Below are 72,089 nucleotides of genomic sequence, written 5' to 3'. Positions count from 1 at the left end.
ATATGTACTTATATAAAATGATTTTAAAGATATTGCCAACATTACGAGAACTTATTGGGTCACACACAAAAAATATGTTGATTTGGAGATGAGTTTATTATTTTAGTTTGACTAAAATATGATGTGTTATAAGATTATAGGGTTAAGTCTAATCTGAATTAGACTCAAATGAATCCAACTATTGGATTATTGGATTGAGTCTAATCCGAATTAGACTCATTGGAGTAGACTCAACCACTAAAGAGGATTAATGTCTATTAATAGAGATTAATGTAGCATTAATAAAAAAGATACCAAAAGATAAAAGCCATTTGCATTCATTAGATGAGTACAAAAGATATTTTGCAATGCATTTTCGAATAGATGATTTTCTAGTCTTCTTCTTTTTCTTCTCTTGGTCGAATCATCCAAGTTGCTAGCACAACAAAAGTGGTTCTTCTTCGAAACTGAGTTCGTATGATGAACATGGAACGTGTTCATGTGGATACCAAAGACGTGTGGTCATTTTGATTATGTTGAGATCTAATGAATCAAAGTTGCTATCAAAATTATATTTTTCACGCAACCAAGTTAGTCATTCTATCAAACTTTGTATATCGTATCCGCATAGATCTCTGGAGGGATCAGTTTTTTTTCCTACTGTATATTTATTATTTTTTTCTGCTACATCTTGTACGAAAGGAAGTCCGCTACCGCAACCTAGAGGATTTCGATCTTGACTATATCCAAGCCTAGGGGAGTTTGAGCCCTGAAAAGAAAAAAAAGATGATACCATACTTGCTCGACCATTGTACAAAAGGGAGTCCACTACCATACTTGCTCGACCATTGTACAAAAGGGAGTCCACTACCATTATGATGCTAATTTCCAAAGTTTAGCATTACTGTGTTGAAGAAATTAGAACACTGATGTTAATTTCTAAGGTTCACGACCATTGTGAAAAAAAGTTATGCACGACTAAGAAGGCCTTGAAGCTGAGACTTTAGGGCACAATAAGACTGAGGGCATTGCAGAAACCTATCGGACTTGGGTTAGGTATGATCAGAGATTAGTCGAAACTCATTGATGGATTTAGATGATTTGTAATTCTAAAATCTCGAAATGGAGTGGAAGAGGAGAGTGTAGAGAATGTATAGATGGTGTTCTAACCTACTTCTGCCTCTTGCATGAAGTTATGGGTCTGTGTCAATTGACGTGCAGGCTAAATTTTTAAAAACACCGTGCATGGCTAGAAATACCTTGAATCTGAGACTTTAAACTACAATAGACTAATAAGCACTGCAAAAACCTACAAAAATTAAATTGGTCCGATCAGAGTTAGTTAAGGTCATCAATGAGTTTTGACTAAAACTTATTGATGGACCTAGAGAATTTGAAATTATGAAACTTGAACATAGAGTCAAAGAGGGGAGTGTAGAGAAGTTAGAGATAATGTACAACCCTGGTTTTGAGCCTCTTATTTGAAATTATAGATATGTGCCAATTTACATGCAAGCAGAATCATGGAAACACAAGCTGTGCACGACTAAAAAGGGCTTAACATTGATAACTTAGGGCACAGTGAGGCTGAGGAGCACTATAAAAATCTACAAGCCTTGATCCAATTAGAGTTGCTAAGGGCTTTTGGTCAAAACTCATTAGTCATTAATGAACCTAGAGTATTTGAAATTTTGAAATCCGAACGTAGTGTGAAAAAGGGGAGTGTTGTGAGGGTAGAGACGGCGTGCAACTTTATTTCTGAACCTCTTACATAAAGTTATGGATCTGTGATAGTTGACACAAAGGATGCATGATCAAGATCATTGTGGTGTTGTTGCTGAAAGAACAACACCACTATGTTGTGATTTTCACAACTCAAGGGTACTAATTTCAAAGAATCAAGACCATTATGGTACTAGTTTTCAAAGATCGACATCAATTAATTAGAGAAATCACAATCCTATAGTGCTAGTTTTGAAAGATCAAAACTTATATGATGCTGTTGTTCAGAGATCAACACCACTATATTAGATAAAATCACAATATGGTAGTGTTGGTTTCGAAGGTCAGGACCATTTTAGTGTTAATTTTTAGAGATCAACACCATTGTATTCAAGAAACCAGAACACCGTGGTGCTAATTTCTAAGGCTAAAGACTATTATGGTGCCGATTTAGAAAGATCAGGACATGTGTGGTGCTATTGTTCAAATATCATAATCAATGTGTTGAAGAAATCACAATATAGTGATGTTGATTTCAAAGGATCAAGACTGTTGTGGTATTGCCATTGATGGCCTTAGCTTTATTCAGCTCTGATTAAACTTAATCTAAGTTTTGTAAGTTTCTATAGTGTTCTTTATGCTGGTATAATTTGTACTAACGATCTAATTCAAGTTTTGATGAATGACAAGTGAGTTAAGCTAGGTGTTATCGTAACCTTGTTACCGAGTGTGCATGGTTGACTAACTTGACGGGTCAAGAGGACTTGACACCATGTGGAAAGTCTAGTCGGGATGTTCGATTTCAGAGTGACGAAGTTCGGATGTGCGATTTCAGTAGAAGATCGGGATGTGCAATTCCCAAGTGGAGAAGTCCAGATGTGTGATTCCGTCAGGAAGACCTGGTGGGTCATATTGATGTCAAGGAGGTAACTTAACACACGATAAGTAGAGGTAAGTCACTGGAGAAGAGTGACTAAGTGATGATACATCTCGGTTAAGGGGATAGTAGGCGTCAGTCCAATCTAGGTCTATTTTAGAAACCTAAATTGAGACCTTCATTAGATCCTGGTCTAAAGGACAGGGTCTAAGTCATAAATTAATTATATTATTATTATGCTAATTTTATTTTGTATGTTAGATGTCATATTAGACTAACCTAATTTGCAGGACAAAAGGAACAAAAATATCTTGAGTGAATAATACCCGAAGCGCCTTCAAGCATTGGAAAGCGCCTTCGAACTGTTCATGGAAGGCGCCTTCGGTGCTATGGAAGGTGCCTTCCAAGGGATAAAATTTATATTTTATCGCAGATAAGGAGCAACGAATTCAGGATTAGATTTGACACGCTGGAGGCGCCTTTAAGGCTATAGAAGATGTCTTTCACCCTCTTTATAAGAGTGTCTTGAGGAGCATTTAAAAACAACTTCTATACAAGTTTCTACGCGTCTGATTAGCTTTCCGACTGCTCTGGCTTCCTGCTGCTACCCTGCTACAACTCTGCTACACCCTATTGCCACTGAGAAGCCGACCAAACACCGAGCTCGAGCCAATTTCCTACAAAATATGTTTGGTAACAAAGTATTAATTCATGTACTTAATTACTGCAAGCGGAACGTGTAGCTTGTTACACTTTTCGATATTTTTTATATTCGATTTCCTCTTCTAGCGGTTCTAGAAGAGGTATTTTAGTGGATTACCCATCGATAGATTCGCGAGACCTGAGTCTTGGAGTATGAGTCGCCGAAGACTCCGAATCAAGTAAAAATCGAACCGTGTCTTTTACTTTTTTATTTGTATTTGTATTTTCACAACACGTACTTTGATTTCAAAATCGAAAATATAAGATTTTTGAAAACCACATGATTCATCCCCATCTTACGTGCATCTCGATCCAACACCTTAGTCTCATCGTGTCCTAAAATCTTAAATTCAAGGCTTTCCTAGACATGTACAATCTATTTTCAAAAATTTAACTTGCCTGCAATCGACACCTAACCCCATAATTTCATATAAGAGACTAAGAATTACTTTTACAAAATTAGCGCCAAGGTGTTGATGTTTTGATGAAATCAACACCAAAGTGGTGATACTTTGATCAAAGTAATTTTTTTAAGTTGTTTTATATATATATATATATATATATATATATATATATATATTTCATATGTTATTTGATTTTTTTTCTCTTGTAATTAGCTATTGAAAAATATATAAAAAAATAAAAATTAAATTTATAATTTTTTATTAACTTTTTTTTTATTTTTGTTTAATAAAACTCTAAAATTTTAAAAAAATGGATAAATTTACGAGATCGAGTTTAATGATGCATTTAAACAAAATTTGACAAATTATCAAACCGTGTAGATAAATTTTCTAAGTATTTAAATCACGTACCCAACTTTTAAAATGACAAAATCACATATCATATATCCATTTACCCTCCTCCATATTTAACCGAATTGATTGTTATAGTGTAGTAATCAATTTATGTAATTTTTTAAAAATAGATAGATTTTTTTAAAAAAGATTGTTTCATATTTAACTCTTAATATATTATGCCAAATTAATGTTTGAAAGTATGAATAATATCAAGATAGCTAGATGAACACATAGGATTTGATTCTATATCATTTCGAACTCTCTAGGTTCATCAGCCGATTTTAGCCGAAACCAATCAAAACTAACTAATGAACCTTGAGAGTTTGGAATAATATGGAATCAAGTCATATATGTTTATCTAGTTCTCCTAATTATATCCATGCCCTCAAACATCAATTTGACATAATATATCAAGAACAATGATTTTTTGAATAATAGAATTAAAAAAAATTATCTATTAAAAAAAACTTAATCTGAATCGATGCTATATTTATAGCAATTGATACTGTAGCAATCGATTCGAGATTATACTATACGGATGAACAATAACTCGAAACGATTACTATACTATAGCAATTGATTAAAAAAATTCTAGTTGAATTCAAAAAATCACTGCTCTTAATATAGTGTGTCAAATTACTGATTAAAAGTATAGATATAATCAAGAGAACTAGATGAGCACATAGGACTTAACTCTATGTCATTTCGAGCTCTAAGTCGATAATCCGGTTTGATTGCTTTTAGTAAAAATTGATTGATGGACCTAAAATGCATGGAATGATATGGAACTAGGTTGTATGTGTTTGTCTAGTTCTCCTGATTATATTTATATCCTCAAACATCAATTTGACACACTATATCAAGAGCAATGATCTTTTTTTAACATGAATTAGATTTTTCAGATACATTCATATTAAAAAAATTATTACTCTCAGTGTAATATGCCAAATTATTATTTGAGAGTATAGATATAATCAAGAGAATTAGACAAATACATAGGATCTTATTCCATTCATTCTGAGTTCTCTAGGTCCATTTGTCAATTTTACTCAAAATTGATTAAAATCGGCTGATGGAATTAGAGAACTTGGAATGATATAGAACTAGATTCTATGTATTCATCTAGTTCTCATGATCATATTCATGCCCTCAAATATCAATTTGACAAACTATATCGAGAGCAAAAATTTTCTTAACATAAATGTGTTCGAAAAATCTAATTCGTGTTAAAAATTTTCTTAACATAAATTATTACTCTCGATATAGTGTACCAAATTGATGTTCGAGAGTATAGATATTATCAAGAGAGCTAGATGAACACATATGACCTGATTTCATGTCATTCCGAGCTCTCTAGGTCCATCAGCCGATTTTGGTCAAAATCAATCAAAATTGACTAATGGACTTAGAGAGCTCGGAATGACATGAAATCAGGTCTTATGTGCTCGCCTAGTTCTCTTGATTATATCCATGATCTCAAACATCAAATTGACATACTACATTAAGAGTAGTGATTTTTAAATTCAAATTAGACTTTTTAATCGATTGCTACAATATAGCAATGATTCAGGTTATTATTCATCCGCGGTCTTGAATCGATTGTTGTAGTAATCTATTTAGATTGAGTTTTTTTAATAGATTGTTTTTTTAAAATTTAATTTTATGTTCAAAAAATTACTTCTCTCAATATATTATGTTAAATTGATATTTGAGGATATGAATATAATCAAGAGAATTAGATGAACATATTTGAGGGTATGAGCATTTCAAACTCTCTAAGTCCATTAGTCAGTTTTGATCGATTTCGGCCAAAACCGACTGATGGACCTAGAAGAGAGTTTGAAATGATATGAAATCAGGTCCTATGTATTTGTCTAGTTCTCATAATTATATCCATACTCTCAAACATCAATTTGACATAATATATTGATGACAATGATTTTTTGAATATGAATCATTTTTTTAAATAAATCTATTAAAAAAATTACCCTGTAAATACGGAGGGGTAAAATGGATATACGATACATGATTTAGTAATTTTTAAAGTTAGATATGTGATTTGAATATTTAGTAAATTTACCTAAGCAATTTGGTAATTTATTGAAAAAATTAAGCTTTTTTAGTGTTGTGTCAATCCATAAGTGCACGAAATAGTCATCAGGTAAAAAATATTGATCCATAAGGACTGGGAAACAAGCACTAGAGATGTCACACAATAAATTATCTAGACTAATGAAAGTATTGGTGGTCTTTGAACTATAAATCACGTGCGACTCTAAGAGAGAGATTAGCAGAAGGAGTTGTTGTGCGGAAGTCTAATTTGAAAAGGTAGTTCTATGAAGGTTTCATTGTGATGCTTATCGATGCAATATGGATAGCCAATTCCTTATTCTCTAGGTTTATATCTAATAGAGATCCTAAATAATTACTAGTGTTCTCCTATTGTTGTCGAATGCTAACAAGCAAGATGAGTAACTTAAAGAAGTCCAGTGTAACGGTTACCCCTATCATCTAGAGACCCCTAGCTATTCGGTTCAAATTACACCAATCACCTACTCACAATAGAATTTGGGAAAACCCTTTAGGCTCGAATTTAAGGTGTTTCTTATCCGGATTCAACCTCTGTCACCAAGGGACCTCCGGTCGTATGATCTTAGGTATTCTATCTACGTGGAGGCCAATCCATACATCCATTTAATTCAACATGTATTAGCAAGAAAGTTTACACATGCATTCCATCAAATAAGAAATAAGCATAAACATGTCCTTAAAACAAATGAAAGACAAATCCATAGAGTTTTACATCGATTCATATCACAACTACTTTTAGACTAAAAGGAATCTACTCCATAAACAAAGAGGATAAACACAAAGATATTGAAAATAAGCATTCTACAATTCAAATAAGTGAGAGAGGAAAGAGATGCTTAGCCAAAGCGAGAAACAAGGTCTTTGGATTCAATCCAATGCTCTAGGATGCAGACAATGATAGAAACGACCTTGTATCACCTCCAAGAACTCTCCAAACAGAAGACCGCTCCTCGATATGTCTCCTCCAAAGGAGAAAACTTCCTTCTCAAGAAAAAGGGAGAAGTTTCCCTTTTAAAGGGTTAGGACCGTGTGCCCTGGTCGCAAACCTCACATGGTCAGGCCATTTGGCACGACCAGACTATGCACACGACATAAGAGCTCACACGACATTGCCTTTTGGCACGGTCGGACCATGTGCACCTCTAGAAGGGAGAGGCACGACCATGCCATTTGGCACGGCCTACCTAAGGTTGGCTTTCGAATGTGATTTTCCTTGCGTTCTTCATCCAATTTCGATTCTCATTGTGCCTTGTCAATGAAAAGAGAAAAAGAGCATATCTCCTAATAAGAAAGTAGTCATACTAGCAATAATAATAAAGAGAAGTGCGATGTCAGAAATTATAAACAAGAAATTCATACAAATATGTAATAATAGAAATCTAAATACACGTATAACCCATGCACATCATTTAGGTTATAATTTGTTATAAAATTAATTGATAAGATAATTAAGTTTTTATTTTTTTAATTCGATTTAATTTGATTTGATTTAAATAAAGAACATTAGTTTTTTTTTATTTTAATTTAGGGCTGAAAGGTGATATTTTTTTAATTAAGTATGCCTTTCCGATGTGCCTGTTGAGAATTCTAGAAATCTGAGTGCGTTTTTAGTAAAACGCCGAATATACATCATAAAAAATAAAGGAAAGAGAAAATTAATGTGTATTAATACGTTATCAAGAACAATTAATGGTATAATGTAGAGTTATAAATTATTAGATATCCAAAAGTGATAAAAAAAAAAATCTATCCATTTAATAACTTATAATCATGTTAATGTTATGGCGTGATACTATTTAATATAGAGGATACCATCTAAATGTGTCTTTATTAGTATTTTTAATTTATTTTAATGGCTGATAGTTTTTTTTTATAGGATCGACATTTAAAAATTAGTCGTTTTGAAAAATTAAATATTTAAATTATAATAAATAAATAAATAAATGATAGTAATTAATACGTTACAAATTGCAGGATAAAACACTCAAACTTCAATATACACTAAATTACACACAAGCATACGAAACCCTTAGATGAGGTGAGAGAAGGTTCAGTGGCGGATCTAGGAATTTAATCATGGAGGGGCGACCGTGATTTGAGCGTGGCGAATTTTTTTTGAACAGTTAATAACTTCTATGTAATTAAAAAATATTTTTTAAATAATTTGCATACAAGAGAAAAAGGTACAATATTATGAAAAGAAACTCGTACAATAATATTAAAATATTAAAGCAGTCTACTAACGAATACGTGACAATTACATTCTTCGAGACTCCATGTTCTGAAAACGCTGTAAAATTGGCTCATTGTCGACAGTATTAAAAACATCTTTCTCGATATAGACTACCAAACTATCATTCATCCATTCATCTCCAATCCTATTTCGTAAATCTGTTTTGACAATATTCATTGCTGAAAACACTCTTTCAACGGTTGTAGTAGCAACTGGAAGAAGTAAGGCTAGCTCAATCATCCGATAAACCAAAGGAAATACACGGTTCTTCATTGTTTCAATCATTTTTTTTGCAAGAGCTCCCAAATCTGAAATGCCTTCAAATCGTACATTTGATCTGACGTCATCAATATATGTTTTAAGCTCTTGTTCAACCAACATACGCTCATTCCAAGAAAAATCATCCTCATAAAAATGAGCTAGACGCACTAACTTCTGTACATCAAATCTAGAGAATGAGTTCCTAGGATCAAGACATGACATATAAATCAACAAATCTGTAGTTGTTTCAGAGAAACGACTATCCATCTCCTGTAGAATAATATCGATAACCTACAATTTAAAAATCAAACAACAAAAGAAAAAAATAATAAATATGTTACTGTTTAAAAGAATTTAATTGACGGTAAACAAAAAAAAAATTATGAAGTTACCTCACAAAAGATTTCAACATGGAAGTAGTGATAAAAATTAACATTTTTTCCATCTCTCTTCAAACGACTACGCCTGTTGATGTTATCTGTCATATTAATTATTTCAATGGAATGAGTGTTACAAAACTTCTTCACATCCTCAAGTAAAATATCCCATCCAGAATCTCTCAACTTTTGCAATTTGCATTTCACATTATTGATCAAACGCATCACATTCACAATATTTTGATCTTTCTCTTGTAGAACGGTTGATAAATAATTTGTGATTACCAATATACGTTTCATCAATAGTAGAATAAACACAAATTCATACCTCTCCATTATTTCAACCAAAGTTCTACTTAAACCTTTAGAAGAACGATCACCATCATCAATCAAATTTTGAAGAACCTCTATAACAGATGGCCACATTTGTTCAATACGACATAAAGTTGAATGATGAGACCCCCATCGTGTATCTTCAGGTCTAGCTAGACTAGTTTCTTGGTTTAGTCCTCTACCATAACTAATCTCTCCTCTTTCAAGAAGTTTAACTTTTCTGTCATGTTCAAGTTGTCGAAGTTTGTCGGCCGTTTTGCAAGATGATGGAGATGTGTTCACAATCGAACCAACAATCCACATAAAATCACAAACATATTGATTTGCTTGAGCAACAGCTACAACCACTAGCTAGAGTTGATAAGCAAAACAATGAACATACAATGCATACAGATTTTCTTTCATTATCAGTGACTTTAAGCTATTAAATTCTCCAGACATATTTGAAGCACCATCATATCCTTGACCCCTCAATCTCGCCACTGACAAACCATACTTAGCAAATAAAGAGTCGATTGCCTCCTTCAAACAAGCAGCTGTAGTTGTTGCAACATGAACTACAGCCATAAATCGTTCAATCACCTCTCCATGTTTGTTCACATATCTAATAACAACTATCATTTGCTCTTTCACTGAACAGTCACGAGCCTCATCAAGTAGTAAAGTGAACCACCTATCTCCAAGATCAGCTATAATATCGTTTGTGGTCTCAACGACACAAGCATTCACCAATTGCTTTTGAATTTTTGGGGCAATCATTTGATTATTTCCAGGTGCATTCATTCCAACAACTGTCGCAACTTCTGGACACTCTGAGCTATACCATTTGAGCAATTCTAAAAAATTGCCTCTATTGGATGATGTCGAAGACTCATCATGCCCCCGAAAAGGTAATCCTTGTAACAACAAAAATCGAATTACTTTTAAAATGGAAGTCAAGCGTTTGCGATAAGCAACTTCAAGCTCATGTTCCCCGATGAAAATGAATACTCCACGCTTTGTCTTTGATTCTTGAAACCCTCAAACTGTATTCTTGTCTCATTGTGCGTACTACCAACTCCACCTATATGCTCATTGAATTTTTCAATTGCTTTTTTCCAATTTATGAAACCAGATCTCGTAAACACATCATCTCCTCCAAACCTTATATTACTAGGTCTAAAAAGATAACACCAGAAACAAAAGGCTGCATCCTTTGAAACACTATACTCCAGCCAATTACGGTCTTTAAACCAAACCTCTCTGAAATATCTATTGTCTTTACCCATTTTTTTTCTTGAAAAATTATGGCCTCAAGGTTGACAAGGGCCCATAGCAACATATTCTTTTCGAATACGATCTCTAGCACCAACATCATACTCTTCAATCAATTTTCGTAAACCAGGATCAGCAATAATTTCTACTTCACTACTCAGATTTCCAATATTTTCAAATAAAATTTGTGGAGGAGGAGGAGGTGGTGGTGGTTGTGGTGTAGGAGTAGACTCTTCATCCGGAACACTAGACGATTCAATTGAATTCCTAGATCTCTTTGCAAAATATTTCAACATTTTCTACAAATTATAATGTATGGGAAAAAATTATCAACATAAAGTAATGTGAACAATTTAACAATAACACAATTAAATTATTTAACATCATTCATCAACACAATTCTTTTAAAAAAATAAAATTAATTTAGCATAAATTATCAATATTCACAAATTACAATTAACTAACAGCTAATAAAAAAAACTAATTACATATTCAGAGTTTATAAAAAAACTAAATTACAAATTATCCAACCATTAAATATACAAAATCTAAATTTTTAATTATCCAACAATCAAATATAAAAAGCAACTAAACATTTAAACAATTAAAATTTTAAATTATTACTTATATCATACATTGTAATCAAGAAATAATCAAACAATTATTAAAGAAATAAAATAAAATAAAATCTACTTACTTGAAGGCCGACGGCTGAAGGCCGAAGGCTGAACCTTTGCCGCTTTGATCGACACTCGGAAGAGAGGGAAAAATAGCCTTTGAGTGCAGGACTTTACGGCTTTGCCGCTTTGGTCGGCGCTCGGGAGAGAGAGAGAAGAAACACAGGGCAAGATGCCAAGATCACAAGGGTAAAGCCGTAAAGGTTTTGTGAGCGGCGCCGCGGCGGAAACAAAAAAATCGAGTAGAGATAAATAAAAATATAAAAAATAAAGCTTTATATAATTATATATGGAATGAAAACGTGTGAAACAAAAAATTGAGAGATAAATAAAAATATAAAAAACTAATCCTTGATATAATTATATATGGAATGAAAACGCAATGTGAACACGCGGCTGGAATGAAAACGCAATGTGAACACGCGGCTATATCAAAGGGACACGTGGTTCACAATTAACAAAATGCACTGTTCTTCGTCTCTTCGTTTTCTCCGACACCGTTCTGTTTTTTCTCCTGCTGCGAGCCTCGACTGTGATTTTTTCTTCGTTGTTGTGAAGAGTTTTTTACCGGCGCGCCCCGATTTTTTTTTTGTCCCGCCAGCAGGGGGGGCGACCGCCGACGCCGCCCCCCCCCCCCGGTACATCCGCCCCTGGGAAGGTTCATTAACGGAAGGGGAAGGAAGGGGAAGGGAGGGGAAGTAAAATATTTAACTTCCCCTTGTTTGGGAGGGAGGGAAGATTCATTAACGTAACATATGTTATTTTGTTTGGGAGGAAATGAAAGAGAATGAAGGTTAAATAGATAAAGTTACAAAAATATCCTTACTTTTTAAATTAGATATTTCTTATAATATTAATATTTATTTTATAAATATAAATTAGATCTTTTTGAATAATAAAATTAAATTTTTATATTATCGTTTAAAATAGTTATTTTTTAATATAGAAAATTAATTTTTAAAAGATAGGTTATTATCAAGTTAAGATTAACAAATAAATCTATCTACAGATGTTATAAGATAGGTTATGCATTCAAAGGTGAACCTAGACTTTACATATTAAATATCTATTGTGAATTTCCATATACCTCAAATGAAAAAAACATCTACAACAAAAAATAATAATGAAAACCATTCTTATTTTTATTTTATAAAACAGAAACAAAATATATCCTATTTTTATAAAACCAATCCACCATAAGTACAAAATATATCCAATCATCAAATAACAAGTCTTACATTAAATAATAATAATCTAACAAACATCCAAGATCATCCAAGTACATATAATCCAAATTCATAATACATAGCATCCAAATATATAATCCAAATACCTAACAAGCAACAAACTAATCATGTCGTAGATTCTCTCCATCCAACATTTGAAATAACAAGTTTTTGCGATGTTCGAAAGGACATCCAAGTAAAGCTCTCAACATCTTCGGGCGTTGAACAAGATACAAATAGCATGTAGATATTATATGTTGCTCAACACCTAATTGAATCAACAAACTCCACACTTCATGCTCAGGAATTGGAAGTTCATTTGACTTAACTATTTCATGTGTTGAGCTCATAATGGCTTGAGCTACATAGTCAATTGCATTGGTTATACTGTCATTATCAACTTTAAATTTCTTTGCACTCTTATTCTTTGATGATGCACCAACAAAAGAGGTAGTTTGAGATTTAGTTGGTTCAGAACTAAGAGATGGAATTTGAGCGCCCTCATTAACTAAAGGACCGTTGCGGCCGGCTAGGAGGGGGTTGTTGGATAGTCCTGTAGAATAAAACAAACAAACCCTCCTCGAACTCTTTAAGCTAACACTTGCATATATAAAGTAAGTTAATAAATTAAAAGCATAAAGAAAAAGCGAGGCACAAAAGGTTTACTTGGTTACAACCGATGTGGTTGTTAATCTAAGGAAGATTAAGCTCACTAAAAACTCCTTCAGGCGGAGAAGCCTCGTACAACGTTGAAGTGCAGAAAACAGAAGCTAAACTAGAATAGAAGTGCACAAGTGTTTGGAATTACAATTTAGAGTTCATTGAAAAGCTTCTGGACCAAGGCTATATTTATAGCCTTGGTCGGGGCGCCTGGAAGGGTTCCGGACGCCCTGGGGGGATAAAACTTATCCCCCAACGTTCAGATCGAGTCAAAACTCGATCTGATTAATTTTACTGCTCAGGGCGCCCCGGAGGGTTTCTCTGGTTCAGTCCCACCTCGGTCCGGTTCTTCTCCTCCGGATCCGCTCGCTTGGGTGATCTCTGCCATCTGGAAAAGGGCTCACCCGAACCCAACTTCCGGTCTTCTCGAGCAGCCTTCCGCTCCGGCTTCTCGTCCCTCGGAATCGCTGCGTGTTTCCTTCTCGTCCACCAGCGTACTCATCCGCAGTCTTCGTCCCTCGGTCGCACCGCGTGCTGACCTTCTCGCTAGCTGCGTCTCTTGCTCCCCGAGCAATCTTCCGCTCCGGCTTTTGTCCCTTGGAAGCACCGCACGCTTCCTTCTCGTCCACCGGGGTATTCTCCCGCAGCGCCTCATCCCTCGGACACACCGCGTGCCGTTCTTCTCGCTAGTTGCGTCTTCCGCTCTAGTACCTGTGCTCCTAAGCTCCTGCACACTTAGACACAAGGTTAAAATAACGCAGGACCTAACTTAACTTGTTGATCACACTAAAACAATCTTGGGGGTTCCAACATTAACTGCATTTGAATTGTCCAAATGGATTTCCTGCTCAGATATCATAAATTCAATTTCATCAATGATTTCAAAATTATGTCCACTAACATTATTCTCCATTTCCATGTTAGCTTTTCTCTTTCGCATTTCTGATGCAGTTTCGACATGTTGTCCTGTAGCCCTATCTTTTCCATATAATTGAACTAATTTTTCATAATTTCGAATAGACTTGTTTTTTCATTCGACAGTTGCTGGTTTTATCTATAAGTTACAATATAATTGCATTAGATATTCATTCAATTATGTGCATGAAACATAACTTTTGTTGCATCTGCTGATCAAATCCTTAAGTGCCTTTGAAATTATATACAAGTTGATATAGATTTATAGGGTAATAATAACTTGATTGGAGTTGGCTGTATCAACTTTGTCAATAATGATGGAGCACAGATGTATTGATTAAGTAGGTCAATACATTCATTAATAAAGATGCACAGATATATTGATTGGAATATTTACTTTATTCCAATACACAGATGTACAGATGTATTGATCTATTTACTTTAAAAAAGTAAATCAATACATCATGCACATATGTATTGATTGGAGTTGGCTGCATCAACTTTATCAATCACTTTTAATATGTTTCTGTGATGCATCAACGTTCACTCATTCCATTCTTTATTTGTTGAACTATTCAAATAAAGTAATGGTTTGCATCGAAGTAAAGAAAAAGGAGAAACAACGAAGTAAAGAAAAATACAAGGAGAAGATAGAACGGTAAAGTGGAGAAAAATTCCCAATCTCATTCTTAATTTTGCATGCAGTCCTTCTATCCAAAAAACTTTGTTTCCACTCCCTACATGCAAAGTTTCCTTTGCTTAAACTCCCCTCATGTAAATATCATGACCTAATTGTCCTCAGATTTTTTAGGCATAAAAAGTCCAAGAATGAGTATAATTCTTCTTAAAGTCAGCATTTTATACTAGAATCGAGTATATTTTCTATTAAAATTATCTCTCATATTTTTTAGGTATAAAAAAAATCTAAAAACGAGTATAATTTCTGTTAAATTCAGTATTTTACATTAGAATCGAGTATATTTTCTATTAAATTGAGCATAATTTTTTCCCTGTTTAATATAATTTCTCTTAAATTCAGTACCATTTAAACAAAATTTAGTATATTTTCATCCAATTGAGTACCATTTAAAGAAAATCGTGTATATTTTCTATCAAAATTAACTCTCATATTTTTTAGGTACAAATAGTCTAAAAACGAGTATAATTTTTATTAAATTCAGCACTTTAAACTAGAATCGAGTATATTTTCTATTAAATTGAGTATAACTTTTTTCTTAATATAATTCCTCCTAAATTCAGCACTATTTATCATTTAAAGAAAATCTAGTATATTTTTCATCCAATTGAGTACCATTTAAAGAAAATCTAATATATTTTCCATCTAATTAAGATGAAAAAAGAATCGTACTCAATTTGATAAAAAATATACTAGATTCTAAATTTAATGTACTAAATTTAAGATGAATTATACTGATTTTTGAACTTTTTATACCTAAAAATATCATGGGTAATTAGGTAAATATGTTTGACTAGGGAGTGAAAACAAAGAATTTGGGGAGTAGGGACTGCATGCAAAGTTATGTTTGCCAATGGGGACTGTATGCAAATTTTTCCAAGAAAGAATGAAAAGAAAAATACAAAGACACAGAGAAAAAGGATAAAGACAAGGTTACCTGTCCTCGGGGTGAAACGTTGGTGTCGTGAAGTGTGAGATGTTGGAGTCGGCGGTGCAAGCGTGGTACCTAAATCAAAACAACAAATTTTATAACTAATATAATAATTGAGGGATAAAATTGAAAAATAATTTTTTAAAATTTTCTTTACCTTTACTTACACCCCAAATCGGGGTGTAAGAAATTCTTTCATTTGATGGGTAAGGGAGGTTAAAACTTACCTTCCCTTACCCTTTCTTTTTCTAACTTACTTTCTCCCAAACAAAATTTAAATTTTCCTTCCCCTTGTTTCCCCTTCCCTCCCTTTCCCTCACTTCATCCCAAACATAGCGTTAAGAGAATAAATAAAAGCATCAGTATTCAAATTTTAATAAGAGTCTTTTATAAAAGAACATAAATTATACTTTAAATTTATCCGATAGGTAAATTAGCATGGCCATTTTCTTTCAAAATTAATCTGCGCGAAGAATAAATTTGTTTGAGGTAGAATCAATAGTTGCATCCGTGAAAGAACACTAGCAGTGAGACTAATGCCAGCATCTTGTAGCATTGATCAAGCAGTGAAGGAAGAACTCGATAGTCCAGTAACCGTTGATCTTGTCGATCCACCCAGCAGAAGAAAAAGAAAGGATCTTGGAATAGAAATAACTAGCTATACTAGATTATAATTTTTTTTAAAAAATATATTATATATATGAAAATTATTATTATTATTATTTAAAAAAATCCTCAGAAATTATTTATTGAAAAACATAAAAAATTAAAAATTATGACGAAATTGAACGAATTATGCTAAGATGGGCGGATTATTGACAATTATGATATGTTTAAAGCACTGTTTACCTTGTGAAAAAAAGAGAATGAAAAGAAAAGATATAAATTCACTTTTATGGGCCCCATACATTTATATATTTATTCTTGAATTTTTTATTAAGATTTCTTCTTGAATATATCATTTTTCATAAATTTAATATGATCAGATTCTTTTTGGAATAAAACTTTGTTTTTTATTTCTCTCAAGAGTCCCGGTTCATTAGATTGTCACTTGAACCAACCGTGTCGAATTGCCAAACTCCCACCGGTTCAATGCTTAAATCCCTAATAGGCAGCATCTGGTGACGTCGAACTCAGAGCTCGTGTGAGACTCTGTTTCGGCATTCCTCCTACCCAGCCGCCGAATTCGCGACCTCCGTCGACCGTAGCGGAGCGCGCGAAGCACATCTGAAAGTAACTTCTTTGTTCCGAAATCTTCTATTTATCCTTATCCCGTGTTCGCGCCTCTGTTTTCTCTTTTGGTCGCTGCTGTCGGATGTTGTATTCTCTCACACTCGGACGCCGTTTCGTGCCTTGAGTTTTCTTCCCATGCATAGGCAGTAACATAGGACAAGATAAATTGGGAGATGTATATATTTTTGTTACATTCACGGGATGAATTAAATCCTTCAGCTTTTGGCAATTTACAAACGAATATTGTTAAGTTTTTGGGTGCATTTAGATACATTTGTTTTTTTGAGGATGTACTTAAAATTTGGAATCTTGGAGGATTGAGTAGGGAGTAAAAAGCCATTTTTGAAATGATCATCCCTTTTACTCTAACGATGATGCAAAAGTTTGAAGAATTGGTGGAACGGATGACGATTGTTTGGATTTTTTTTTTCTCTACTCCATTTAAAGTCTTGTGGAATTTTCTTTGTTAACATTGTTTTAGTGGCTTCTATCTATTTTAACTACTACAGGATGATTTTTGTCTTTGTTTATTCTAGTATTTTTTCTAATGTGCTCAAGCTTAATAGGTGCTCAAATTGGTGAATTGATCAGTAAGGCTGATTGTTCAATGGCTCCGGTAAGTCAAATCTCTTATTTTTTTTGCATGGTAATGCCATATCTAAATTGCTTAATGGGTTAGCTTTGACGACTTTCTTTCACCTTCATTCCCGTCAGATTCTAGTTATGAGTATGGATGATCAAGTTTGTTTTGAACAGAAAAGCAAGCTCATAAATAACCGAAAAAGGGTTCTTTGTCTCTCACATACATGTATTTGAAAGCTTCAATAAATATATTATTTTCTGAAGTTTGTTTGCTAAGCATGGTTGTTATTTGTTGTACTAGTTGTTGTATGAAAAATGTGATTTATTTGGTAATTTTTCTTTACTAAATTTCTAATAATTCTATGCAGCCCATGGATGATAAGCTGGAAAATCCAAATAAAGTAGATAAGGTTTGCTGATTTTATCTGTTTATGGTTTTCGTTGATGGTACTAGATTGTGATACTGTTATGTGATGTCTTCTTCTGAATGGTGATTGCCTTTGTCTGCTAAAATACACAATTTGTTGATTAAATTCTACAATTATATTTATTATTATTTATTTTAAATTTCCAGATACCTGTCCTTGGAGGCTTGAACTATGAAAGTCTCTCCAACTACTAGTTATTGTCAGATCCATATTTTCCATAGAATTCCTTTTGTTCATTTTCAAATTCCTTTCTCTTTTCTGTCTTCAAATTATTTTCAATGTTTTCCTTTCTTTATTAGTCACATTAATACTCTCTGAGGTTTTAACCATTTTAATTCATGTAACTAAATCTGATGCACTGTTTATTTAGGTATGTTTTTTTTTCCCGCGATGCATTGTCTTTGTTAGGATTCATTATATGCCACTCTTTAAATCTTTGTTCCTGCTTTGATATTGCTTTCTCCAGAACCATTTCATTACTTTGCACTCTCCACCTTCTCCTATCCCTTAATCCTTTCTACATAGGAAAAATATTGGAATTATGATAATGATACTTAATTAGCACTTAGCATTTATTCAAAAAGCAATTCGTTTGTCTCAATAGAAAACATAATTTTCTTGAAATTTTAATTAATTATGGCATTTTTCTTTCAAGATTGTTACTACAACAACAACAACAATAACAACAACCAAGCCTTTTCCCACTAGGTGGGGTTGGTTGTATGAATCCTTTTACGCCATTGAGCTCTATCTCCGACTATATCATCATCTATATTTAAATAAATTTTATCTTGTTTTATTGTTGTTAACCAAGGCTTTTTTGGTTTTCCTTTTCCTCGTTTGATATGCATGTTTATCATAGTTTCACATCGCCTAACTGGAGTATTTATTGGTCATCTAAGTACATGCCCGTACCATCTTAACCGTGTCTCTCGAAGTTTTTCCTCAATAGATGCAACTCCGACTTTCTTTCTAATGCTCTCATTTCTTATTTTGTCCATCCTCGTATGTCCACACATCCACCTTAACATCCTCATCTCTGCAACTCTCATCTTCTGCCTATGTGCTCGAGTTATAGCCCAACATTCAGCTCCATATAACATAGTAGATCTAACTGTGATTTTATAGAACTTACTTTTAAGTTTAAGAGGTACTTTACGGTCACATAAAACACTCGATGCTCCCCTCTCATCTTCTTTCAAGATTGTTATGGCAATAATTAAATTAAGTCATGTCCATCTCTGATATCATTTTTAGTGAAGGACTTAGTAGATATTTGTTTTTTCTGTATGATCTACTAGAGTGAAAAAAAAGATTTTAGCATTTCTCATTTAGCTTTGAATTGATATGCAGATTGATGATCAAGATCTGGAACGGAAGATCAAGAAGGAGCAAAAGGTTTATAGTTTATAAAAAAATGCATATCCTATCTGTTCTTTGGTTAATAATTATGCTACTATACTTGCCTTGTAAACAATAAATATTGTTGTCCATTGTTACTATGATCTTTTGAAAGGGGAGCTTTGACACAGCTATAAAGTTGTTGCCTTGTGGCCACGGATTTGAGTCGCGGAAACAACTTCTTGCAATTGAGGTTAAGGCTATGCACCATAGATCTAATATGATCTGATCCTTCTCTGGTACCCCACATTGGCGGGAGCTTCATGCACTCGACTGCCTGATTGTTACTATTATCGTTTGAACTCTCCATTAATGAGGCGAAAACTGCAACAGTTTATTTGGAGCCAAAATCATTCTGCTTTTGCTTTCATTTCTCAAGTCTCTTCTTAATTTGCTTAAAAATGACTATCAACAAACTGATTCTGTTATGCTACTTCAGAATGTATCTTGAAAGAATGCCATGGTGTTCTCCATTTTTGGCACTTAAAAATTGGATACACTTCACATCCTTCTTATTAAGAAAGGGTTTCAATGCACACAATCTACATACTGATTTTGTTATAAGCAATATTTGATTCCTCAACATCCAATTTCCTATTAACATGGTCCTTGTTTTCTGACAGCACCAGCAGTAAATTAAATAAAATTAGAGAAGATTAATGAACAAATAAGTAATGTAAGGTGTATGAATCCTTTTTTCCATGCTTTTTTCTCATTCCTCTCTTTCCTCATATTTGTTGTTGATCAATATTTATTATTCACACGATCAAATGGTTTTTTTTTCCTCTTGGAAATTAGTCTTCGTTCATTCATTCATTTTTTTATTTGATTATTCCAACTTAATAGGCTAAACTGAAAGAAGAAAAAAAACTCAAGGCTGCACAAAAGGCAGAGGCTGCAAAACTCCAGGTAATGACATAATCCTTAGAGTAAAAGTTTACCTGAATTCATTATTTCATAGATATCATGATAACAAAGATTTAGTTTCTGGAATTTTTACAATACATTGCTTGATAGGCACAAAAGCCAACTGATGATCCTAAGAAGAGTGATCGAAGGCAGAGAAGAAGGGATGTTGATGAAGAGAGGACGGAGGACTTTATTGACCCTGATACCCCTGATGGACAAAAAAAGCAACTTTCTCGCCAGATGGCCAAGCAATATAATCCAAGTGTTGTTGAGAAATCGTAAATATATTTGACCTTTTCAAATAATAACAAAAGTTTACAGATTTTCTGACCATATTATATATTTTTTCTGTATCAACTTAGATGGTATTCATGGTGGGAAGCATCAGGATTCTTTGTAGCCGATGCAAACTGCTCAAAACCTCCTTTTGTAATTGTATGTGCTTTACAAAAAACTAACCTGCATATAATATCTAACTCTAGTTCTCTACACAGATTTTCTGGTATCAATTATCTTGGATGGCTTATGAATGATTAGCTGAAAATCTACTACTCCAGTGAAGTGAGTTTGAAGTCTTTTACGTGTAGGAAAAGTTAAAGCAGAAAAATTCAATCTATGGATCTTTTTGGTGAAATACAACATTTTTAAGTTAAAAAATTAGTTGTCTTGATATAGAATAAGCTCATTTAATCCTATAATATTCTACAAGATATGCAGTCTAAATTACCAGAAGACAGGGAGTCATGGTGTTGGAAAGGAGATAGAAAAGATTAAAAAATAGCATTTATAAATAGTGTGGTTGAGATGGCGCTCCTTTTCTAGTCTCTTTGACTACAACTTTTGTTTTTTTTTTTGTTTTCTGTTTTTTTCCTTTCCCATAGATTCGTCATTTGGAAATTCATGAGGTTGAGAGGAAATTACCTGTTGTCTGAATGAGAAGTCTTAGAAAACAAAAAGTGGACCCAAACAAATGAAGCCTTTGCTAATATGGGTTCTTAGGTGGCAGCAAGCTGATATGACTGTTATTGTTTTTCAAGAAAAAATTGATATTCATTCTTTCCATTTTAGTCATAATATAAGTTACTTTAGCAATCATATATTTCCTATAGGTCCTCCCACCTCCAAACGTGACTGGTGCTCTTCACATAGGTCATGGTCTTACTGCTGCTATACAGGTAATTTTTATATTAGGTTTTCCTTGTTACTTTCTATCTTGGGATACTGTATCTGTCCTTTTATTTCTCTGTTTTATTTGGCATTTATATGGCTTGTTGTGCAATCTTAGGATACAATTATTCGTTGGCGGAGAATGTCTGGCTATAATGTCCTATGGGTGCCAGGAATGGACCATGCTGGTATAGCAACCCAGGTAATAATTCTTTTCATAATGCTCATGAACTATATTTAGGCTTGATTTTGTTCCATCTTGTTTACTCTGTAGGGCATGACTTTTTAGTTATGCAAAATAAAAAATGATGAGTGAGGTGTCAATGCATCAATGCAATTGATAGCAGAGTGCTCATGTTTTTAGTTACATCAGCAGGGCTTTGCAAGTTGTGGTGTCTGTCAACTTTTAAGTTTGAGCAACCACCATTGGGTTCAGTCTCAGGCTGTATGTAGTATGCTGAAACTGATTTTGATGACCACAATATCTTTTAGTAGTGTTCCTATTTGCCTGATCAGATCTTAAATTCTTTCTTATTTCCCATCATTTTCTATTATATCGGTCCTTCTGTGACAGTGATTTATAACCAAAGTTAGCTCCAAGGAGTAGCGATACAGTTTTATGGATCTAGCGAACATTTTAAGAAGATTAGTGATGAATGGTTGATAATCTAGGATCAGAAACAAACATGTGAATTGAGACGTCTGCAATAAAAACAAGAATAAGTGCATTTGAAGGGTTTTCTTAATAACCCATATTGCAATCTCTATTTTTGGGAGTGATAAGGTAGGAATTTCCATGAATGACAACTATCCCCTTAGACATGGTTTTTGTTCATCAGATTTCCCGAATCTTCTATTGATCTATTGCAATTTTATTGATTTAAGGTGGGTATATTGGACCAACAGTAGGCGTGGTTGAAAAAAAATATCAGTTTCTGTTAATATTCGACTGGTAAGATTGATGAATAACAAAATTGCGGTGCAATTCAATAGGAGCATTGAGTTTAAAAGGGTCCAATAAGTTATTTACTTCTTAAGGATCAATAATATTGGATTTCTCTTATATGCCTTACAATGCTAAAGATTTTGTATGCAACCTGTTTGTAGAATGACAGAAGTGTTTTCATTTCCATTATTTATCACCATCTCTCTGAGTCACTCCTGCTAATTAAATCTGCGGAAGCCCTTTATTGTGTTCTGGTATTGTAATTATCTGCTTGCATGTATAAGTAAGAAAGTGATATTTAAGGTCTATCACCAAATCCTATGCCTAATTGATAACTTTGTTAACAGGTTGTTGTGGAGAAGAAGCTCATGCGTGAAAGCAAGTTAACCAGGCATGATATTGGGCGTGAAAAATTTGTGTCTGAGGTGGATTCTTTACCAGTATTTTATTTCGGACTTGACTTTCTATAGCTTCAAAGACTAACATCCTTTTGTAGAAATAGTGATTTCTCTTCAATGTGATGTTTTGTGTTGATTGGGAATTTTGCTGTTCCTAATTGATATTCACATGCTTGTTCAGTTAATGTTTGTGTTTTTATTTGGTAGGTTTGGAAATGGAAAAATGACTATGGTGGTCAAATACTAAACCAAGAACGTAGGTTAGGAGCTTCGCTTGACTGGTCTCGTGAGGTCAGTATAGGAGATCGTAAATGGGCATACTTACGCACTCTCAGAAAATAACGGCCTATCTCATATTGTTTACCTCTTTCTTAGAACAGTGTTTTACCATGGATGATGCTAGATCCAAGGCGGTTACTGAAGCATTTGTCAGGCTTTATAAAAAAGGTTTACTTTACAGGTTAGCTCCCTCAACTAATATTTGTTGTTTACTACAGTTGTGTGGACATTTGAGATCCTATAATCCCTACAACTGACAACACTTTTTTTCTCAATAAAATTTAGGAAAGCACTTCCAGTCTATCCAATGCATAACACATGTGGTGTTCTGATGATACACACTCCATATCTAAAAAACATGACATTAATTGTACTCACAATAATGTATGGTATCATATATCACAAAGTTTATATCTGCCTTACAATATAGCTATTGTAGGAGTAAATGTAAATATCATCAATATCAAGGCTTTACTTGTAACTTTTTACATTGATTAATTATATATATAAACAAAAGGAAATAGAGGAATAGACTAAACTTTCCCCACAACATGGCATTGGGTTCCTAGGGCTTTCTTGCTCAATCCTTCCTCTCTTTCTAGCAATGTGTGATCTCGATCCATCAAGCTGAGCCCTGCAATCACATTAACCTTCTCCAAGTCCCTTGTGCGATCCCTCATGATGATGTCAGCCTTCGTGGGGTTCTCACTGTGCTTTTCTCTAATAACCAAAATGCTGCTGTGCAATTATAGAACCTTTGCACAATAGTTGCTATGTGGCCCCCCCTGTTAGAAACTCTATGCCCTTCATGCTACCGCATGATCTCGATAACTAGGCATAAAGGCCTGCTTCATGGAACTGTACCTTTCTGATTGGAAGCACCATTGCTATCTAGCATCACCATTGCTGCTCATGCATATCTAGCTGCTGTCCAGCAACATTGCCACTGCTGGGTCAGAACTTGCCGTTTTCGCACACATGTACATCTCATTTCTCATGCGCACACCTATGCCACATGAGCTAACGACCCTACTTAAGATCCTTTGATTGCTTGTATAGTTTTGGCATACATGCGCTCATTTCTCATGCGCACACCTATGCCACATGTTGTCCCTTCTATGGAAGCAATGAAAACCACCATTGCCACCTGAATCGCTAATGTTGCTAAATGCTAATGATCAACAACAGATATCAAGTCCCCTGTAGCTTCTTGGGCAGGCCAATTGGGTTAAAGTACTGATCTCGTTTTTTCTAAAAAACTAAAAAGAACAAAAAACTTAAAAGAATCCACATTTATTTTGTTTGATGGATCCTTCAAAACTCCCTTAAATTCATGATGTTTGATTTCTAAACTACATCCTCGTTAACTCCCACTGTTGGGTTTTGGAGTTTTTTTGGTTCCATGATTGTTATCATAGATGAACTAAATAACACCTATATTTTGTGGGTTGCGACAATTAGAGTTTGGTTTGTCGGCCAAGCTGAGTTAGGACACCTCACATCACTGAGATGCTGAGATTTATGAGTCTACCAAATCTATATAGGAGCAGTTTAATGCTTAATTACTTGCCCTTGTTTGATAGACCATTGATGTTACTTTTATCAGCATATGCTGTTTCTTCTTCTGCTATGAGATTTGGACATAAGCAAGAGACTTTTATATGGTGACATGTGTCAGGGCTATGATGACATTGATAATCTCTTCCAATTATGTAAAACACTGAGATGACCACCCACGCTAATTAATTTTAGGCTTTTACATTTTATATAAGTGACATCTTCTGGATCACGTTGGTTGTCAGAGTTATGCAAGATCACTTAGATAAGTTGTTCACCATCAGATTCCTTACATTCTTTATACTGAGTTTGAGCTAGTAAAGTCTCATATTTTGATGAGGTTGGTATGCTTAGGGCCAAACAAATTGACACTTTAATGTATCCTAATGTCAAATTAGTTCCAGGAATAGATGTTTAAATCATATAATTCATGATTTGCAATGTAATACAATACAATTCACATATAAAGCAATAGTCTTTTAGATAATTAGAAGGGAAAAGTAGGGTTGTAAATGAGCCAAGCCGAGCTAAGCTATGTTCAAGCTTGTTTGATAAGGTAACCGAGCCAAGCCGAACTTAAAATGAATCAAGCCATTGAAATGGTTGTTCAAGCTTGGTTTGATTTCTTTTTTTATGAGCTTGAGCTTGGTTTGTTTAGATGCTTGTTTGAAAATTTTACATTTAAGCTTGTTTAGTTGATTAGTATTACAAGTTTGTTTAGGTGTTTTGAAATCTTGTTTGTTTATTTACAAGTTTGATTAGAACTTTGTTGATGAATATGGTTTACAAACTTTGTTATGAATATTGTTCACAAACATTTCACGATTTTTGTTCATAAACATTGAACACATTTGCATTCAAATTTGTTTATTTAGTTTAATAGTTGTTGAAGCTTGCTCATTTAATTGACCTTGTGTATATTGAACAGACATAAATAAACTCTTACCAAACTTGCTCATGAACGGTTGGTTCACTTATAGCCATACGGGAAAGAATTGTGACCATCAATACAATTCTCAACAAATCTTATTTTTATATGATTCTAAAATTAAAAAGGAAACTAATTAAAAGTTAAATTTAATAGCTAAAAGTAAATCTAACACATTAAAAACATGAATCTAAACCTAATATACTAGTATATTGAAAATGTATATATATATATATATATATATAGTCTATATAACTTTATGTGAGCACCCTCAACGTCTGACTTAGGCGATTTGACGCTGCAAAAATTTAATTTTTTTAATCTCTCTCTCATCTCATCTGTATGCAATAACTCTCTTCTCTCTCCTTTGTCTACATGCAAGGTGGTGCTGACACCACCAAACCAGCACCATCCACCTTAGTGCCAGCACCACCAAGGTGGTGCTTTGTAGAAACCAACACTTGGTTCATAAACCAACACCAAGGTGGATGATTCTGATTTGGTTGTGCCAACACCAAGGTGGTGCTGGCATGTAGAAGGTGGATGGTGCTGGTTTGGTGGTGTCAGCACCACCTTGACGCTGGTTTCTACAAACCAACATCACCTTGCATGCCACCAAAGGAGTGAGAAGAGAGTTATTACATGCAGATGAGGGAGATTAAAAAAATTAAATTTTGACCGTGTCAGATCGTCCCGTCGGACAACCGCTCACATAAAGGTGTGCAGGCTATATATATATATATATGAATTTGATATGCCGCACACTTTACACCGCACATCTCGTGAGTGCCTAAACCTAATGTATTTTTTCTGTTTGAATTTTTTTTAGACTTAATACTATAACCCAACCCCTATACCCTAAAGTCAAAACCCTAAATGACATAACTGCAAGAAAAAAAATGAAAATGCTGCGCACCGTGCAGTTGCACACTAGCGCTGCATGGTGTGCAACGTAACTTTATGGTGTGTGTATAATATATACATAAATCTTGTCAAATAGAGACAGAGTTGGCAATACTCAATGTGCATCCGATACCTAATCATTGAGAAGAATAAATCTCACAGTGATATAAATACAAAATCATTTATAAATAAAATGACAATAAGGGTGAGAATTGATGGACTTAAAAAGTGGTGTCACATCTAAGATCTTTCATTTGACAACAAGTCCTTTTCTATGCCAAAAGCATTTGATGACAATTGTTTTTCTATGTTAAATGCATTTGATGACAATTGATTTTCTATGTCAAAAGCATTTGCTGAGGAAGCTTTCTATTGCTTATTTCAACTATTTTTTTAATAAAATAAAATAAATAATAATTTAAACATTATCATGAGTTGAAAATATAAACATAATTTTGTTATAAATCAATGTCAAATTCTTCCGTTTATTGTATTATGCTGTTAAATGAAATATGATATTTACATCCTTTTAGATATTGAAGCTATTATGAATAAAGTAGAATTTTTATTAACACATTATATAATTTTTTATTGAACCTTTAAGTGACCTTAGGAAGTATAGAAGACAGGTACGGAAACAAGATTGTATAATTACAAGACCTAACATCTTAGTCATATATTTTAGAGATCCCTCGTATCATGATCATTCGGAAATGGCTCTAAATATGCTATAATTTCTCAAGAATGCACTAGGAAATTGGCTCCTTTTTCCAAATATATGATCTTTAGGTATTGAGATACATTGATACTTGATCCTGTCTGAAAGCGGAGAAGACGGTAGGCTGGGAACGTGACTCTGCGGTTGACTTGATGGAGACTCCTCATTGTCCTGCAAAACTAGGAGCGTTAGTGCTATGCCGGGAAGGGTTTCTCGACGTTGGCTCTCTGACGCTCAAGTCAGTCCTCGGCTTAGTGGAGAATAACAAGATATCGTATACCTCTGCTTGTGGATGGAAACCCTCATTATAGTGTTACTATAGCGTTTGTGCACGCATCTCAAAGCATAGACACACTTTCCAAAGCGTCCTAGGAAAAGACAAGCCAAAAAGTGTCCCTGACACTTTTCCTTAAGCGAGCACACAAATCTCTGATACCTTTTCTTAAGCGAGCAGACAAATCTCTGATATGACAGGCTAGAATCTTCTAAAGTATGATTTGCCTGTTGGACATGCTCTGTTGTTAGTGACACAACTTCCAAAAGAGTACGATGAGATATGTAGGTGGGTTCCACTGTAGGCTGTGGAGGCCGCTCGGAGGACACTTGGCAGGGACGCCCCAACTTGGTTGCTCTGATACCTTTCCTTCACTCGACTTTCTTGTTGTCGGAGAATTGCCTTTTGTCCTACCGGACATGCCGTCCGATCAACAGGGACGGTGGTCCGGGAGATTTACTGTTTGACTCTTAACCCTAGTCGCAAGTTTTCAGAGGATGGCCGTCTTCACTTCCGATCAACATTGGAGGCCCGTTCGGTCAACTTCGCTTGATTTGTGGACCTGGGTTTTGACTATTTTGACTTTGACATCCACGTCAACCGCTCTTCCCTGCTTTGACCCATCTTTGATGGGCCTCTCGTTATCACCGTATCACAAGCCTTTCCCTTAAACCTAGTCGAAGGAGGCTGCCAGTCCGACTAACTGGACAATTAGTATGTTCTGCAACTTTTCTTCTCGATCGGGTGTTCTAGGGTTTAGAGCTGCCATTCGGCTATGCATTCATTGTTTCTATTACTCGTCAAGTAGCTAATTTCTCCCTGACTGGACGTACTAGGGTTTAGAGCTGCCGCTCGGGTCCGATATGAACAACACTCAGTCGTTTTTTAACTTCTTTCTGATCTCTTTTCTGAGCGTCTCTCCTCACTTAGTGCCTTTTAATTGCTGCTGACATCATCATGATTTCTTGGAAACCGTTTAAATACTCGGCCATTAATGTAAAGCACGCCGACCGTGCCTTTTAATCATACACTTCTATTCCTCATTAATGCCACATATGACTGAATGCCATGTGTCGTAATCCTTTGTCATCGCATATGTGATGTGATAGACGACTGTTGGGATCTGATGTGATTGCTGTCTTTTCGAATTCAACGGCCAAGATTAAGCCCCGTTTTCCAAAGCTCTTGATCGAATAGCTCGGGGCAATCGTCAACAGGGTTTTTAAACCCTTAATTTCTTCCTTCGCCTTATCGTCTCCTTTGCTCTCGCCTTCGTCCCCATTGCTTCTCACCTGCGATCTTTCTCCCAAGTTCTTTTGCCTTTCTCTCTTTCAATCTTCGATTTCCATCTTCTGTCTCATGGCGTGTCCCCCCCGGGCTATGGTATACCTCTACCACATCCGATTTCAACGGTGACGAGGTTGTTCAAATGAAGATGACCTATCACATTCCCGACAACTACCAAATCGCAATCCTTTCGCCTATGCTCGCCCTCGTACGCCTCCAGATGGTTTTCTTCCTTTTTTCAAAGACCAATTCTATGTCAGTTTGCGATTTCCTATTCACCCTTTCTTTTCTAAAGTTTGTAGATATATCCACATTCCCTTACAATAGTTGGTACCTAACTCGTTTAGTTACTGTACGGGGTTGTGATACTATTCCGTGTATACGGAATTCCTCTTTTGTCTTGTATTTTCCACTACTTTTACTACCCAAAACTCTCCGAGCCGACACCTTCCTTTTTCAAGCCCCAGTGTGCTGTTTACTTTGAAAAGATGCCCACATCTAATAAAGGCGGGAAGGATCACTACTTCTTCGTCCGACTTCCTGCAGCTACCACAGGCGAGCTTCCACCTGGCCGACCCTCCATGATCTTAGTAGTTGTTCACCTTCGGCGAGCCCCTGATCCAGCGCCAACGTTGGAAGAGGCTCCGACCGGAGGCTTCCTCCTGCTCGGAGGCATCTAATCTGTAGACTTTTGCAGTCGTGTCGGCTCTTCGACTTCCATCCGAGCAGGGTGAGAGTTCTTTATATGCCGCCCTTGAGAGGACGGCCGACCTGCTGACACCGCCATCGTTCGATTGGACCCCTTATCCGAGCTATCGGTTGGGACCACTATAGCGCAGTCGATCTCCTACCTGATGTCGCCCTTCGCCGACCTAGCGGCCCCTACTTCAATTATTCGTTCCTCTCCAATGTCCAAGTCCAAGGGCAAAGCTACTTCAGAGCCTTTAGATCCGAGCGGTCGTAGGCATATTACGACCATTATCAGACTACCAACAGACGAATGGAGCCATCCGGATGATGCCGAGCCGTGCTCCCCAGAACACCAGATCAGGATACAAGGTCCCTTAGTCCATACCTGGGCAGATGCTAGGACTAGGGCGACAACAATTATGCCCGGGGAGCTGACTGACAGCTGTAGTCAGAAATCCACTTGGGTAAGCCTAATTGGAATTTCAAATTCATTTTTCCCGGTCGATCGTAACTGACTTCTTTTACTTGTAGTTCTGGATGGAAAGCTAAGCCATGTGTCAAAGGCTTGCCTTTCTCGAACATGAAAATAAACAGCTGCAGATCTCGGTCGAGGAGACAAGCGCGTTGCGGGTTCGGGTTGAGCAATTAACTGATGAGGTGTCGCGACTGAAGAAAGGCTTGGACACTATCTCCGAGAAACTTTTAGGGTCCGAACGGGTGCTGGTGGTAGAAAAGAACAAAAATCATGACTAGGCCTTCCAACTCGACTGACTGACCAAGCAAGCACATAATTTTAAGGCAAAGATCAATTCTGCCAATGCTAGGAAGCTCAGGGCTATTGAGAACTTGGAGATAAAGAACAAAGAAGTTTGAGTTCTGGCTAAAAAACTCGAGGAGATCGAAAACACATTGGCCGTTGTGCAGTTTGGCTGTACGGCCAAACATGGGAGCCACGAACTCCAGCTTGGCAAGTTCAAAAGAATAGTTGATGAGAAAGACGTCGAGCTGTGAGCGCTGAAGGCTGAGCTGGCCAAACTTAAGGAAGAAGAGCTCGCCCGGCTAGAATCCTATAGGGTGGTGGAGTATCTCCGCTCCAGGGATTTCAATCAGATGCTGACTGATCAGACCATTCGGTTGTTCAGTTATGGCATTGAGGGGACCCTTTAGCAGCTGAAGGACAGCGGCTATCTTGAGGTGCCGACGACGTTCAGTAAGAGGGAAAAATCGTGGAAACACTGCTCGAAGACGTGGTCGCTAATATGACGTAGTTGTTCTGTTAATTTTGTAAAAACTCCTTGTACACACTAAGCACTTGTAAAAGTTTACTAAGTTCAGTTCAATGCATTATCGTTCTACTTTCTTGAGTTCTCGATCTGTAGATGTGCTAATTTAAAGCTGTCTTTTAAGACTTAGCTTTTTCGGTCTGCTCGAGCAATACGAAGCGCGAGAGTTCTGCTCGCTTATAACTTGGCCGAACGTTCAAGAGTCTGGAGGTGTGAGAGTTTAACTCACTTATAACTCGGCCTAGTGGTGTGAGAGTCTTTGGCACTTAACGCGAGGGTTTTACTCACTTATAATTTGGCCGAACGGCTCAAGAGTATGGAGGCATTAGAGCTTAGCTCACTTATAACTCGACTGAACGACGCGAGAATCTTTGACACTTAGCGCGAGGCCTTTGCTTGCTTATAACTTGGCCGAACAACTTAAGAGTTTAGAATGCTATAATTTTTCATTTAAACTTTTTTGCATTCATAGAACAAATATTTTTATAATGTACATAAATTCGATCGTAAACTTACTACCTGGCCCGATAAGGCTATAGATGGTTTACACTCCAAGACCACTCAAGATTCCTTCCGTTCTCATCTTGTAGATAATAAGATCCCGGGCTGAGCTTCTGAATCACTTTATACGGTCCACCCCATGGGGCCTGTAATTTGCTAACGTTGCCGACTGACTTGACTTTTTTCCAGACTAAGTTGCTGACCTGGAATGATGTGGGAATCACCCTTCGGTTGTAGTTATGCTTCATCCTTTGCTGATATGCTATCCTTTGTTGGTATGCCATTCGACTGCTTTATCTCTGATTTCATCTATCAAGTCTAATTCCATAAGACGCTGCTCAGGATTGTCTTTGTCATACAGTTGTCTCCGATCGGACTCCATGCCTATTTCGACCGAATGGAGTTATACCAGTGGCTTCTCGAGGGGCGGTGCGGTACGACACTTGGAAGTTTGTCGACTCAACTTCCTCTGAGATGATCTAGCCAAGTTCTGAGTCCTCTGAAGATTTCTCTATTACTGACTTCCGTATGGCCATTGCTCCGAGGGTAGGCTACTGAAGTGAAGGTCTGCAAAATACCATAGCCGACACACCACTCTCTAAGCCTCCGTTCTTGAAATTGTCTTCTGTTGTCGGAGACGAGCTTGTTAGGAACGCTGAACCAGCACAATTTCTGCCATAAGAATTTGATAACATCTACTCGGTTATCTTGGTGAGTGGTTCAGCCTCTATCCATTTAGAAAAATAGTCCACAGCTACGAGTAGAAATTTTCTTTGATCGGTCATCATGGGGAAAGGCTCGATAATATCCATGCCCCATTAGTCAAATGGGCAAGAGACGATGAACGCCTTCAACTTTTTTTGTAGGCCGGTGTGGTATGTTCTGGTATTTCTGACAAAATAGGTAAGTTGCCACTGTCTGGTCGACATCTGCTTGCAAGGTAGGCTAAAAATATCTAGCCAGTAATATTTTCCAAGTCAGTAATATTTTCCATGGAAAACTTAATCTTTTGGCAGAACGTGGAGACGGTCGCTCGGAACTCGTTAAGCGTCGGTCGGCCCAATATAGCATTGTAAGCGGATGACGCATCCACTACAATAAAATTTGTCGTCCTCGTCCTCTTGAGTTACTCTTCTCTAAGTGATATGGTCAGCCGAGCCTGGCCGATTGGCAACACTTCATTGTATGTGAAGCCATATAACGAAGTTGTCATGGGTTGAATCTCGCCCCGATCAATCTGAAGTTGATCAAACGCCTTCTTGAATATAATATTCACTGAGTTGCATGTATCTACAAAGTACGGTGAATATTATAGTTAACAATTATCGCCTTGATGATCAAGGTGTCATCATGAGGGACTTTTACTCCCTCCAAATCTTGAGGAACAAAACTGATCTCTGGTGCCTCCGCTCTCTTTGCTGCATCTGACGGCATGGATTTCTAATCGCCGGGTATATGGTTTTCAGGCCCGGTTGGAATTACCTTTGGTTGGGCCTCCTATGATTACGTCGATGTTGCCTCGAGCGGCATTGCTGCGATTCTCTTCTTCTCGGGCTAACGGGCGTGACCGCTCGGCCGATGCCCACATGCCATTGATAATCTCTTCGTTAGGGCCGCGGTTGGTGCTGTTCAGTAGCTGGTCTGCCTTCCTCGTGTTGTCTGCTCGATCGACAGTGATGTCGGCGATCAGGAGATGGAGATCGACGGCGGAATTTTGGAGGGAGTTAGTCGGTTTGGCTTTGGTTTGAGATGGTAGCAATCTCTCATGTTATGATTTGCCGAGTGATGTAGGCCCAACCCGTGTTAAGTCCAATATGAGTCTTCAAACTTCAAACGAGTATAACTTTTAACTCGGAACTCAGAATTAGACTCTGTTTGTTGTCACGTGTGTCGAATTCGAAAACCTACATTTGTTATAGGGTAACCGTAACCGTTAATTTTTAGCCCCAAATTCCGATGTTTAAACCATTTTTAGGGTCTTTTTGCTATTTTTGGTAACTTTTAATTTTTGGTTATTTAGGGTAATTTTCGTATTTCTGGTAATTTTTAGAGAGGATTTGTCTTGATCCGTGTCTTGAATTGAGTTAAAATCGTTAAGCTAATTATTTTTCTTTTTGAGTAAACAAGATTGGAATTAAGATATGTTAATTGTAATTATTTATAATTTTTTTCCTTATTTGAGTCTTAATTGTGATCTATATAAGAGTCATGTTTAGATGTTAAGAGATTAACCCCTCAAGTTCTAATAAAAAGTTTCCTTCTTGAAGGTTCCTCTTTTTGTCTTCTCCTTAATTGTCCGTTTCGCATCAGCCCACAGGATAATTACTATCTTGCCCGGCATCAGTTGGTATCAGAACGCGTGAAGGTCATTATCAGATCCAATGGCGGGTCGTCGTGGTCGTAGTTGCGGTCGCAACAACATGCAGGCTTCGACGGAGGAAGCTGAGCACTGTGGTCATAGCATCCAGGATATAATGACGATTGAGGATTTACTGAGGTAAGTTGTAGATTTAACCCAGCATATGGCGGTGCGGGATCTCGAAGATCGTGAGATTTCAGATCGTAGATATGAGTCTTCCTTCAAGAACCCATATCACCGGCGGGACTCACCTCAGGATCGTCATGGACGAGAGGAGCATGCTGGAAACTTTGGATTTCGGGATTTGTCCGAATTTTCTGGTTCGTTGCGAGCAGAGGACTTCATTGACTGGATCAACGAGGTAGAGTGGATCTTCAACTATAGGCAGTTCCAGATCGGATGAAAGTGAAATTAATTACCATTAGACTTAGAGGGCGAGCATTAGCATGGTGGGAATAGATACGACGTTCTCGGGACAAACAAGGTAAATCTCAAATAATTATCTGGGAAGATATGAAGGAAAATATGAAGGAACACTTCCTTCTCTTTACTTGCACTTAAACTCAAGTCGCTCATTATGACAGGGCGTGAGAACGATTGACGAATATATAGAAGAGTTTTTCCAGGTGGCCTGAAATGACCTATCCGATATGGAGGAGCAGCAGGTGGCACGCTACTTAGGGGGTCTGCGCTTGGCCTTGCAAGATGTCCTTAGTCTTCATTTACTCTCGACGGTGTCAGAGGCCTTTCAGCTTGCACGGGTGGCTGAAAAGAAATAAAATAGAAAACTAGGGAGGAGAGGCGACCAGAACAATCGACCAACTCGCCCTTAAAATTCTCGTCCCTTACAACAACATCCACCGAAGCAGCCATTGCAGCGACCACCACCGCGGTCACCACTGGTTTACTCTGAAACTCCTGTCAGATGTTATCAATGTGGTGAACAAGGACATATGGTGCACCAATGTAGGTCCTTCTACTGATCCAAAGGACAAAATCGAGGAAGAGGTGATAGAAGATATAACAACAATTGACGATCCGATGTATGAAGCATTTGACGAAGTGATTTATGGCGATGGTCATGAGACTTTGGTCAAGAGTCTGACTCCTAAGGGCGATTCGGGGGACGATTGGTTGAGAATCAATATTTTTCATACTACCTGTATCATCGCGGATAAAGTCTGCAAGATGATTATCAACCGCGACAGTTGTGAGAATGTAATATTCGCAGAGGCTGTCCAGAAATTACAACTGAAGACAGATTGTCATCCTAAACCCTACAAGTTATCTTGGCCGAATAAAGAAAGCGTGGTAATAGTAGACCGACGATGCTTCGTTTTATTTTCAATTGGAAATATTTTGATAGTGCTTAGTGTGATGTGGTGGTTATGGATGCATGTCATGTATTATTGGAGCAACCATGGCAGTATGATCGATGTGCTGTTCATGATGAGTGGAAGAATACCTATACCCTTAACGTCAATGGGAAAAAAATTGTGTTCGCGCCGTGGCAGGAAGGAACTACTCTAGATCCGATAGCTAAAAATACTAATATGCTTTCTATATCCAGGTTTTTAGATAAAGTAGAGCAAGGAGTTGTATATGCTTTGCTACTATGTCAAAGTATTGCTCCGACCATGACCGTAAAGTTACTAACCGAAGTACAGCAGTTGCTAGCGGATTTTGATGAGCTGATGCCAGAGGATCTTCCTTCTACGCTACCGCCGATGTGTGATATCCAACATCAGATTGACCTTGTTCCGGGGTCGAGTTTGCGTAATTGGCCAGATTATCGCCTTAGCCCTAAAGAAGCAGAAGAATTGCAACATCAAGTGGTGGAGTTGCTAGAAAAGGGACACATTCGAGAGAGCATAAGTCCTTGTGCAGTTCTTGCCCTACTAGTACCGAAGAAAGATGGCTCGTGGCGTATGTGTGTCGATAGTAGAGCCATTAACAAGATTATAGTGAAGTATAGGTGTCCAATTCCCCGCTTGGATGACATGTTGGATTACCTATCCGACTCTAAGGTCTTTTCAAAAATTGACCTTAAAAGCGGATACCACCAGATCAGAATAAAGTTTGGTGATGAATGGAAGACAACATTCAAGACGCAGCATGAGCTATATGAGTGGATGATCATGCCTTTTGGACTGTCCAATGCGTCCAGTACCTTCATGAGGTTTATGCATAAGATCTTGCGGCCCTTTATGGGAAAGTTTGTGGTGATATACTTTGACGACATCCTCGTTTACAGTCCGACATGGCAATCAGACTTCGATCATCTCCGTGCTGTCTTTGAAAAGCTAAAAACGGAGTGCATATTTGTAAACAAGAAGTGCTCTTTCTTTACTACATCGATAACTTTTCTTGGCTTCATTGTGTCTACTGATGGTGTATATGCAGATCAAACCAAGCTAGATGCAGTTTTGCAGTAGTCTCAACCGAGGACCTTGCACGATGTCAGAAGCTTCCATGGTTTAGCTTCTTTCTACTGTCGGTTCATTAGAAATTTTAGCACTCCGATTGCTCCTATCACGGAGTGTCTCAAGGGAAGAGATTTTAAGTGGTCTGAAGAAGTAGAGACTAGCTTTCAACTGGTCAAACAAAGGATGGCAAAAGCACCCGTTCTGGCCGTTCTTGATTTTGACAAAATATTCGAGGTCAACTGTAATGCATCCAGCGTAGGTATCGGGGGTGTTTTGAGTCAATCTGGGCGACCTGTTGCTTTCTTCAGCGAGAAGCTCTCTGGGTCTAAGAAAAATTATTCTACATACGACTTGGAGTTCTATGCTATTGTTCAGTCCTTGAAGCATTGGCGACACTACCTAGTACAGAAGGAATTCATCCTGATCATGAAGCATTAAAGTATATCAGTAGTCAACACAAGCTCAGCAGGCGGCATGCCAAGTGGGTGGCTTACTTAGAAGAGTTCACCTTTACACTAAATCACCAAGTGGGAAGTCTGAACTGTGTCGCAGATGCTCTGAGTCGGCGTTCTTCATTACTCACCTCCATGAATACTAGCGTTGCAGACTTTTAGGTTTTTCCAGATATGTATGCAGTTTATCCATCCTTCGGAAGGATATTCCAGGAGGTACATGATGGTTATCAACATGATTTTATTTTATATAATGGTTATCTGTTTCGTGGGTTGTAGTTGTGTATTCCAGACTGCTCTCTAAGGTAGCAGATTATGAGCGAGCTTCATAATGAGGGGCACTTTGGACGTGATAAGACGTTGACCCTCATCTTTGTCAATTTCTATTGGCCCAAGTTGACCAACGATGTGACTCACTTTGTTGATCGATGTTTTGTATGTCAGTGGTCTAAGGGGGTTCTAACCAATGCAGGCTTATACACTCTCCTACCCATTCTTGAAGCTCCTTGGCTCGATGTCGTTAGAGTATTGCTTTCATACGGCGGTAGTCATTGGTTCAAATCCAATAGTAGGTAGAACTTATTAGATACTGGAGTCGATGAAATGATATCTAATAAGTTTTTCTACCCATCTTCTTTTTTTATCAGATTAGACTTGAATTGTGTTCAATTAGCAAAATCAACGGATTTCGTATTAGGATTACCCCGCACCCAACAAACGTCAGACTCAATTCTTGTTATTGTTGACAGATTCTCAAAGATGGCGTATTTCGTAGCTTGCAGGAAGACTATGAATGCTAGTTGGATTGCCTATCTTTACTTCAAGGAGATCGTGCGTTTACATGACGTTCCTTAGCTCATGACTTTAGATCGAGATACCAAATCATTAGTCACTTCTGGAAGAGCTTATGGGGGAAATTGGGGACACAATTAAACTAGCAACTTTAGCAGTGCTTACCACCATCAGACGGATGGTCAAATTGAGATGGCGAACCGGAGTCTGGGTAATCTTCTGAGACGTCTTTCAGGAACTAAACCAAAATAGTGGGACTTGGCGTTACCTCATGTAGAGTTTGCTTACAACAGATTGAAAAATAAGGCCATGGGATTGAGCCCTTTTGAGATTGTTTAAGGTCGGAATCCATCAGGAGTTTTAGACTTAGCCCTTGTTCCATGTGTAGGGTAAATTTGTCCTAAAGCAGATGAGATGACAGAGCATCTTCGAGGTATTCATGAGCAAGTGAAATTGGTAATTATAGAAAGCTAATACTAAGTATGAGGCTCGGGTCGATCGTCATCATCGACAGGTACTTTTTGAGATTGAAGATTTTGTGTGGGCTGTATTGACTCATGATCGTTTATCTGTTGGAGAATATGATAAGCTAAAAGATCGAAAAATCGAACCATATGAGATACTGTAGATGATTAATGACAATGTTTACAAGTTGCACCTTCTTAGTCATCTAAAGACTTCTGATGTCTTCAATGTGAAGCACCTAACTCCTTATTCGACGGTTGCTAATGAAGTTAATCTAAACTTGAGGGCGAGTTCTTTTCAAGCCGGGGAGACTGATGCATGCCTAATCCGTGTTGAAGTCTAATATGAGTCTTCAAACTTCAAACGGACATAACTTTTGAATTGGGACTTGGAATCAGGCTCTGTCTGTTGTCACGTGTTCCGAATTTGAAAACCTACATTTGTTAACTGTAACTGTCAATTTTCAGCTCCAAATTTCGGCGTTTAAACCTTTTAGGGCCTTTTTGCTATTTTTCAATTATTTTTGGTATTTAGGGTAATTTTCATATTTCTGGTATTTTTTAGAAAAGATTTGTTTTGATCCGCATCTTGATTTGTGTTAAGATCATTATGTTAATTACTTTCCTTTTCGGGTAAAAATCTATTTCCTTTCTTTACAAGATTAGAATTAAGATCTATTAATTATAATTATTGTAATTTTTTCCTTATTTGAGTCTTAGGTTGTGGTCTACATAAGAGTCATATTTAGATGTTGAGAGATTAACACCTCAAGTTTTAATAAAAAGTTTCCTTCTTGAAGGTTCCTCTTCTTGTCTTCTTCTTAATTTTCCGTTTTGCATCAGCCCGGAGGATAACCGCTATCCTGCCTGACATCATTGAGCGACGATAAGAGCAGAAGAGCGGAGTCCACTGTCAGGGCTCGATAAATTTCGTCCGCTCTGCCTCCACATGCTGGATTGCATGGGCTCGGGGCTCCTGATGTTGCTGAGCTGCCCCCGTTCGGAGCCCCTTTGGTGGCTGGTGGGTGTGGGTTGCTCGGCGCTCGGGGCGACTGCCGACTCAGGAATCACTTTTTTCTTCCGAGCTGACTGAGCCTCCTTAATGTTGATGTACTTAGTCTCGCCCGTGCAGATGGTCAAAGTCTCTCGGGGGCTTCCGAATGGGTGAGTGAAAGAAATCGCCATCTTTAAGTCCATGGGAAAAAGAACTTATCAAGGTATCCGGGGTGGCCGATGAGACGTCCATGACTATTTAGTTGAATCTCTTATTGTAGGCCAACAATGCTTCCTTGGGCCCTTGTTTGACCGTGAACATGTTCACATTCATCTTCTGGTAGCAGTGGCTGCTAGCAAAATGCTATAGGAAAGTCGTTCAGAAGTCTTTGAAGCTGTAGATGGATCGATCGACAAGCGTTTGAACTATCTCTGTGCCAATCCGGAGAGCGTGGTAAGGAATACTTGACACTTGACTCCGTTGATGTACTGGTGGAGAGTGGCCATGTTGTCGAACTTTATTAGTTGGTCTTCGGGGTCAGTTGACCCCGATCGTCAGAGGCCTATAGTGAGGTGGCAACTGATCATTGAAGATTTCTTGGGAGAACTGCCTATTGATTCGCTTGGGAGAGTCGTCGAGTCAGGGTGCTTTGCCTTTGTGCTTGTCTTGGACGACGCATTCTCAGAAGAGGATCCTTGTGTTCTTTCAGCTCGGGCTTGCTCTTTTGAGGGCGTGCAGAATAATGCCTGGTGATATAGGATTGGCGGGTTCGGTGCTTCCTAGAAGGCGCCAGTCGGCCTGCTGTTGGGGTCTTCCGCTCAAGCTTTTAGGTTAGCTCGTTGGCTTATCACCAACGTGGCTGGGTCGTTCGGTGCTCAGCAGTCGGCTGCTGTCACTTGTTGTTGTTGCGCCATCTTTGCAGCCATGACACTTATCAGCATCTCTAAATCTTCTTGGGTTAGCGTCGCGGTGGTGAATCATCCAACGTCTTTCATTTTCATGTTTCGGCTACAAGTGAAGATTCCCACAGACAACGCCAAATATGATCCTGTTTGAAAGCGGAGAAGACGGTAGGTTGGGAAATGTGGCTCTGCAATTGACTTGATGGAGACTCCTCATTGCCCTGCAAAATCAAGAGCGTTAGTGCCAAGCCGGGAAGGGGTTCCCGGCGTTGACCTTCCGACGCTCAAGTCAGTCCTCGGCTTAGTGGAGAAGAATATAAATAGTAGCCAAAGCGTGTAGAGTAACAAGATATCGCATACTTCCGCCTGTGGATGGGAATCCCCTTTTATAGTGTCACTGTAGCGTTTGTGCACGTATCTCAAAGCATATGCACTCTTTCCAAAGCGTCCTAAGAAAAACCAAGTCAAAAAGTGTCTCTGATACCTTTTCTTAAGCGAGCACACAAATCTATAATGTGACAGGTTGGAAGCTTCTAAAGTACGATTTGTTTGCTGGACATGCTCTGTTATCAATGACACAAACTTTTAAAAGGGTAAGATGAGATATGTAGGTGCCTAGGTGGGTCCCACTATAGGCTGATCGGAGGATGTCCCAGCTTGGTCGCATTGAATAAAGCTATTTTCCTTCACTCAGCTTTCCTGTTGTCGGAGCTGCCTTTTGTCTGACCGGACATGCCGTCCGATCGGCAGGGACGGTGGTCCCGGAGATTTACTATTTGAAATCTCAGTCTCAAGTTTTCAGAGGATAGCCGTCCAGACAGTTACGTCCGATCGGCATTGGAGGCCCGTTCAGCCAACTTCGTATGTTTGTGGACCTGGGCTTTTGACTGTTTTTTCTTTGACATCCACATCAGCTGCTCTTCCATGCTTTGACCCATCTTTGGTGGGGTCCTCTTCATCACCGTATCAATACGAATTGAGTAAGTTCTCCTATAGGTAGATGATTCACATCAGTAGCTCTTCTCGGAGAACTGATTGTTTAGAAGAGCAATTATAGGCAGGTCTAGATGCCCAGTACAAAGATAAAATATAGGTTTATAACCGTAGCAACATTTAAGTTTAGCAGAATCAAATAACTTACTAGGGAAATGCTCCTCTAGAGTCAGCTTGATTGGGACAATTAAACTGCTACGGACATGACTTTTGATCTCTCTTCCAAGAGAAAACAAAGCATATAAGGATTGATTGCCACTTCTTCAGACTCCCAACTACCAATTAGCAAATTTGCTAAACCAAAACCGGCTCTAGGATTCTATGTCAAGTTCCAAGTAGGTCTCCGGCTATGGGCATGGCATGATGCCTACAAAGGCTACATGACAATTTCACAGCATAATTAGGTTCACAAACTTGACTTAAGTGGGTGAAGTTCTCAATTATTAGATACCCATTTCCATTCCTATCCTCTCATTGAAGATTGATGAAGCCATCGAAGCAGTAGGTTCTTTGATGTCTTCTGGTTGCTGTCATTCTCTGGTCGATGTCAAATGCTGAGGATGTGGCTTGATTGATGTCCACTGATTGAAGAGGACTGAAGGACGAGGGTTGAGTAAGAAGCACCTTTAAAGAAGAAACATTTGATTACATGAAGAGTTGAAAAAGGCGATGTAGCATAAAAGAGAAGGCTATGAACAATAAATTTTTTAATCCTTAAAATATTGTGATTGTTTTTCTTGACAGTTATAAATCTGGTATTTTCCATAGTGATCTGCGAATCAATTCGTTTGTGGAATTGGGTGTATTCATATGGAATCAGGTTTATTTGTATCAAATCACCAATTCTTAACCCACAATTCATCCATATGGGTGGTATCATTGGGGTCCTGATTGAAGCAAATCATTCAATTTGAATTGCTAATAACAGGATTCTTATAACTGTCTGTGTTGGACTTTAAGAAGTTAGAGATTTGTTTAGCTTCCACAATCTCTTTGCAGCTATAAACTGATGGAATGTGATTTCTTATTGCATAAGCCTATGTGGTCACATAAACAGCCTATCAAGTTGGATTTCAAAATAGTGGTTGCAATGTTCAATCTTATTACTCTCAGTTTTTGTTTTCTGGAAACTTTTCACATTGATGTATGGTCCTATTTCAGGGATCATCGTCTTGTCAATTGGGACTGCACGTTACGAACTGCAATATCTGATATTGAGGTATGGGTGAAATTTTATTTAAAATTGCATTAAATGTTCTATTGGCTTTGATACTCTTTATTTGTCTACTAATTTTAGGTTGATCATGAGGAAATTACAGAAGAGACCTATCGAAAGGTCCCTGGTTATGAGCATGAAGTTCAGTTTGGTGTCTTGACTTCCTTTGCTTATGCACTTGAGGGAGGCATGGGTGAGATTGTAGTAGCTACCACAAGAGTGGAAACAATGCTTGGTGATACTGCAATTGCTGTTCATTCTAAGGATAAACGGTATGCTCATCTACATGGAAAGTGTGCCGTGCATCCTTTCAATGAGCGGAAGCTACCAATAATATGTGATGATATCCTGGTTGATCCTGAATTTGGAACTGGGGCTGTCAAGGTAAGCTTGTATCTCCACAAACAGTTTTATAATCAATCACTACATCTGCCTTTTACTGTGTTAAAATACTTATCTTCCTGAAATCATATTGCAGATCACTCCTGCACATGATCCAAATGACTTTGAAGTTGGAAAACGTCATAATCTTGCTTTCATTAATATTTTTACTGATGAAGGGAAGATTAATAGCAATGGTGGTGCCGACTTTGAAGGGCTGCCTAGATTTGCAGCCCGTGTAGCTGTTGTAGAAGCATTGAAGGCGAAGGTATACATGCATCTACTTTATTTGCATTTATTTTCATTTAATTTTGTGATTTCACCAATTTTATTGTATTTCTTCCTTTGAACAGGGTTTATACCGAGGAGCTCAGAAAAATGAAATGAAACTTGGCATTTGTTCTAGAAGTAATGATGTGGTGGAACCCATGATAAAACCTCAGTGGTTTGTTGATTGCAAAAGCATGGCAAAACTAGCTCTTGATGCTGTCATGAGTGACGATAAGAAGATTGAGATTATTCCACATCAGTATGAACAAGAATGGAAAAGGTAAATTCAGATTTGTAGCTGACTGAAACTGAGAGTTTACATGCATTTTTCTAATAGGTCATCTATTTTGGTCATTAATCTTGTTTGTTTATAAATGCAGATGGCTTGAGAATATACGTGACTGGTGCATTTCGAGGCAACTTTGGTGGGGACATCGCATCCCTGCCTGGTATGTGACAATTGAAGATGATCAACTTAAAGATGTGGGTTCTTACAATGATCATTGGGTGGTTGGAAGAAATGAGCAGGAGGCAATCATTGAGGCAAAAAAGATTTTCTCAGGGAAGAAATTTGAGATTGCACAAGATCCAGACGTGCTGGATACATGGTTTTCATCTGGTCTTTTTCCATTGTCTGTTCTTGGCTGGCCAGACGTTACACCTGATTTTAAGGCATTTTATCCTACTACTGTGCTTGAAACTGGACATGATATCCTTTTCTTCTGGGTTGCACGGATGGTTATGCTGGGGATGCAACTTGGTGGTGATGTGCCCTTCAGAAAGGTATGTAAACATTCATAACAGGAATTACTAGGATTATATAGCAACTTCATATGATTTATGCAGTTCAAAGAGTAGCATTTATGTAACTTCAGTCAAAGATATTATGAACCCTCCTGCCTGCAAAATGTGAGGGTTTGAATAATTTAGATAATAACAAGGAACAAAGTTGGGATTTGGGTCTGTTTTGGGTTGCAGATTTGACTTTATGGTAGTTGATCAAACCAAAAGTGCTCAGAAAGTGCTCAGTTTTTTATGTAAATTAAATTGTTCGAATGGGATTTCTCTTTATTTATTATAAAGACATTATTGGCCAAAATGAAAGAAAAAACTGAGCAGTTCTGTGCTGTTTAAAAAGTGATAGGGAGACGAGAAAAGAAATAGTGCCGTGCATTTAAAGAGAGTGATGATTGAAAGAGGAAGAAAGAGAAAGGGAAAATAATGAAGTCATTGCCCTTTGTTTTCTGTGGTGGTATATTTTCTTCTCTGGCATGCTTTCTGTGCTTACAACTGGTATGGCACTGGTGTTCCTTGCTGCAGTGTTGAGCCTTGAGGCATTGGCTCAGAGTCTAAATGCTGCAAAATTATTGTATTGTGTAATAAAGAATTCTCAAGGTTATGTTTTTTATGTCAGCTGAGTGGAAGCAGAAATAATGTGGTGAAACAACATGATAACGTCATCACTCAAGGAATATTTGCAGCTTCAACCTCTATACCTCATAGTGTCTACCATAGTTTGACCTATTTGTACTTGATGTGATTGTATCCCTTGATATATTAACATTAGAAGTATTGTCTTAGGTTGTTGCAACAATTTACTGTATTTCCTTTTGCTTTGCCAAGATATACCTATAAATATTTTCCTAATTGCCTCAATGCTACTTTTCTTATCCATAAGTTGTCAAACAACACAGTTGTCCAATGGATATTGATGTACATTACAATCATATATTGTATTGTTGCCCTCCTAGCTGTTGTCCAATGGATATTGATGTACATTACAATCATATATTGTATTGTTGCCCTCCTAGCTGTTCACCAAATGTGCTATCTTTGTACCATAATATTTTTTTCCATTGACAATTTAGTTTGCTTTTCAATTGCCACACTTTTTCCATACTAGATATTGCTTGTTAGGAAATGCTTCTATTTAGCACATGAAATTGGCTACTTTACTTGGGCACTTGTACTTTTTATTATCTTCAGGTATATTTGCACCCTATGATAAGAGATGCACATGGCCAGAAAATGTCAAAGTCGAAAGGCAATGTTATTGATCCGCTAGAGGTAACAAATGGAGTTTCACTGGAAGGCTTGCACAAAAGGTTGGAAGCTAGTAATTTGGATCGAAGTGAACTGGAAAAGGCAAAGTTGGACCAGGCTAAAGATTTTCCCAATGGTATTCCTGAATGTGGTGCTGATGCTCTTCGCTTTGCTCTTGTTTCTTATACAGCTCAGGTCATCTTCTTCTCATATTTAGTTGACATTTCAAAGCTTGTCTTGTGGAATTAACATGGTTTTTTCCTGTCAGTCGGACAAGATAAATCTGGATGTCTTGAGAGTTATTGGCTATCGACAATGGTGTAATAAGTTGTGGAATGCTATACGTTTTGCCATGATGAAACTTGGAGATGATTATGCTCCACCAGAGAAGCTTGATGTGAAATTCATGCCACCTGTTTGTCAGTGGATACTTTCTGTCCTAAACAAAGCTATAGCCAAAACTATATCATCCTTTGAATTGTACAAATTCTCAGATGCAACTACAGCAGTATATGCATGGTGGCAATTTCAGCTCTGTGATGTATTCATTGAAGCTATCAAACCCTACTTCATCGATTCAAAGTTTGAGTCTGCTAGAGCAGATGCTAGGCATACATTGTGGATCTGTCTAGATACTGGCTTACGTTTGCTACATCCCTTGATGCCATTTGTTACTGAAGAATTATGGCAGCGTCTTCCTCAAATAGAAGGAAGCTGCAGGGAGGAATCTATTATGATTTCAGATTACCCTTCAGTTATAGAAGTAAGCATTGTCTTACCTTGAATTTGTTGTCAAATTTTAAGATTTTAATCCTCCACTTTTCTGTAGGCTTGGTCAAATGAGAAAATCGAGAATGATATGGAGATCGTCAATGCTACCGTGAGGAAGCTTCGATCCTTGCGTCCACAAAGTGACAGAAGTGAAAGGTTTTTTAAACAGAATCTATCAAAACAAGTTTTCTTTGTTAGTCATGAATTTAAATGCTTGCTATTTATAATAATATGGTTTCAGACCAGCATTATCAGTACGTCATATATATATATATATATTCTTCAGGTTAGTTGACTGTCTTTTGTTTCCATTGCACACTAGTCTATCCAAATTTCAGGAGCAAACATTGTAGTTAACATATCCCTTACAACAAAATTCTTTCATTCCTCTCTATGAAAATGTAAACAAGCTGAAAACTGTTCACTAACCAATTTGGTAGTCAGTTTCTTAAGGGGATGAAATTTAAATTCCAGAATTATATTGTTCTAGCTATTCTATGAAATCCAGTCTGTCTGTTCATGCTGTGTTGATTACATTTATGAAATGATGCCTATCTAGAATGGTTGAAATGGCAATGTCATGCTGGTTGACAAGTATCTTACTAAATGTGCATGATAATTTTAGTTTGCTTCTTGATGGATGGGAAATTTTATTGATATCTGTTTATATCCTCATTTCAGATATCCGGCTTTTGCTATTTGTCGGCAACATGATATTGCCAACACCATGAGGACCTATGAGTTTGAGATACTAACACTTGCCGCAGTCTCTTCTTTGAAGGTTAATCTGTTGTCTATATCAAGCTAGTTGACATTTGGTGACATATATTATTTGTTTTATTATGCAATAGAAGTTCAGAAAATAGAATGTCTTCTTTTGTTCCTAATTTTTCCTTTTGAGTTTCCAACCTAATGATGTTAATTACGTGGATAATGTTTTATTACCTCTCTTTCAGATTTGTGCTACCTATTTTCCATGTCACTCGAGCTATTTGATTTATGGTCTATGCTGTGGTTCCCTTCAATCAGCTAAAATTCTTCATTTGAATCTTGTATTAGCCCCAAGATGCATGGCATTTGGAACTTGTAGTTTTTAGTAGATTGATCCTTCTCTTTTGTACTATTTGGTTCCTTTTGTTGCACCTTTGCTCATTTCATTTAGTTTTGGCTTCACCATGTTAATTCCACCGCCGCTATTCTCTTTCTGATTATGCATTAACTCAACAAAATGTTTGTGATCTCTTGTTGAAATATTAATCTATGTTGTCGATTTCTGCAGGTCCTAACTGAGAATGACATGGCTCCAGCTGGATGTGCAGTTGATGTTGTCAATGAATCTCTGTCTGTATATCTCCAACTCCAAGGAACACTTGATGCAGAAGCTGAACGTGAAAAGCTGAGAAAAAGAAGAGAAGAGATACAGAAGTAATTTTCACTGCATTTTTTTTAATGTCTTTCCTGTTATTTATTTATCTTTGGAGTTGTAAATGGCGGTAGACAGTGGTGAGACAATTAGTGACTGCCTCTGCCGCTTATACAGTTGAATTTTTTTGACTATATATATATATATATATATATAATATTTTGTTACCTTGCGCACTTGTTGGGTGTACATCCCTGGGCGACCTCGCAACTCCGGGCATCCTGATGCACCCCGGGCACCCTGATTCTCAAAAGTGAATCTGGGCGGCCGAGGGTGCATCTAGGCGCCTGGAGTTGTGAGGGTCATCCAGGAGTGTGCACCGAACGAGTATGTAGGGTAACAAACCTATATATATATATATATATATATATATATATATATAGGAGTGTGCACCGAACGAGTATGTAGGGTAACAAACCTATATATATATAGGAGTGTGCACCGAACGGGTGTGTAGGGTAACAAACCTATATATATATAGGAGTGTGCACCGAACGAGTATGTAGGGTAACAAACCTATATATATATATAGGAGTGTGCACCGAACGGGTGTGTAGGGTAACAAACCTATATATATATATATATATAGAATAATTTTAGTAGGCTTAAATACATTAATTAAAAATAAAAAAAATTAATCTAAATATTTAATTATGTTTTAATTAAGTCTATTTAAATTATCTCAATCATAGTTAGGAGTTGATTAAAATTATTAATCGGTTAAAAAAGGAAAACCTAACTTTCTTTCTATTTCGATTTTGGATGTGTTGCCCGACCCAAGCGATGTGTCTGGATGTAGGGTTCGGGGCAATGCATCTGGGTTGTCGCTGGGCTCGGGCGATGTGTCCGGGCTCGGGCGATGCATCCGGGCCTGTCGCCTGGCTTGGGCGACGCGTTCAAGCTCGTGTGAGGGGTCCAAATTAGTTGTCGGCCCAAGAGATGCTCCCGGACTCATTGTGGCATGCTGACGTCTCACTTGTGTAGTGCCAGTCCGGCGAAATGGTGAGATATCAACCTAATGACGATGGCACCGGCAGCCGCTTACGTAGACTTTTGACTGCTTAAAATACTGCCTTTGATTCAAGTGGTTCGGTTGATGTCCGTCCCATCTAGGTGGCTGTCTCAGTGACCATTAAAACCTTGAACCTTCACTGTTGATCTCCAGTAACCATGCACCGCTTTTAGCTCTCCAGTGCCCGGACATTTTATCTCATTGATGCCAAGAGATATTTAACAATTTCAACTCCTTTAATGGTGATGAATCAGTGAACCAAATCCTGCAACCGATTTTCTTTTATTGACCAAAGAAAATATTTGAAATTTGCAGTTGTAAGCGCTACATTCTTGTTCTGCCGTTATTAAAGATGATTATTTGAATTTAGTCCATTTGCATAGTAAATCTAATTCGCTTAATTTATTAGTCAGCCACTTTTTAACTGTATTTATTTCCTTGGTTATAAATTTTAGTTCCTTTACTTGTACTTTTTAACTGTATTTATTTCGTTAGTTATAAATTTTAGTTCCTCATACTTATTGTATGCTTTTTGGTGATACTGGCAGGAAGCATGATCTTTTGGCACAGGAAGTGAATAACGCAGGTTACAAAGAAAAAGCCCCTCTGAGCATCCAAGAAGAACAGATGAGGAAACTAAATGCTTATTTGGAAGAACTTAAGATTATTGATGAAGCGGAACAGGATTTGGAGACGAGAATATGCGAGCAAAAATAACTATTTTGAGTTTCTTAGTACCATGTCCTGATTGCTTTTGATACTCCTGTAAGTCTGATTTTGTAACTGATTTAGATTATTGATCATTTATCCCATCTTCTATCAAATTGCTGGCCCGAAACTGATGAATCCTACTAGTTGATTGCTGCATTCCATTTTTTTTCTTGTTATACAAAGTTTTGAAGACCTACCTGGGAGGATAAATTTTTTTGATCATTTCAGCCAGATCAGATTGATAACCGGTTCTTAGGTTAATTGCTTGACCCACTGGGTTCGATGGAGGCAGTAAACACTCCGTCTTCTACTTCTAGTTAAGTTGAAGTATCTGATTGTTGGGTAAGCAGTCGTGAGGAAGTAGCTGATTGTTGGGTGAGAAAGAGGATGGATCAGTCATGGATTGTTGGGTGAGGAAAAGTGGGTTGTTGAGTGAGCACAAGGGGATGTATCTGATCCTGTCTTTCTTTGAAGTATTAAAAATATGCAGGTATGCAATTTTGATTGATTTTGTGAATTTATCATCTCAAAACATCATATATAAGCTTTAGAATCATAAGTCCTGTGGTTGAGTCTATGAATTGTTCAACCATTGCAAGAACTTTTTGTTTTTCTTATATTCTTTGTTCCCTTAAGTTGTTCGCCTTACTCTCTTCTAATATGACTAATTTTAATTTAATACAATTAGTCATTTAGATAATTTATTTGGGTAAAAATTAGAAGGGTGTATATTTCTTATTGGAATCCTCCATGTCTTTTCTTTTTATTTATCATCAAAACGTCTTATCCTATTTTTATCCATTTTCTTCTTGAAAGTATCCTTATTCGAGGTCCATAATTGTCATAATATGTAGTTCCATTAACATTAGTAATATTATATTGTAATCATTATAGTTTATAATTATTATAATATGGATACTTTGTCTCTAGTAAATGTTGATTAATATTATATTATGAATGGTAGCTAGTTCATAGCTAGTTCAATGTAGATACTTCATCTTTGTCAATATTGATCAATATTATATTGGAGTAATTATGGATGTAGTTAGTTATCAAAAAACTAAAGGTTTCTTTTTTTTTAAAAAAAAAACTAGGCTGAAGCGAGATGGAGTATTGTTTAGATAATAAATAAAAAACTAAGAGTGTTTTTATAATAATAATAATAATAATAAGGGTCCGTATTTAATTTTTATCTATTTTATTTTGTTGTCATTCATAATAATTAAGTTATGAATGCTGAATTATATATTGAGGAAGGCAAATTATATTGACTTATTTAGGTTATATAGCAATGAGGGAGTTTACAGAGTATTGAGGGTTTATCAGGTGAGATTTTCTGGACCGTGACCCCTGGTCTACTCCTGGGCCAAGGGTTTATAAAGGTAGAGTCCATAGACACTCACTTATGAATGAACTAGTTTATTTCTGAATTAGAAAGTATGGTTTAGAGGATCCACTCCCGGGGTTTATGGACATCCACACACACACACACACACATATATATATATATATATATATATATATATATATATATATATATATATATATATCCGATGGAAAAAAAACCTAGTGAAAAAAAAGAGTATGTCATGTTGTAACTGTATTACTATAAATTTACCAGATAACATAATATGGTATAGTGAGAATTTACTCCCCCTATTTGAAATATTATTTGAGATCTCTGTATCGCCACATGCCAATACCATGTATTAATTTCTTAAATGTTGTTATATGTAATGCTTTGGTGAATAAATCTGCCAAGTTATCACTAGAGTGAATCTGTTGAACTTTAATATCGTCATTCTTTTGTAGATCATGAGTGAAGAACTTTGGCAAAATATGTTTAATTCTATCCCTTTTGATGTACTCTTTCTTTAATTGAGCTATACATGTCCCGTTATCTTAATACAATATTGTTTGAATTTTCTTATTAGCAGCTAAATCATATTTTTTTTCTTGATATGCTGAATCATTGATCTCAACCAAACACATTCCCGACTTGTTTCATGTATTGCAAGTATTTTTGAATGATTCGATGATGCAGCAGCTATGATTTATTTGGTAGATTGCCAAAATGTGGTTGTTCCACCGTATGCACATAAATAACCAACTAGTATGAGATCCACCTTTATGTGGATCAAATAAATATCTTGCATTTGTATAACTAATTAATTAACTCTGAAGAAGATAGATTAGAATAAAACAAGCTCAAATTGATGGTACCTTGAAAAAACTTAAATATATGTTTAATTTCATTCCAATGCCTACGTGTTGGAGAAGAACTATATCTTACTCATAAATTTATAAAAAATGTTATATCTGGTCTTGTTTTATTATCAAGATGCATTAATGTACCAATTGTACTTAAATATGATACTTCAAGATCAAGCAGTTCTTCACCATTTTACTAGGTCGAAAAGGATCTTTGTTCACATTAAGTGAGCGAACAACTATCGGGGAACTTAATGGATGAGTTTTATCCATATAAAATCATTTTAAAACCTTTAGTGTATAAGCTGGTTGATGGATAAAAATTTCATCTACAAAATATTTGATTTGTAATCTAAGACAAAACTATTGGTACAGTTTGTACTAATAATCAAACTCTGATTTTGATATATGAAAAAGGTTAAAGTTAAACTTGTGGCTTAACCTATTTACTAAGTGTGTAAGACTGAAAGACTTGATAAGACCTAACACCAGACTGAAGTCTAGTTGGGAACTAGCATGAAGGCTAGATAGGTTGATATATGACAAGAAGTCCAGTTAGGTCTGCGAGACTTGATAACTAGCTGAAGTCTAGATGGGGCAGCCGGTAGGAAGATTTGATGGGTCAAGAGTTAAGTAAGTCTGCAATGGTAAGTGAGGTAAGTAGTAGAGGAGAGTAATCTAGTAAGGACGAGCTCCAATGGGACTTAGTTGTTGGTTCAACTTAGATCCATTTTAGAAGTCTAAGTTGAGACATTTACTAGATTCTGGTCTTGATAAAACATGATCTAATCATGTTCTAAATGGCATTGCAGGAGGCCTCCTAAGAGGCGCCTTAGTGGGAGGCCGAGGTAATCCGCTTCGCTTTTGTCGAAGGCGACCTTAAAAGGCGGGGGGGGGGGAAAACAGGTAGGTTAAAAAAAACCTTCATTGCCTTCGCCTCCTTTAGCCTGCAACTGCTTCGTAGCTGCTGTAACTAGCCGCCCGCCACTATGGCTCGCCGCCACTGTTGTCATCAGGTAAGGTTTACAAAAACCTAGATATCAAAGTTTCTTCGAGATTCCTTCGGAGGGTCGCTCAAAGAATGCCTTGCCGGACCCATTGCGAGGCCACTCACCCGTACCCGGGGCTAGGCGATAGGCCTGGACAAGTTGCCCTGGCCCGACGACATGTTCGGACGCATCACCCGGGTCTAGTGAGGCTTTCGTGCACGTGTGACGGGTCTGGCGAGCGCCCATCGCACGTGCTCTTACGGAGCAAAAATTAGCTAGGTTTTTTTTTTGTTCTATTTTGTTTTTAAACTTAGGATTTAATCAAATTTAATCAGATACTTTATATTAATAATTCTAATCAACTCTTATCTATGAATTAGATAATTTAAATAGACCTAATTAAAACCTAATTTACATCGCATACCCTGTCCACACCTAAAATATTTGTTCAGTTTAAAATTTTTTTATGCTTAATTTCATAATCCAACCTCTAAATCCTAAAGGCAAAATCCTAAAAGGCATACCCACAAGCTAAAAAAAAAAAATCAAAAAATAAATAAAAAATCTCAAATGTAGTGATCACATGTACAATATATGATATACCTAACTATTAGTCTATTATATATTTAATTTTCTAATATTTAGATTAAATTATCGCACTAACTTTTAATTCTTAATTTTTTTATTATTGAAGATTAATGGTGGAAAATGAGAAACAACCGAAGGTAGAATTGAAGCGGAAGTCTAATGATATTATTTTGGATTATGGGGTACAGTATTGTAAAGAAAAAAGAGATTGAATCACATGTAAATTATGTAAGAGGCTTATCAAAGGAGGAGTTTATTGGATGAAACATCATATTGCAGGTATTGTAGGACAAGTTGAAGCATGTCCTAACGTATCTGATGAAAACAAAAAAAGAGTAAGAAGCATCTTGACAATAACAAGAATAAGAAGCTAGAAAGGGTAGAAGAACTAAAAGAAGAGAAGGTAAAAGTAAATATAGCTGTTGCTGTAAGGATGAATATTGTCCAGTGGAAGGAGATTCTTCTAAAAAAATGTCAAAGCACCTCGGATCTTTTGATAAGTGGACATCTACAATCGATCTAACAAAGGCAAGACAACAAAACATAAATGATGCATTAAAGTTAAAGTTTACAAACGATGTGCATAAGTATCTTGCAAGATGGATTTATGAGGCGGGGATTCCTTTTCATACAATTAACAATCAAGGCTTTAGACAATTTATAGAGATGGTTGGTCAATTCGGTCCGGGCTACAAACCTCCAAGTCAATATCTTCTAAGAGAGCCATTTTTGAAACAAGAAGTTGAGAGAAAGACATTATCTCTTAAAAACTATGGAGAAAAGTGGATGAAAAATGAATGTTCAATAATGACCGATGCATGGATGGATTGTAAGAAGAGAAGCATTATGAATTTGTGTTAATTGCAAACTAGGTACTTCATACTTTGGTTCTACTGAAGAATCCATGGAGGCACACAACGAGACTTACATCTTTGAGTTTGTGGAAAAATATATCAATAAAATTGGCCCTCAGCATGTGGTTCAAGTAGTAATAAACAATGCAACAAACAATATGATAGCCGCGGAGTTGTTGAAGGTTACACAACCTCAAATTTTTTGGACCTCTTGTGCGACTCATACAATCAACCTCATGCTTGAAGTAATTGGAAAGTTACTCAAGTTTAGCGGAATACTTGAAAAAGCAAAGACTAACAATATTCAATGCACACCATAGAACTTTGACTATTATGAGGAAATATACCAAGAAGAGGGATATTGTGAGACCCGAGGTGACTAGATTTGCTACTTCTTTTTTGACATTGGAAAGTCTCAAAGACAAAAAAGATCAATTGAGGTTTATGTTTACATCTGAGGAGTGGAGCAACACAAAATTAAGGAGTAGTGTGAAGGGGAAAGTAGCGGAGGCGACGGTAATAAGTTTTTTTTTTGGAATGGTGTTTCTTTAGCTTTGAATGTTTTCACACCTTTAGTAGAAGTTTTAAGCCTTGTTGACGGTGACAAAAAGCCCTCAATGGCCTTTTTATTGGGTGCATTTAAACAAGCCAAGGAAGAGATTAGAAAAACTTTCAAAAAAAAGAAGAAAATGTCATCTCTATTTTGAAGATTATTGATGAGAAGTCTAAAGATAGACTTGATAGTCCTTTGCATTATGCCGCTTACTTGTTGATTATCAATGTTATGAATGAGTTCTTAAATTGTGCTGAGAGAATTTTTTCCACTGATGAGGATATACAATCTACCTTTTTTAATGATGAATTGTTGAAGTATAAGAGTAAATCTAGAAACTTTGGATGAAAAATGGCAGTCACGACATATGAGAAGATGGATGTATACCATGACTTTGATCCAGGTATATCTCTTTTCTTTATTTCTATTCACTAGCATACATGCCTCTTTTACTTATTTTTGGATTATTTATTTATTTATTTATTTTTCTATTTTTTTTAAAGTTGGATGGTGGTCTAATTATGGTGCGGACACTCCAAACTTATAGAAAATGGTAATGCGATTTCTCTCTTTAACAAGTAGTTCATTGGGGTGTGAAAGAAATTGGAGCCAATTTGAAGGGGTAAGTAGTAATTCATTAATTATGTTATATATGATTTCTTTTTATTATTTTAAATAATTTTCTAATTGTTTAGATACATACTAAGAAGAGGAATAAGCTCGAGACATTAAGATTGAATGATCTTGTATATGTCAAATTCAATGCCAATCTTATGAAGAAAAAGAGTAAAAGAGAAATGAGTGGAGATTTTCTTTTATACTCTCAAGATGGTGAAGTTCAAGGTTGGCTTGTTGATGGTGGTGATGAAGATGAGGTCGAGCTGGGTTCGGGGCTTACTTGGAAAATGACGGTGAAGGCCTTGGGAGTGGATGAAATGCTACAACTAAGGAGGAGCGCAAGGAACATCCCCATTAGAGAATTTGATGAGGATTTAGATATATCGGAGGAGGAGAATAAAAATGTTGATTTTGAGTCCAATAATGAGAGGATTATGGATGTAGTTGCATGTGTAGATGATTTAGAAGATTAATTACATTTAGTCTAGTCCTTGTTGACTTGTTGTCATGTTGAATTAAAACTTTAAATTTTTTAATTTAGACTTTTGGTATAAATAGTGATATTACTTTTTTTATTATTATTATGAAGATGAATTTTTATTAATTATTTTATTATATTATCTTCTTTATTGTAGGAACCCTAAAAAAATTCAACTGCCTAGGCACCGCCTAGGCAGTTGACAATCACTGACTTCCCTGTCACCACCTACCGTCTTTTATAACACCACCTGAGCAATATAAACGACATCATATACATGTATGATAAATAAACACGTATGAAGCATGACAACTATATGCAATAATCATATCTCAAGCAAATGCAATAATCACAAGCAAATGCAGATATATCTATGAAAGATACACTGTGCATCATATGCATATGCACATGTATGTGTCACTCCTAGAGTCCACTCTAAGATACCACTACATCAATGTGGCCGAGTGGGCAAGACTATGACAATTGCTCGTGTCTCCAAGCTACCACTACATTAATGTGGTCGAGACGGGCAAGATGCAGAATAGCTATCTAGCCACATGGCAAGAAGAGTCACTGTCTGCATGACTCCAGCTACCACTACATAGAGTGGCCGAGCTGGCACAACCAGGACAAGATGAACCCAACTCCAAGCTACCACTCCCCTTGAGTGGCCAAATGGACAGCAAAATGTGTACAACTCTCTCAACCACAGAGGGAGACTTAATTATCAGCATGCAGTGCAATGATGGATGATACAGTGCATGAGAAGGGGGTCAGGCAGATGACGTGGTCAAAAGTCAAGCCCATGGGATGGTCAAAAGTCTAGCCCCTGTGGAGGTCAGAAGTCAAGCTGGCGTGACCATGGTCAGAGTCTCAGCTGACGGGGCAGTCAAAAGATAAGATTACAAGTTGGACAAGATCTAGCCTTGATGGCCATTAAGGGTAGGGCCCACAGGCCAGGTAAAGGCGCGGAAGGAAAGGCCTCTGGCATAGAACAGACTTGGCGTATAGGTCGGGACGTATGTACCAGGGATTACAGAGGACAGAAGCAGGTCGGTATACAAACCTGGCATACAGGTCGGGACGTGCGAACCATGGATTACAGAGGACAGAAGCAGGTCAGTATACAGACCTGGCGTATAGGTCGGGACGCACGAACCATAGATAACAGACAGAAGCAGGTCAGTATACAGACCTGGCGTACAGGTCGGGACGTACGAACCATGGATTATAAAGGACAGAAGCAGGTCGGTGTACAGACCTGACGTACAGCTCGGGACATGCGAACCATGGATTACAGAGGACAGAAGTAGGTCGATATACAAACCTAGCGTACAGGTCGGGAAGTAGGAACCATAGATAACGGACAGAAGCATGTCAGTATAGACCTGGCGTACAGGTCGGGACGTACGAACCATGGATTATAGAGGACAGAAGCAGGTCGGCGTACAGACCTGGCGTATAGGTCGGGACGTGCGAACCATGGATTATAGACAGAAGCAGGTCGGTCTACAGACCTGGCGTACATGTCGAGACGTACGAACCATGGATTATAGAGGACAGAAGCAGGTCGGGACGTGCGAACCATGGATTATAGAGGACAGAAGCAGGTCGGTATACAGACCTGGCGTACAGGTCGGGACATACGAACCATGGATTATAGAGGACAGAAGTAGGTTGGTAGGTGATGTCTACTAAGGATACGGATCAAGACTTCTAGCCTTACGGCATAAGATAAATGCACAAGCATACAGGTCGGTAGTGTGCTTACCGAGGATACGGGTCGGGACTTTATCCTCACGACATTGAATAAAGGGATCAAAGAGTACAGGTCGGAACTCAAGATAAGCGGAAGTAGATCGATGTATACAGGTCAGGATTTATAGCCTTATGGCTCAGGATACTTGGATCGATGAAACGTACAGGTCGGGATGCGTTAACAAAAGACACAGGTAAGGATTTATGGCCTTATGGCTCAGGATATTTGGATCGATGAAACGTACAAGTCGGGATGTGTTAGTCAAAGATACGAATCAGGATTTATAGCCTTATGGCTCGGGATAGATAGATCGATGAAACGTGCAGGTCGGGATGTGCCAGCTAAAGATACAGGTCAGGATTCATAGCCTCATGGTCCAAGATAAGCAGAATTGGATGCAGGCATACAGGTCGGGTTGGATGAAGTCAGATGTACAGCTTTGGAGTCGGGATAAACAGAACCGAACTAAGGTTGGGAGGCGATATCAGATCGGGGTTAGCAATTGCAAAGACCCATCTTAGCAATTACGAGTGGAGGATACCAGGCACTACATGACAAGCAAGCAAGAGAATCGTAACTGTTTGTCAGAGAATAATCAGAGTATCAGGAAATATGCCAACAGTCGGGGTTCATTACCCCTTTTATCCTGCCGCCGACCTATGAGAAGATGCTACGTGTCATTCACCGCCAGACAAAGTCTGACAGCCGACATTCTCTGACACCCGCCAGAACCCAGAAACATCCGTTGCAGTATAAAAAGGGATGCTTTGTCCCTTACGCAGGTACGCTCACTCGTCCTTTCTTACTCGTCTTTACTTTTCGTCCTTTCTCTGTGTTTCTGGGGAAAAAGTACCTGACTTGAGCGTCGGAGGGCCTGACCTGGGGACTTTTCCCCTGGTTTCTAGTCTCTAACGACTCGTGGGCTCGTCTGTGTGTACGCAGAGTCCTCGCGTCATCATCCTGATCATCGTCCCCCGTCATACGCCTGCGGGAACCCTTCCGAGGAGTGCCAGATCGATCGGACTCCGCGGTGACTTTCCGTCAACTTCCAGTACATCGAGGCCCGCCTTCATCCGACTCAGCTTCCAGACGTGATCAATGGACATGATGTAAATAATCATGATACAGACACAACCATCATCAATGTAACGATACAATCAATATAAGTACTTCCAGTACATGATCCATCTAACACATAATTCTATAGGTATGGGTAGATCCAACAGGTATCTACTAAGCAACAAATACAGTTAGTAGCAATACTAATAGTACACACCAGACACGTATACACCCTACAACACAGGTATAATTATTATGATACCTCCAATAATCACACTAGATACCTGTGCTCATCCAACATAGGTATAATTTGAAAGTTAAGGTCAAGAATATCAAAATCACAAAATTAGTTTCTTGTGATTCCAATAATCTCTACTTCATAGGATCATGATTGTTCTACGTATTTAGCATGAATAATTAATCACAACACATAAAGAATTAGAGATTACCCTTGAAGCGTGCTTTAACAATTCTTCTCTGCATTGGATCTGTTGGTTGCTACTTGGAATATCGTACTGGTTTCCCTGTACAAAAATTTTGTACAAGTCCCGAACCTTTCCTAACAACCTATTGTGTTCTTTAGAAATTAAATTTGGAATCGTAAACAGAACTTAACATTATTGATTCCAAATTTAACTTATCTGTTCTTAGAGGTTTAGACTTGGATCGCAAACGATGCTTAACATTATTAATCCAAAACCACCCATGTTACAAATTTGATTAAATATTTATTTCAGAGATCGACTTTCAGGTTAAACATGGCGAGGCACTAGGCCTTCTTGGGTATGAGATCATCCACCACTTCCTAGACAAAGCCTTTCAACGAAATTCAATATTTAATCTCCTTATAGTAACCTTAAGTTTAACCAATAAGAACAATCGAATCACAAGATCGAAAAAACAAAAGAAACACAAGATCAAATCATAAATCTGAAACCTAGAATCGTTAGCCTCTTGTGTTTGGTATTTCAAGATCTAAACAAAAGAATAAACTAGTTATGATGTGGAAACTAATAACTAGTTATACCTTTTGTAGCTTATAGACCTCACGATCTTCTGTCGTATTCCTCTTCTTATCTCAGACGTCGTGTGGGCGATGATCTACCGAGACGAGAATCCACCCAAGCCTCCTTCTTCTCCTTGCAAGTTTCGGCCACCAACAATCTCCTAGAGATGAAGAACTTTGGCCACCAACCAAGCTCCAAGGATGCTAAGAAACAAAACCTCCTTTCTCTACTTCTTCTCCAAGCTAAATCCGGCCACCAAAATCTCCTTGAGAGTTGATACCGCCGGCCACCAAGAAGAAGAAAAGGAGAAGAGGAAGAAGATGAGGGTCGGCCACCACCAAGGAATAGTGGAGAGGAATAATAGATGTATTGTTATCAGGTGAGACACCTCTACCCTCTCTTTTATATTCCTTGATCTTGGCAAATAAGGAAAGTTTTAAACATAATTAAAATTTCCTTATTTTCCTTGCCAATGTCTAAGAAGGAAAATTTAATAAAACCTTCTTTATAATTCTTTCAATGGCTGGCCATATCAAATCCTCCAAACAAGGAAAGTTTTAAACACAAAATTAAAACTTCCTTATTTGTTTCCGGAAATTTTTAAAATAAAAATTTCTCTTTTAAAATTCCCTTCATGGTTGGTTATAAAAGGAAACTTTTATAAATTAAAATCTCTTTATTAAAACATATAGATGATTACGAAAAAGAAAAGTTTTCTCCAAAATTAAAATCTTCCTTTTAACTACAAATAAGGAAAGATATCAAACCTTTCTCTTAATCCTTTGTAGAAACTATAAAAGGAAAAATTTAATTTTAAAACTCTCTTTTAAATCATGACTTCCACATAAGGAAAGATTTTAAAATTAAAATCCCTTTTATTTTAATTGTGGTTGGCCACCCTTGCTTGGGCTCCAAACTAGGCTTGGCCGACCACCTAAGGATGGGTAAGAAGATGAGCTTAGGTGGGTATAAGATTTTATAAATAAGAGGCTACGACAGGGACCGAGAGGAGGAATTGGTTTTGGTCTCCCGATGAACTTAAGCTTCCCGTGTTTGCCCTGAACACCCAACTCGAGTTCATCAATAATAACTCATACCACTAAAGAGTCATTATTGAACTACCGCACCAATCCCATATTACTATATGTGCTCCTTCTTATCATGAGTGTGTTAATCTCCCTGTGTTTAAGATATCGAATGTCCACTAATTAAATGAGTTACTGACAACTCACTTAATTAATATCTAACTCCAAAAGTAGTACCACTCAACCTTATTGTCATATCGGACTAAGTCCACCTGCAGGGTTTACATGACAATCCTTATGAGTTCCTCAAGGGGACATTATCAACCTAGATTACTAGGACACAATTTCATTCTATAATCAACAACACACCATATAAATAATATTATTTCCCAACTTATTGGGCCTATTGATTTATCGAACTAAATCACACCCTTTGATAAATTAAAGAAATAAATATTAAGTATACATGCTTGTTATTATATCATGATTAAGAGCACACACTTTCATAATAACAGAGGTCTTATTTTTTTAAAGAGTCAGTATAAAAAGAAACTACTTCAAATGGTCTTGCTCAATACACTCAGAGTGTACTAGTGTAATTTTATAGTTAAGATAAACTAATAGTCGTGAGCTACTATTTATAACTTATAAGGAACTAATAACATGATCTTCTGTGTGTGACACCACACACCATGTTATCTACAATATAAATTAATTGAATAACTACACTTAGCATATAAATGTAGACATTTGACCAATGTGATTCTTTATTTAAATGTTTAGAAAAAACTAGACTTTTAGTATACACTCTAATAGGATCTACACTTCAAACTTCCAAGCCTTCTCTAGTATTCTCTCAAACTCAAACATAGGATTATTATATGTGTGTAGTTTCTACCCGACTACCTTATTTATAAAGTAGCCTAAAAAGGTGAGATAATTCCAAAATATGTAATTATCTCTTTTCTATAAATTAATGGATTATCAAATCATATCATATCAGGAAGTTTTTGATATAAACTTTCCATAGATAATGACACAATTATCCAATTAATTTATTCCTATAAATTCTATAAATTATAACTCATATGATTTATTTGAGTTTATATTCGAGCCACCAAAGGGACCTGATCGGACCCAATTAAATTAAGCTCCATTAAATTAATTTGATTTAATTAACTCCTGATTAATCAAGATAATTTATTAATCTCCACTAAAAGAATAAGATTGCACTCTCAATTTAATTGAAATCACTGAAGCCTAAAATTAATAATCATATCCTCTGATTGATTAACCCAACATATCACCCCGTTGATCAATTAGAACATCTAAAATAGGGTACCATTTCCATATTGTCTCTATTAGATATTAATAATTACTTAGCCCTCATCTTCTCTTTAATAGTCCCATGTGATTGTATCATATAATAAATTCAAGAAGAATGTTGAATTACTGAGCTTAGATTTTACTATCGTTTAGAAGAATTCATGAGTTCATGATCATACCTATTAACAAGGTGACAGATTCCATATTGCGAATATATGTTCTTTGTTATTTCACTTTAATTCCCAAAACATTGAGATATTGATTGTTGGGATGTATACTATAAGCCTAGCTTTTGTATGAACATCTGCTTGTGAAATATTTTGAAATGAGAATCACTTTGGTCAAATGTTTATATTTTATATTTATATATATGTTAATGCAGTTGTCCATTTAATTTATATTGTGGATAACATGGTGTGTGGTGCCACACAGAAGATCATGTTATCGGTTCCTTATAAATTATAAATAGTAGCTCACAACCAAGATGGATTGAGACAAATCATTGGAACGGTTGTAGTGTAATTTAGTATTAGTTTGTCTTGACTATAAAATTACATTAGTACACTATGTGTGTATTGAGCAGGACCATTTGAGGTTGTTCGATTTATACTGACTATATAAAAGAACAGAACCTCCGTTATTATGAATGTGCGTCCTCTTAATCCCTATATAATAATAAGCACATATACTTAGTATTTATTTCTTTAACTTATCAATGAGTGAGATTTATTTGTTAAATCAATAGACCCGATGAGTTAGAAAATAATACTATTTATATGGTGTGTTGTTGATTATAGAAGGAATCTGTGTCCTAATTATTTAGGTTGATGATGTCCCCATGAGGAGTTCATAAGGATTATCATGTAAACCCTGAAGGTGGACTTAGTCTGGCATGATAATAAAGTTGAGTTGTACTACTCTTGGAATCAGATGTTAATTAATTGAGTTGTCAGTAACTCATTTAATTAACGGACATACGATATCTTAAACACAGGGAGATTAACACACTCATGATAAGAAAGAGCTCATATTGTAATATGAGATTAGTGCGGTAGTTCAATAATAACCCTTTAGTGGTATGAGTTATTATTGATGGACTTGGGTTGGATGTTCGGGCTGAACACAGGAAGCCCAAGCTCATCAGGAGGCGTAAACTAATTTCTCCTCTAGGTCCCTGTTGTAGCTTCTATATAAAGCCTCGAATCCACCCATCCATAACTTGGTTTGATTTAACTTAATTTGGTTTAACTTAACTTGGTTTAACTTGGTTTGATTTAACTTGGTTTAGTTATAGAAAGGGAGATTTTTTCTTAACAAAATTCTGTTATTTTTTTCTTTCTTTGTAACCAACGGCAAGCCTATAAAAAGGAGTAGGTGGTGGCTCCTGAAACCAAAATTTTCTAATTCCACAATTCTCTTTTCCTCTTGTGTCCGACGCCACCTTATCCTCCACCTAGGGTCGGCGCCACCTCCACCAAGGGCCGCCCCCTCCTCTCCTTGCTTAGGGCCGGCGCCCCCTTCCTCTCCTAGCTAGGGCCGGTGCCCCTTCCTAGCAATCCATTGGTGGCCGGCGGCTTGAAGAAGAGGAAGAAAAGGAAGAAGATTAGAAGGTGCCCCATCCTAGAGCCTCCTTTTGTAATCGACGGTTTGGAAACCGAGAAGAGAAGGAGGGTGGTTTTGTCTTGGTAGATCGTCGCCCACACGACGTCGAAGAAGAGGAGAGGAATATGGTAGAAGATCAAGAGGTCTTTAGCTACAAAAAAGGTACAACTAGTTCTTTAATTCCGTTGCGTAATTAGTTTAATTTTCTTTGTATCGATTTTGAATACCAACACAAGAGGCCAGCAATCTTGTTCTTCGATCAAGGTGTGCTTATTCAAGAACTTGCTTGATTGATCAAACACATATCTGATCAAACATGCGGGTTGTTAGGAAAAGTTCTGTACTTGTACAATTTTTGTACAGGGAAATTTAAATAGAATCGAATTTCAACGCCTTCAAGTGGTATCAGAGCATGTTTTCTGGTTCTATGTGATTGGTCTTTACGTACCATGTTTTAGAAAGAACTCGATTTCAGTTTCTAAATTATTTATGGATGGATATTCTATTTATTTTGATGACAAAGTGGTTGCCAATAAAAATAGGGTGGTAATCTATTCTGGTGCATTGGTTGGTAATTTGTATACTCTTAATCTAATAACTCTCACGATGCAACAAATGAAAATTAATAACACATCTTCTAATTCTAATAAGAGAAAGCAACATTCGAAAATGAATCAAACATATCTTTGACATCTAAGGTTGGGTCATATTAACTTGAGTTGGATTCAAATGTTAATAGCCGATGGACCTTTGGGTTCATTGGTGGTGGAAAACTTTCCGATCAGCGAGTCTTGCTTGGAAGGAAAAATGACCAAGAGGCCTTTTAAGGCAAAGGGGTATAGAGCCAAAGAAGTGTTGGAATTGGTTCATTCTGATTTGTGTGGGCCTATGACTATCCAAGCAAGAGGTGGTTTTGAATATTTTGTCTCTTTTATAGATGACTATTTGAGATATGAGTACATTTACTTGATGCGCCGCAAGTCTGAGTGCTTTGATAAGTTTAAAGAGTACAAGGCTGATGTGGAGAAATATCATGGTAAAAGTATCAAGACACTACGGTCTGATCGTGGTGGAGAGTACCTCTTAGGAGAGTTTAGGAGTTACTTATCAGAGGCCGAGATTCAATTCCAATTGTCTGCACCTGTTACATCCCAACAGAATGGTGTGGCGGAACGAATGAATATGACTCTTATGAAAATTGTTAGATCAATGATGAGTTATTCAGAATTACCAAATTCATTTTGGAGATATGCTTTGGAAACGGCGGCGTACATTCTGAACTTGGTATCTTCTAAGTCAGTATCCTCTACTCCCACAGAATTATGGAATGAGTGTAAGCATAGTTTGAAACATATTCGGATTTGGGGTAGTCCAGCACAGGTGCTGAAGGGAGACGCTGATAAGTTGGAATCATGTACAGAAGTTCGCTTGTTCATGGGATATCCTAGAGGAACGAAAGGTGGTTTGTTTTATAGTCCTAAAGATCAGAAAGTCATTGTTAGCACCAATGCCTGATTTTTAGAAGAGGACTATGTAATGAACCACAAGTTTATGAGTAAAATTATTCTTGAGGAAATAAGAGAGGACACTTCTCCTTTAGTACCAACGGTACAAGACGAGATACCACAAGTAACAAAAACACGTGTCACAAATGATGCACAATCACAGGTAGTGCCTCGTCGTAGTGGGAGGGTTGTTAGGCAACCTGATAGATTCATGTTTTTGGGAGAGTCTTCGGACTTGATCCCTGGTAAACATGAAGTTGATCCCTGGACATATGATGAAGCACTCCAAGATAAAGATGCAATATCTTGGCAAAGTGCAATGAACTCTGAAATAGAATCTATGCATTCTAATCAGGTCTGGGAGCTTGTAGAACCACCAAATGGTGTACAAGCCATTGAATGTAAATGAGTCTACAAAAGGAAAAGAGGAACAGACGGGAAGGTGGAAACCTTTAAAGCGAGGCTTGTTCCGAAGGGGTATACTCAGAAAAAGAGAATCGATTATGAGGAAACTTTTTCGTCGATAACCATGCTTAAGTCTATCCGGTTTTTTTTATCTATTGTTGCTCATATGGATTATGAGGTTTGGCAAATGGATGTCAAGACAGCTTTCCTTAACGGAAGTCTTGAAAAAAATATCTATATGAAGCAACCAGAGGGATTCATTGCGAAAGGCAAAAAACATCTTATATGTAAGCTCAATCGGTTCATTTATGGACTGAAGCAAGCTTCAAGATCTTGGAACATCCGGTTTAATGAAGTGATCCAGTCTCATGGATTCATTCAGTGTCCGGATGAGTCTTGTGTATACATGAAAAGTGACGAAAATGTGGTGGTATTTCTTGCACTATATGTAGATGACATTTTGCTCATTGGCAACAATATCAAAGTGTTGTTAGACGTAAGGGTATGGTTGTCTAAGTAGTTTGATATGAAGGACTTGGGAGAATGTGGACATATTCTTGGGATCAAAGTAATTAGGAATCACAAGAAAAGGATGTCATGCTTATCCCAAGCTTCATACATCGATACTATCCTAGCTCGTTTTAGCATGCAAAACTCCAAGAAAGGTTTTCTACCTTTTCGGCATGGAGTACCTTTATCTAAAGAGATGCGTCCTAAGACATCAAAGGAGATAGAGGAGATGAAGGTAGCTCCTTATGCTTCGGCTGTAGGAAGCCTAATGTATGCAATGCTATGTACGAGACCGGATATCTGTTTTGTCGTGGGCATGGTTAGCAGATATCAAAGTAACCCAGGATCGAGATATTGGACTGTCGTAAAGCATATATTAAAGTACCTGAAAATAACTAGAGATTATATGTTGGTTTACCAGGCAGATGATTTACTCCCTATGGGTTATATGGATTCGGACTTACAATCAGATAGGGACAGCAATAAATCAACCTTGGGGTATGTATTTACTTTGGGAGGTGGAGCCATAGCATAGAGGAGTGTTAAGCAGAAATATGTTTTAGACTCCATCATGGAAGTTGAGTATGTGGCAGCCTTTGAGGCAGCCAAAGAAGTTGTGTGGCTCAGAAACTTCTTGATGGATTTAGATGTGATTCCTGGTTTGCCCAAAGCTATCACAATTTATTGTGACAACAGTGGTGCAGTAGCAAACTTGAAGGAACCACGAGCCCATAAGGCAAGTAAACACATTGAGCGCAAGTACCACCTGATACGAGACATAGTAAAACGAGGTGAGGTTGTTGTCGCCAAGATTACATCAGCAGATAACCTGGCAGATCCTTTCACTAAGGCCCTTCTGGCGAGAGCTTTTGATAGGCATGTTGAGGGAATGAGAATCAGATGTATGACAATATATATGCCAGTATAGTCTTTTAGTATAAGTGGGAGATTGTTGGGATCTATACTATAAGCCTAGCTTTTGTATGAACATCTGCTTGTGAAATATTTTGAAATGAGAATTACTTTGGTCAAATGTTTGCATTTTATATTTATATATATGTCAATACAGTTGTCCATTTAATCTATATTGTAGATAACATGGTGTGTGGTGTCACACAGAAAATCATGTTATCGGTTCCTTATAAATTATAAATAGTAACTCACAACCAAGATGGATTGGGACAAACCATTGGAATGGTTGTAGTGTAATTTGGTATTAATTTGTCTTGACTATAAAATTACACTAGTACACTATGTGTGTATTGAGTAGGACCATTTGAAGTTGTTCGATTTATACTGACTATATAAAAGAACAGAACCTCCGTTATTATGGATGTGCGCCCTCTTAATCCCTATATAATAATAAGCACGTATACTTAGTATTTATTTTTTTAACTTATCAATGGGTGAGATTTATCCGTTAAATCAATAGGCCTGATGAGTTGGGAAATAGTATTGGTTGCTACTCGTAATACCGTCCTAGTTCTCCTGTACAAAAATTTGTACAAGCATAGAACTATCCTAGCTACCCATGTGCTATACTAAAGTTCAATTTGGATTGCAAACGATGCTTAACATTATTAATCCAAAGTTTTCTTTAGAAGTTAATTTGGATTGGGAACGAAACTTAACATTCTTACTCCAAGTTCAACCGATGTGATCTTCCTAAGTTAAACCATATTACAAAAGTTATCAAATATCTATTTCAAAGATCGGTTTCTAGGTTAAACATGGCGAGACACTAGACCTTCTTGGGTATGAGATCATCCACCACTTCTTAGACAAAGCCTCACAAAGAAATTGAATATTTAACTTCTTACAGTAAACTAGGTTTAACTATAGAGACCTCAATAGAAACACATTATCGAAACATGAAATCGAAAAATAAAATTGATAACAAAAATGATAATTTAAAACCGATAACCTCTTGTGTTTGGTTTTTCAAGATCTATACAAAAGGATGAACTAGTCATGATGAGGAAACTAATAACTAGTTATACCTTTTGTAGCTTATAGATCTCTTGATCTTCTATTGTATTCCTCTCCTTCTCTTGAACGTCGTGTGGACGATGATCTTCCAAAAGGTAGTCCACCCAAGCTTCTTCCAAAGCTTCCAAGATCCGGCCACCAACTATCCTCTAAGGGATGCTAGACAAGAGATTTTCCTTCTCTTCTTCTTCTCCTTCAATCAACCGGCCACCAAGAGAACTCCCACCTTGATGCTGTCGGCCTCCAAGAGAGAAAACAAAAAGAGAGAAGAGAAAGAGCAAGGGCCGGCCACCAAGGAAGAATATAGAGGAATAGAAGATGTGTTCTCGGGTGAGGCACCCCCTCTTTCTCTTTTATATTCCTTGGTGATTGCAAAAAAAGAATGTTTTATAACAAAAATAAAACTTCCTTTTCTCCCATGACATGACCGGCCACATGCTAGTTTTCCAAGCAAGGAAAGATTTTAAATAAAATTAAAATATCTCTTTTAAAATCCCTTTTGTGGATAGTTATAAAAGGAATGTTTTATAAATTAAAATCTCTCTTTTAAATCCTTTTATGGATATCTATAAAAGATAAGATTTAAAATAAAACATGGTTACAAAAGGAAAGTTTTATCAAAAATTAAAATCTTTCTTTCACATTATAGATAACTACAAATAAGGAAAGATTTCAAATCTCTCTTTTATTACTTCATAGAAATTTATAAAAGGAAAGATTTTAATATTTAAAACTCTCTTTTAATACCAACATAAAAGGAAAGTTTTTAACAAAATAAAAACTCTCTTTTATTTCCTTTTATGACTGATCTAAAAAGGAAAGTTTTATATTAAAATCATCCTTTTAAATCCTTTTTATGGATCTCTATAAAAGGAAAGATTTTACAAAATAAAACTTCCTTCTCTTCATGGTGTGGCCGACCACTTGCTTGGGCACCAAGTAAGGCTTGGCCGGCCCTAGCTTGGGCTCCAAGCTTAGCTTGGCCGGCCCCTTGCTTGGTCTCCAAGCAAGGCTTGACCGACCCTAACTTGGGCCTTAAGAAGCTAGGCTTTGGGATGAATATAAGGCTTTATATAAGAGGTTACAATAGGGACCGAGAGGAGGAATTGATTTTGGTCTCCCGATGAGCTTGAGCTTCCCGTGTTTGTCCCGAACACCCAACTCAAGTTCATCAATAATATCTCATTCCACTAAAGAGTTATTATTGCACTGCCACACCAATCCCATATTACAATATGGGCTCCTTCTTATCATGAGTGTATTAGTCTCCCTGTGTTTAAGATATTGAATGTCCACTAATTAAATGAGTTACTGACAACTCACTTAATTAATATCTAGCTCCAAGAGTAGTACCACTCAACCTTATTATCATGTCGGACTAAGTCCACCTATAGGATTTACATGACAATCCTTATGAGCTCCTCAAGGGGGCATCATCAACCTAGATTACTAGGACACAATTTCATTCTATAATCAACAACACACCATATAAATAATATCATTTCCCAACTTATTAGGCCTATTGATTTAACGAGCTAAATCACACCCTTTGATAAATTAAAGAAATAAATATTAAATATACGTGCTCGTTATTATATCATGATTAAGAGTACACACTTCCATAATAATAGAGGTTTTGTTCTTTTATATAATCAGTATAAAAAGAAACTATCTCAAATGATCCTGCTCAATACACTCATAGTGTACTAGTGTAATTTATTAGTCAAGATAAACTAATATCTAATTACACTACAACCACTCCAATAGTTTGTCCCATTTCATCTTGGTTGTGAGCAACTGTTTATAATTTATAAGGAACTGATAACATGAACTTTTGTGTGTCTCCTCACACCATGTTATCTACAATATAAATTAAATGGACAACTACACTTAGCATAAATGTAGATATTTGACCAATGTGATTCTTATTTCAAAATAATTATTTACAAAAAGCTAGACTTTTAGTATACACTCTAACAAATAGTACTATTTATATGGTGTGTTGTTGATTATAGAAGGAATTTGTGTCCTAATTATTTAGGTTGATGACGTCCCCTTGAGGAGCTCATAAGGATTATCATGTAAACCCTGCAGGTGGACTTAGTCCGGCATGATAATAAAGTTGAGTAGTACTACTCTTGGAATCAGATATTAATTAATTGAGTTGTCAGTAAATCATTTAATTAACGGGCATACGATATCTTAAACACAGGGAGATTAACACACTCATGATAAGAAGGAGCCCATATTGTAATATGAGATTGGTGCGGTAGTTCAATAATAACCCTTTAGTGGTATGGGATATTATTGATGGACTTGGGTTGGGTGTTCGGGCCGAACACAAGAAGCCCAAGCCCATCAGGAGGCCTAAACCAATTTCTCCTCTAGGTCCCTGTTGTAGCATCTATATAAAGTCTCGCATCCACCCATCCATAACTTGGTTTGATTTAACTTAATTTGGTTTAACTTAACTTGGTTTAACTTGGTTTGGTTATAGAAAGGGAGATTTTTTCTTAATAGAATTCTGTTATTTTTTTTCTTTCTTTGTAACCAACGACAAGCCTATAAAAAGGAGTAGGTGGTGGTCCCTAAAACTAAAATTTTCTAATTCCACAATTCTCTTCTCCCCTTGTGGTCGGCGTCACCTTATCCTCCACCTAGGGCCGGCGCCACCTTCACCAAGGGTCGCCCCCTCCTCTCCTTGCTTATGGCTGGCGCCCCCTTCCTCTCCTAGCTAGGGCCGACACCCCTTCCTAACAATCCATTGGTGGCCGGCGGCTTGAAGAAGAGGAAGAAGATTAGAAGGTGCCCCATCCTAGAGCCTCCTTTTGTAACCGACGGTTTGGAAACCGAGAAGAGGAGGGTGGTTTTGTCTTGGTAGATCATCGCCCACACGACGTCCAAGAAGAGGAGAGGAATACGGCAGAAGATCAAGAGGTCTTTAACTATGAAGAAAGGTACAACTAGTTCTTTAATTCCGCTGTGTAATTAGTTTAGTTTTCTTCGTATCGATTTTGAATACCAACACAAGAGGCCAGCGATCTTGTACTTCGATCAAGGTGTGCTTTGATCCGTCAAGAACTTACTTGATTGATCAAACACATGTCTAATCGAACATGCGGGTTTCTAGAAAAAGTTCTGTACTTGTACAATTTTTGTACAGGGCAATTTAAACAGAACAGAATTCCAGCGCTTTCAATTGACCAATAGTCTGATCTCACCCATTGATGTCTCAAAGAACTTCAAGTTAGTAATCAAAGTTCATTATCCGCTCAAGATTGAGGTGGTATGTATGACAAATAAGTGAATTTGAATTAGTATGGTCGAATCAAATTCAAATCTCACATGGTCGAGTCCAATACAACCAAATGTATCCGAAATTTTATTATTAAGCCAAAGATATACTTCAATAAAATTGAGACGATATTGTCAAATTAATGTCCTTTTTTATTTACTGATCATGGATAATAAAATTTTGGGCCGAATTACAAATTGAATATTTCCGTGTTTAACGACTTAAACACTCAATTTATAACAATACAACAATTCAATGGATATATGCAATGCTCAAAATAAATTTATTTAAATAAATAAATAAAATTATTTTAATTTCAAAATGTCATAACAAAAGTACTTGATGAGTACTATACTATCGAACATTATTCTCCACCTTGACCTACAGTAAATGAGACATGTCTAGTACACCCATATTTTGAATATATTCCCCAAAAGCTCTAGCAGTTAAGCTTTTAGTGAAAGGATTAACAAGATTTTCAGCAGAAGTTATCTTGCACATTGTCACATCTTCTCATTGAATAATACCCTCAGGTGATACTTTCGTTCAATGTGCTTTCCACGTTGATGGTTTCTGGGCTCTTTTGCATTTGCGACTACACTACTATTATCACAGTACAAAGTAATGGCCTTTGATGCAGAATGAACAACCTCAAGACTCTACAAAAGCTTTTTCAGCCAAATGACTTCTTTCGTTGCTTCACAAGCTGCCACATACTCCACTTCAATTGTGGAATCAACAATGCAAGATTGCTTGATACTCCTCCATACAATGACACCACCATCCAATGTGAACATAGATCTTAATGTAGACTTACGAGAGTCTCTATCAGCTTAAAAATTAGAATCAGTATAACCCACAAGTGCCAACTCTGAAGCTGAATAAACCAACATATATCCTCTAGTTCTGCGAAGATACTTGAGAATATACTTTACAACAATGCAGTGCTCTAGTCCTGGGTTCGACTGATATCTACTAACGATCCCAATAGCATAACAAATATCTGCTTGACTGCATAGCATCACATACATGAGACTTATTACAGCCGAAGCATAGGGAACTCATTTCATGTATTCCACTTCACTTAGATTCTTGGGATTGTGCTCCCGTGACAAGTGAATTCCATGCCTAAAAGGTATTTGGCCTTTCTTAGAATTTTGCATTGCATACTTCACCAATATTTTATCAATATATAAAGATTGAGATAAAGCAATTTGCTTGTTCTTTCTATCCCGAAGAATTTGGATACCTATAACATAATTTGCTTCTCCCAAGTTCTTCATGTCAAATTGTTGAGCCAACCATTTCTTAGCAGATATCATACCCCTACATTATTCCCAATTAGTAGGATGCCATCCATATATAACACGAGAAAATTCACTTTGTCATCTAAAATTTTCTTATAGACGCAAGGCTCATCAAGATTTTGATCGAAACCATAATCTTTCATAACTTGATCAAATCTGATGTTCCAAGATCTAGACGCCTACTTAAGTCCATAAATAGACTTTTTTAGTTTACATACTTTATGCTCTTGACCGTTTTGGATAAAACCATCTGGTTGTACCATATAAATGCTTTCGTCAAGATTTTCATTAAGAAATATTACCTTGACATCCATTTGTCACACTTCATAATCAAAATGAGATGAAATGGATAAGAGAATCCGAATAGACTTTATCATAGCCATTGGTGAGAAGGTCTCATCGTAATTGATTCCTTCACATTGGCTAAAATCTTTGGCTACTAATCTAGCCTTAAATGTTGCCACTTTTTCGTCGATTCCTCTCTTTCTCTTGTAGACCTACTTACACCCAATAGGTTTTATCCGTTCAGGCATATCTACAAGGTCCCAGATAGAGTTAGTGTACATGGATCTCATTTTTGA

General features: G+C 37.0%; 2 protein-coding genes across 3 annotated transcripts; one reads left to right on the top strand and one right to left on the bottom strand.

The window, feature by feature from the left end:
- Window positions 1-8,428: 8,428 nt before the first annotated feature.
- On the bottom strand, window positions 8,429-10,158 carry LOC122026657. The gene is made up of 3 exons (XM_042585387.1): window positions 9,828-10,158; window positions 9,328-9,713; window positions 8,429-8,956 (listed from the first exon to the last, which is right to left on the bottom strand). Exons 1-3 carry the CDS (start codon window positions 10,156-10,158, stop codon window positions 8,429-8,431), a joined length of 1,245 nt encoding a protein of 414 aa, XP_042441321.1.
- A 6,653-nt stretch (window positions 10,159-16,811) lies between these two features.
- Window positions 16,812-48,541, top strand: LOC122026388 (valine--tRNA ligase, mitochondrial 1-like). 2 transcript variants are annotated; one of them, XM_042585092.1, is made up of 23 exons: window positions 16,812-16,968; window positions 17,535-17,584; window positions 17,919-17,960; window positions 19,332-19,376; window positions 20,226-20,288; window positions 20,397-20,566; window positions 20,651-20,723; window positions 21,398-21,463; window positions 21,574-21,657; window positions 22,749-22,826; window positions 23,007-23,090; window positions 23,180-23,259; window positions 41,763-41,820; window positions 41,899-42,201; window positions 42,296-42,466; window positions 42,552-42,748; window positions 42,849-43,251; window positions 44,455-44,706; window positions 44,780-45,274; window positions 45,341-45,438; window positions 45,964-46,063; window positions 46,562-46,707; window positions 48,266-48,541. In XM_042585092.1, exons 2-23 carry the CDS (start codon window positions 17,576-17,578, stop codon window positions 48,432-48,434), a joined length of 3,186 nt encoding a protein of 1,061 aa, XP_042441026.1. In that variant the 5' UTR covers window positions 16,812-16,968; window positions 17,535-17,575; the 3' UTR covers window positions 48,435-48,541. The 2 variants fall into 2 exon arrangements, with proteins under 2 accessions (XP_042441026.1, XP_042441027.1); XM_042585093.1 differs by lacking the exon at window positions 17,919-17,960.
- The last annotated feature ends 23,548 nt before the right edge of the window (window positions 48,542-72,089 follow it).

This window comes from Zingiber officinale, chromosome 10A (genome assembly GCF_018446385.1).
Source record: "Zingiber officinale cultivar Zhangliang chromosome 10A, Zo_v1.1, whole genome shotgun sequence".
NCBI lineage: Eukaryota > Viridiplantae > Streptophyta > Magnoliopsida > Zingiberales > Zingiberaceae > Zingiber > Zingiber officinale.
This window is presented reverse-complemented; position numbering and strand designations above follow the sequence as displayed.

Bases quoted from the DNA above. Each gene is read 5' to 3' on its own strand.
- LOC122026657 (XM_042585387.1), bottom strand. From the start codon at position 10,158: ATGAATGCACCTGGAAATAATCAAATGATTGCCCCAAAAATTCAAAAG. The intron at 9,714-9,827 runs GTGCTTCAAATA...TAGTGGTTGTAG, and splicing joins GAGGGGTCAAGGATATGATG to CTGTTGCTCAAGCAAATCAA. The intron at 8,957-9,327 runs GTAATCACAAAT...TTTAAATTGTAG, and splicing joins TATTGATGAAACGTATATTG to GTTATCGATATTATTCTACA.
- LOC122026388 (XM_042585092.1), top strand. The intron at 45,275-45,340 runs GTAAGCATTGTC...ACTTTTCTGTAG, and splicing joins ATTACCCTTCAGTTATAGAA to GCTTGGTCAAATGAGAAAAT. The intron at 45,439-45,963 runs GTTTTTTAAACA...TCCTCATTTCAG, and splicing joins CAAAGTGACAGAAGTGAAAG to ATATCCGGCTTTTGCTATTT.